Below are 72,089 nucleotides of genomic sequence, written 5' to 3' on the forward strand. Positions count from 1 at the left end.
AGTTTGGCAGGCTAATCACTCCACTCTGGCATGCTGCATGCCATTTGTCCCTTAGGCTTCCCATAAAAATCAGTCAAAACTCCTCATAAAAATGACAGATTGCTTCAAACTCAGGAGCTGTGTCCTGAATATGTTCTAAATAGGATTTGGTGTTTTGGAGGGGAATGGATTTGTAATCAGATGCCAAGACCCAAGAGAGAGAGGACTAAAGCAGAAAGGAAGAGATGAAATGAATATATATGAAGCATCCAAAGAGCATTTTCGAGTAGGGTATGACTCAGGATTCAAATTTCACTATATATGCACACAAGACCCAGACTCGTGCTTTTCAATATCATACTGAATCTACTGACACCCTCACAAAGAGGGCAAGACAAGTGTTTAACTGACCCCCCCCCCCCCAAAAAAAAAAAAAAAAAAAAACAAAACCAAAACAAAACCAAAAAAGAAACTCTATATGTGTTTACCTGGCATTTCATTGCTTTCCACTTCAGCAGGAGATGATCCTAGCGAAGGCTGGTAAAGAAAGTAAATCTCTCCGGTACTCCAACCACAGAACACCAATGGTAATCTGTGCTTAAAATGTTTTTGAACTTTCAGCTTCAAAGGCTGGCTACCAACCTGCTGTATATGGTACAATTTCAGTCCTTTTTGCTGTGCAATGATGAGGTAGAGTCATTTACATGTAGTTGCTGGCACTTTAATTCAGTGTCATTCATTTTATTGTTCCACAAATAGTCAGTTGATCCTTCTGATTATTATTTATGCATTGACTTACTCAAAGTATGAAGATGTTGACTGTCCAGATTTTCTATTCCGTAGCTCTGTATGTTCAATCCTTTTTTTTTTTTTCCCTGTGATTCAGTAAAATTGCTACTTCTGGTTCTTCATTTACTAACTAAATTTTTTCAATTTTTATTGGCTTCTGTTACACTTCAAAGGATGAAAGAAATTCCATTTAATTGCTGAATTTTGGCATACACTGTTGTGGACTAAGAACATACACTTCACACTGTCCTTCCAACAATCCTGGCAGCACTCGCTGAAATAACAACCTCATGGTCAGAGATTTGGGACTAAGCTACAATCCACATGACACAGTAGCTGGAAATTCAGGTTGCCCATAATGCATGTGTGCTTGTGTGTGTGGTCCATTTAAAAATCATTAATTGATCCTGATGACATGTGGCAAAAGAGTGTGAAAGGCACAGAACAGCCAGTCTCATATCCACAAAGCTGTAAAGATGTTACAGTGAATTTAACATGATTTCATTGCATCATCCATAACTTTAATGAAAATATTATGTGGTGGGGTTTTTCCTAAAATATATTTAATGTTTATAACTGCATGGAAAGAACTGTATAGATGCATATGCATGGGGGAGTAGTGATGCTTTTTAGTATTATTTTTTTATTCTAGATACTCTCTTTTTTTTTTTTTTTCCCCAGAAGAATTCTCACAATGAGATCTTTTGCCACATTGATAACTGCCTTGCAGTTCTGATAAGATAATGGTCAAATGTCTCACATCACTGTGTAGATAAATGCTGATTTTTTTTTTTTTTTTTTTAAAAAGAGAATTATTACACTCCCTCCTTTTGCTGGAATGGGCCTATTTCTTCACTGTTTTCAGCCTTTAGGGTGGGCAATATGTTTTAGTCCTTTCTTTCCTTATCCAGCTTTTCAGTTTCAATCCATCTGTTAAATGAGAACAACATCATCCATTGTTCTCCTTTCTCGCGTTTTTTTCCCTTTAACACTGATTTGTTTTAATGTCAAGAGATACCGAAGATTTTCTGTTTATTACTGGTGAAATGCCTAGTCATCAGTTCATGCTGGGGGAAGAATCACATATTCAAGCGGAAGGAAAATATCACCTTTCAAAAGGAATTGATGATTGAAATTTTGATTAAATGAAGTAATGAAAGTGAGGATTACACCTACAATGACCTTTCTGAGAAATTTTGAAACTCTGTATAAATCTCCTAATCCCACATACAGCTTCTTTTTTATAACTACTACATGTTCTTATGTCACCTTCTCCTGTAACTTTGTGCTCTTGAAAAGTCTGCGTGATAGCTGAAAAAGAAGAGTGATCCCTTGTTGATGTGCAGTCTTTTCTCTAGCTGATAGTGAGTACTGGCACAGAAAAATTCTTCCAGAAGTGTTCGTCACTGGGCAGTACCCCATTGACAAGTGACAGCAAAGCTGACAGAAAAGCCACCTAACTTAAGGTTTGCTGATGAACAGAAGTCTAAGAGCTTTGGATCCACAGAAGTGGCTGTGGCCAATTTCTCTTTTGTGATTTTCCTTTTTTCATTATTTTTGACATTTCAGAGATGAAGCTTTGTTATATACCACAAACCTATGGCGGTGGACCAGGGAGATAAGAATTCACTGAGATATAGAACATACAGACTTAGAAAATGTGTGAAAAATTGAAATGACAAGGGTGGGTTGATAGCTTGTTGCTATTGAGCTATAGTACCTTGGCTGGAGAGTTACGTAGTTGGAGACATAGTAAAATAAAATATGTGCTGACTATGCCTAGAGAGAAAAAGTTGAAATATTTAAACCTCCCAAATCAGGACTTATAATAGATAGATAGACCAATTCAGCTTTAACATAGGAGTGCTACAGATAAATTATGATATATAGTTGAAGAAGTATCATTTTCAACGTATTATACTGGGCTTGTATATTTCAGTAAATACAATGAAATGTCAAAAGGATGTCCATACAACTACCAAATAAAATACAGCGATGTCTAATCAAATATGATCATATAAAAGAAAAGAATAGGAAGGAGAAACTAAACTTATTAAGAACTACAAAACAGTTTGTAAATAAGAACCTTGAATACTGATCTCATTTAATCTGATTTATTTTCTGCTAGTGTTAAACAATCTCATATGAATTATTTCCACTTACCCAAGCTACTCCCTCTTTTACATTGATCCGTCTTCCCATCAACTAAAGAATTAAAATGGTCATATCTTGGCAGTTCAAAGAGGGTTTGTTGTCTTAATCCGTTAAAAACTTGAGCAAAGAACCTATGTTTACATCAGTATAATTTTCCCTGTCTCACATAATCAGCCTGTTGTACAAGCCTCTCTGGAAGAGGCGGTGATAGGGCCATCATTCCCCTTCTTTCCAAACTTTCCATCACACTCCAGATATTAATAAAATCCCAGCTGTGCTCCAAAGCACTTATTTTCTTCTACAATCACAGGTCCTACAATTAGAAATGACCCTGGTAAAGAAGGATTTCATCTGATGAATTGAAAAAAGGCAAATTAAAGTTGGAGTTATATCAATTGATTCTTAGGTATAATGAAATAAATTCAATCTAACTTCTATCAAGTTTCTCTAACAGCCTTGTTCTTCCCATCAGACTATCTACAAGGAATATGGCACAACAAAATGCCATACTGTCTGAAACAGCCGTATTCTAGTCTGTCAAACTCTGCACTTATATTTGCAAAATTAATTTGATTGGACCTCAAGTCATTACATAATAATCTTACAGCATAAATGTCATCACAATGTGTTAATAGATTGGGTTTCACTGGAATCTGTGATCCAAATCAGAATCTGCTATTTTTTTCTTAGATGCATAGTATTGTATGGTGCTGAAACTGAATAAATATTTCATTAAATAAACCTTACAAACATAGGAAGAATTGCATTGGTTTTGAAAAAAAAAAAAATCCAACACAATGTGACTGATTTTTAAATGTATTTTAGAAAACAAGTTCAAGTCTTCTATGTAAATGTTATTCCCAAAAGTCAGGAAATTTACTTTTTTGAAAAAGGTAATTTGTAACTAAAAAACAAATTGTGAGATAAAGTAATTAATTTACCTAGCAGTTTGATTAACCAATATCTAAAACCGCTTAAGGTTTGTTACAAGTCTCTACAATCTAATTCTGCAAATGTCTGGTTTTATTTTACAGACACTATGTACTTGTTAGTAACAGAAATACTGTCGCATTTCCTTGCGCTGCTGACTTAACAAAAACAACTTCTCTGGGGTGTTGGATGAGTATAAGACTTTCAAATATCAATTTAAAAATAAAATGACAAGGTTTTATATATTTGATTTCAGTTTGTTCATTTAAGAGAGCAATCTCCCAGCTGAACCTGAGAACGGGCCCTCTGTTATACTAAGCTGTGAATAAAACAACCAGCAACTAACCCCCCAACAGATTTCTGAAACTTCCAAATTTAATAAAAATCTGCTGGAATGGACCAATTCAAATATCTTTTCTGTGGTCTATATGCTTTGGTACTAGAGCACAGAGAAAGAAACATGTGAAATCTTTCCATAAGAACTCGGTTAGCATGGCATATGAGAGTGCTCTGGATAAATACAGCATGCCTGGCTTCCTATTCTACATGAGTGGGTGCATTTACATACACAAATATTTCCAAGAAGGCTACTCAACTTTTTATTTATTTACAGCTAATATTTGTTGCATATGCCATTTCAGAAGCAACTTTCTCTTCCAAAATCCTTTCTTGGTGTAAAAATACAGATTAATATTTTGCTGTATTAGCACAGCTGTGACCATTGGTAAGCCAAATATATGATACAGGTCCTTTTTTTTTTTTTCCTCACCCTCTACAATATACTTGGTGAAGGTCTAAAGAAGCACTCAAAGAAAGGAATTTTTAAATAACTATTTCTATTGTCAAAAAGAGAGAGTCCTGTGAGAATAATACTGAGCGCTAAAACTTGTTTCGCATGACAAATATCACAAACAGTACAAAGATCTCTTAATGATGCAGTCATATTGTTGGTGCTGTCCAGAGGAAAAAACAAAAAGATGACAGACTAATATTATCCTGATCCTTTTGAAACCATGCAGATTGAATACACTGATTAGTAAGCGTGAACAGTAATTCCTAAAATGAGCATTGTGCCTCTCTGGCTTTCTGAATGTTTGCTGTTACCTGATGGAGAAAAAAAGAAAGCCCAACAATATTCTTTCAGTGGAAATTAATGTATTCAGCAAATAAAAGTGGTTACACCAGAAGATTTGAACCACACTGCCTGATGCGTCTACTGAGTTTGCCGTTATATGCCATTGCTTTGCCTCTGCCACAGTTCCTGTGTTTCAGAGTTCATCCTACGGACTGAATGGTGGCATCCAAGGAAATTTGTTACTAGACCATCAGATTAGTGCCAATACCCACCTGCCATCTCTCCAATTTTGCATATGACTAAAACCACTGAATTATGTCCACTAGTTAGAGGTTAGTGCAGCTGACACAATTGTAATTATCCTAATATATTCTTTTTCTATATTCAGATTAACATTAGCATATTAGTTGTATTAAATAGACCTATAGAGATCAATATGAAAATCTTAACAAACATTTCATAGCTGCCACATTCCACTGTAGTATAGTGTAAGGATTCATCTGCTCTTAGTAATACAACTATATATTGTCCTTTTTTCTTACAGTAGTAAGGCACATTGATTGGATTAGCTGGAGGTGCCATACAGTTTCCAGTATCGTAAATTTTTAAGGAAAGACTAGAAAGATTAATCAGCTTGCCAATATTGACACATTTATAGTTGATAGTGCCTGGAAGAGTGAAAGGAGACTTACTGAGATCCCTTCCAGTCTTTCTTTTGGGTTTGGGTTTGTTTTGGTTTTGTTGGTTTTTTTTATTCGAGGGCATTTCTCAAATTAATTAGTTTCTTAATAATCTGTTAGAAATGCAACACCAAAAAATATTTTAAAGGCATGATACGAGAGCGTATAAACAAAAAGTCTGAGAGATTAAGGAGCATATAGCTCAGCTTCGAACATGTTTTTGTCATATCCAGGGACCACGGATTTTCAGTAGGACATGAGGAATTGAAAATTAATTTCCCCTCTATTCAAATAAAAAAATGCATAAAATTCTTGCAGGGTTTCTACTGCCTGTGTAGGTAATGGAAGTGCAAGAAGGTAAAAAGGCCTAACAGACTTTACTTCTCTCCCATATAATCCACTCCCAATAGCTAAGCAGAACATAACCCAAAGTAAGTTTATTGCAAGTAAATCTAAATGACGCTTTTTTTGTCTGTCAAAGGAAGGTAACCTTTCTTGAAATTGTAAACTCTTTCTCTAAAGTCTTCTTTTTTAAATCTTATACCCTTAAAAGTAGTTGTCTTTTAATATAAATTGTGGTCTTAGTTTATAAACAATATTGCTCAATAGTGAAGTATTTTTAAAACGTGATTTAAGAAACAATCCAAACTACAGTGGCACATAATTCATCAACTTTCCAAAGCAGTCTAACAGTCCCCTATGGGGAGGGAATCTGCAATAGAATTTCTTCTCTTTTTAGAAAGATTTTTTTTCTATGTCTTTTTCCTCATTTCTATACTGAAAGTCCTTACATCTGTCCCTGTTGTTGTCTCCTTAACTTTGGAGTTTTGTATGCTGCCACAGGGAAATTCCATTCCAGGTGGTGCCCCTTTGTGCACGGTTCATGTTACATGATATGCAGAAGCTACATACTTTGTTCCCATAATTTCATTGCTGAAATAAAAACCCTGCAAGGTTCTGCCTGGAGCATGTTTTTTTCCTGTCATGAGTAACACAGAATCAATATATCGTCTATAGCTAGTGGCACAATTCCAGGTTTGGTCACCATTGTGTTGCAATCAGCATGTTGTATTACATTTTCATGTATTGCATATTCATCTAGAACAGAACAGTAATTTGCCTGGAATATTTAATACAACTTAAAACGGATGCTGTGCAAGTCTTCACAAAGACTGAGCTTGATCTTCATTTCTCTTTTCATTTAATTTTTGAAATCCACATAATTTGTGATGGTTACCTGAAGTAAATTTGACATCTAAACCACTCCGAGTATTTAATTTTTTATGATGAGGCATGCTTAGCAATCCCGTTTCTTAGTTTTTCTGACAACATAACAGTGAAAAAAAAACAAAATGAGGAATTGTTTACAAATATTTCAGTGCCTTCATAAGCCTTACATGTAGAGGCAAATGTTTAGCAAAGTAACGCATCTTTCTTACTTCCTTTACACACATAAGTCCACACTTTTCTCAATTAATATTCCCCCTTCTGTAGCTGTTTCTGTGCATCTGAGTGGTGCTTTCCTGGCATTCACACATACGCTACCAAGAAACAACATTGTCCACTTCTGTAAACTTGCCTAGCTCCATTGATTTTAGTAGCACAAGGCTGATTTATGCCATCTGATGAGCTGACCCTTAGATCTTTGCCTTTTTTTACTGCTGCATGGCCAGATAATTTTTCTTTGCACTGTTATTTTTTGACAGTACAGTCTGACTGACTTAATAGAAAAATAAGAACTAATTGCTTCAGTTTCATGCCCGAGGAATCTTTAATATGAAAACATTTTTATTAAAACAGTTAAACACATTTAGCACACCGTCTCCTTCTGCTAGTAGCTCACACTACCAAAATGATACTCATTCCTCCCACTTTAGAACACAGGCACTTAATTACTGTCTTACCTGGAAAAGAAAAAATTGAATGTCCTGTCATGGTTACTTGTTAATGATGTTAAAACTGGTAGAAATGTAAACCCCGGTGGGGTTTGTTGTTGTATTATTTTTTTCCAGATTGCAAACAGTGACCACTGATATTGTTACAATTTGAAGATGTTGCACTTTGTCCTGCTAATGTAGTAGAAACATGGTGTTGGTAAGATTCGGGGTTCAAAACTGAACCACAGTTGAACTAAAAGAAAAAAAAAAAAACTGTATAAAGCCCAGTTGCACCACTTGTAACACAAACCGCAGTCCGGATAATGAGGTGGGCTGACAAAGTTTTCTCTGACTTTCCTCTTGCTTCACACACTACTTCTCCTGTTCGATCACCCAAGGATAGATGAACAAGGAATTGACTCCAAGTCAATTGATGTTTAGATTGGACATCTCTACAAGTATATTACTTTTGTGAATAAAATTATAGAACTGCATGATTGATATTTAGGCCACAATGAATATGGATAAATTGGAATATGGGTCCTCAGTTCAAGTTAGAGTAAATATTAGGACCAATTCATTATATCAGAAAGAAATGGATCCTGATTTCATTATATGTAAAGAAAGGGTCTCATATTTATGTCTATTGTCTATTTTTTGTGAGAACAAGGTAGGAACTTTATCTTTAATGAGGACCCACATCAACCACCACAGTCATGAAATGTTTTCTGGCCACTCAAAAGCATATAGAAAGGACAGAAGTCTTTATATACAAGTGCTTATTGCTAAAAATCACTGGGAGCAGAGCAAGAGGACAAACATATCTTATTTAATGGTCCTTTGGGAGCCAGCTTACTTATATTAAGATTACATAAATCGCTTTTCTGGTTTCTTTACCTGATTCATTGGCACCCTAAGTATTTCAGAACTCTTTTCTCATCAGCATCTTGGAAGATGCCACAAATTTACCAGGTAATTTGTCTCAGGTCTGTAACTGATTTGGAACTCATCCCATTTGAAAATTAAAGGACAATGAACTTGATTTTTTCTCTTGACTTAGTATAATGCAGTTCTCAAAGGTTGTGTTTATGCCTTTTTGACCAGACAAATTAGCCATTATATCTTCTTAAACAATTCATTAGTTACTAATGGCTGCAGTGACATCTGCTGATGACAGTGAAGCTGATCAAGTAATGCTTTCAGTGCTGCTAAATTAATCCGCTCATAAATTCCTGGGTTTGCAAAGAACATAGAGGAGCAGGCAGAGATTTACTCTTGAACAATTATTTATTTATCCAGAGTTGAAACCTCTAACTGTTCTACCACAACTTGAATCCAGGAGTGTACATGCATGTGAGCTCTGTGGCCAGGAGCTAAAGGGGAAAGTTGCAGAGAATTTAATTTGCATTGGCTACCTACCTTTATGTCTTCCATCAATATTTGAGAAGTCACTCTTTCCATTAAAATATGTGGACTCTGAGAGACTGGAAAAGGGGACGGTCTGTTTGGGCAGTTGGCTTTTCCCCACATAGCAAGGAGTCTGCTCAAGCATTGCAATCTCCCAAAAGCCTGAAAGACACCAGTCACATGCAGCTTTGTTAGATTGCTCCTATGCTGATTTTTTAACCTACACATGCAAATCCTTAAACCACATCAGAACCCTAGATGAGAAATGTTGCCTAATTCTCTGAAAGCTGACCAGTACTGAGGCTTCCCCCTTGGAGTGGAGGGTGAGCAACCTGCTCGCATGACACAAGCTTTCCCCTCCTACAACCCAAACGGAGGCTGGGCATGCCTGGGAAATGGCTAGTAGCAAGGTGCCTGAAATCTGCTGGGCAGAGTGCTAGTCATCAGACCCTACGGAAGACTGCTCTGACCCTGTTTAGCATGAGTACCACTGGGGACAGTGTGATAGACCATTCAAGGTGTACATGCTCATAAAATAGCCCTACCATTACAGGCCTGGTCTCCGCTATACTCACAGGGTAGCAGCCAAGAGCAGGTCGTAATGCTGTCTTACAGGATTCATACAAGTTAATTCTTTGCCACTGGTGACAGATCTGGTAAGAAATAGTTATTAACTTCTATTGCTTCTTAGAGATCCAAGCCACCGTACCATCTTATCCTTATCTACAGGGCATTCTGTGAGCGATGGAAAAACATGCTACTGAAAAAAAAAATCTGGAAGGTGAGGGAAGATTTTTCTTGTAACATGTAAATGTATATTTGCATGTAAAAGCAATAGCTGCATCCTGTTGCTTTGTTTCCTAAGTTTATGACCATTCTCACTCCTCTAATAAAGCTTTTTTTTTTTTTTTTTTTTGTTTGCACATGGCCTCAGAGTACTTGAGAGTGTCAAACTTCAGACTGTAAAGGGTACTGGGAGAGAGTATGTTTAGTTTCCCTATGCTTCAGGCTGGTTAAGTTATGTTTCAGGAGAGAACTGAGACATACCGCAACCAGCCCTTTTGCTGCCATTAACCAGCTGGCAGAAGGGCTATAGATAGATTACAGACCCATGTGGAGATTTTCTGAGCATCCTGAAAGGATAGCACATAATTTACCACATCCAGCAAAGGCACAGTAGACCAAATATAGCTTTTAGGTATATCTAAGCAAACCAACTGATTCTGGGTTTATTTATACTAAGATTACTTCATTCCTAACTGGTAAAATACAGTCATATGCCCTCATATTATCAGAGGGATAAAACAGTCTTCATGCCCTCTGTGAACAAGGAGAGTTTGCATTTTCAAGGAGATGAAAATCCATCATACGCTATTATGGGAACTTTTTATTGCAGCAACATTTTTTGTGTATATGAACAATTTAGTTTGTGTGCCTAACTCCAAGAATTTGTTCACATGCAAATATAAGGGTGGAAATGGAGCACAATTACAGGCCCAGATCCTGACATCTGTCCTGCACAAGCAGAACATGATGCTTGCATGCTTCAGTTTGGCAAATCTCACTTATCTTCTATAAATTGAGCCTCATGCCAAAGTGTCTGTGACCTCAATGCTTTAGCTCTCCTCATACAGTCATAAACACTTCAAACATTCATAATTTTTCAATCATTTTACTGAAATGTTTAAAAAAAAACTTTCAATAAAATTGTATTTTTAGGTGCTTTATTGAAATAAAAATGTAAGTGGTCAAGTCCGATATCTACATTAGGAACAACTTAGGTGAAAGATCTTGATAAAACCCTGCTTTAACATTTCCAGGAACTGAGGGCTTTTTTTCCTTGAAAGTACTTTCAAAAAGTAAATTTTTGTTTTCAGAAAGGAATTCATGAGCATTCTGGAATTTTCAATATTTTTAAACTTTTTTCAACCTGTGCAAATTCTCATGAAATAGAAAAACATTTCCTATTCAGCTGAATTACAAAGTATTCATAGGATAATCCCACTAAGAAAATTATTGAAAACACAGTAAGTGACCTCAGAGAATCACTCAGCATTCCGAATTTCCTCTTGATATAGCAGAGAGCAATTATATTTTTAGAAGAAGAAAGAAAATATCTATTACCTGTTCATGCTGCTAATGGTCACATCCACAATCCAATGCATTTAAACAGTTCCTAGTGATTTAATAATTGCCATTCTCTTAGAAAAATAGCAATTTTCTCATACCCCTACAATACGGAAGTAGTTTTCTAGTGTGAATGTCTGCATCTGCAATTATTCATATTCAGTGACTTGAATTTTTATAAAAGGTTTTTCTGGCAAATCATTTTAACTAGTTTGTAATCCTGCTTTGCAATTTAAAAGTTGAATGAATGTTTCTAGACTCCATTTATAACATGGGAACTATAATGGGAATGATTTCCCAGCTCACTGAATTTAGTAGTAGACTTTTCCTTTGCTTGTCTGTGTCTAAACTCCTAGTCCACAATGCTGGATTAACCTTCCTTCATGAAAATATCTCTTATATGGAGATAGCCTTCACAAAAAATGGAGTTCCATACATCCCTGTGGCAGCCTGTTACATACACAATAGTGTTTCAAAACTACCACTTCCTTGTGCCTTCTTTGAAGTTAGAATAATACCAAGTCACTTAGCTCCACAAGAGCTAATTTTGTATTTTCTTTCCATATTCTGACAAAAAGAAACTGCATTATCCTGTTTGCAGCTCAAGTACAAGCATAAGGGAAAAATCTTTAATTGTAAACACAGCTGTTGCATTGCTCATAAAACACCTTTTCGCAGAAATCTACGCATGCGGGATTTCACTGTGGTCACCTAATACACTTAAAGAAAGAAGGTGATGCAAGTCAGCATTTTTTATATCTGGGTGAGAGTGGCAGAAAATCAGCTTCCTGTCTTAATGATGATGAAAGAAGTACATAATGATATATATTCTATTTTCTTCACTTTATCCACTATTCAAATAATCCTATTCTGATCCTATTTTAGTCCTGATTACCTCATTATTTTAAAATTCAATAATGTAATTTTGTCTAAAATCCCACTCATCTGGCTTTCAGTTTTGGATTCCCAATTCCATATCCTATTCATGAACTAGAATTCCTATTATCATGTGTTCAGTCCTGCAGATTCTGTAACGAAGGAAAACCAGGATCAGGAAGACTTTCTGATCTCCCTCTCCCATGGATGGTAATGCTTGATTAACTTCGGTATATGCCTTGCTGAAATGTCACTTGGGATAAGATTGCCCGCTGCTCTTTGCCCAAGTGCACTGCGAGACCAAGGTTTGGCTCAGTAGCATTCCTGCACAGGAGGAGGCTCTTAGCTTGCCTGCGCAGCAGTATTTGCGGCTGTTTAAGGGCAAAATCATTCTGTTAGATTTGTGCACTGATCTAGACAGATAGACAGAGCCAGTGGTGCTGAGGCAGTCTCCATCTCAGTGCAGTCCCTAAGGCCCTCAGTAGCTGAGCAAGGTCAAACCGGCAAACTGAAACTGTGTCAGGATCCGCTTTAAAGCTATCCCTGAGGCACAAGCTTCATCCATCTCTTCCATCCACTGAAAAAGTGGGTGAAACTCATACAGGATGTTGCTGAGGGATGCTTGGGAGAAAGGGAGCATGTGAGAAAAGGGCATTTGGTTTTGTACTGCTGAAGGTTGAAACGTTTCAGTATTTCCTGTGTTATTAAAGAAGATAATCAGAAACGCTTACTGTTACATTAATGCTAATCATGCGTTTCCTTTTGATTCTGTTGAGCTTTGGATGATCTTTATAATACCTTAAGTAATACAGTATGGGATGTTTGATTATATTTTAAGATTATAGTGTTTACAATACATTATACAAACACACAGCTGTCGCATTTATGTTTTAATGAGTAGATCTCATACCAAACTAGCTATCTCATAACACATGCAGCATTTTGGAACAGTTCTTGGTCCTGTGCTATTTAAGGAGGAAAAAAAAAGTCATTGAAAGTAAGGAGGAGAAAGTGTCACTGGTGCAGAATGCCCTGGATCACTTGCTAAGTTAGGCATGAGCAAACAATGCGCGTTTGAACATGTGAAAATTCAGCATTCAGGGAAGTGAGAATTTTGGAAATGCTTTGGAATCCTGTTCAGTAACTGGCTGAACATGAACTCATTGTCTGATCTCCTGACCATATGACCACAGTGATCTTTAACTGAGTAAACAATAGAACTAGAATAAGACTATAATTAATGTTCACATTTGATCAGAAGTGTATTATAGAAAAACAAGATTAATTTTATGACAACCCGAAGGATTCACATGGAGAACAGAAATCTGATAAATAACAAACTGCTCAGTCTAGTTGGTAAAATAACTGAAAGTTGAATTGAAACAATTTTAGATGTTTTTATGCATCTTTATTAATAAGACTAATTAGTTTACTAATGACTCTGATGTAGTTTCTCTCCTTAACAATTTGCAAGTTAGGACTAGTAGGCTATAAAATTTGGGTTCTATTTCAGATACAAACTAATTAAATCTTTTAGCCCTCAGCTTTACAGGAAATCAGAACAAATGATTGGTCAACTCCTCTGTTCTTACACCATGAATTTTAGAATCTAAAGCTTCTCCCATTGAAATCAACAGGAAGTACTCCATAGACTCTAGTAGGCACAAGATGAGGCACCATGCCTTGCTGATGTTTGTGCAAAAATGTTTCTTTCAAAGGGAAGTTTCTATCAGTTTCCATCTTTTTTTTTTTTTTAATTGGGGAAAAACAAACAAAAAAAGAGCTAAATTCTCAACTGGTATAAATTGGCCTGTTGACTTTATTGGAGCTCTACCAAATTATACCTACTGATGATTTGGCCTGTGAGTCTTAAACTGTGGGATAAAACAGGAACTCTCAAAAGGTTGAGGTAAACAAAATCATTTTCAGTCAGTAATTAGTCTTCTAAACTTCAAGAACCTTAATGAGCTGCAAGCAACTGAACTTCCTTCATTTCAATGCATTGCTCCTCATGTTTCATGCTACTTTATTAGATTAGCTTGCAAATTAGCTTACATTAATGAAAAATGATTAAACTTAAACCAATGGAAATTAAATGGCTTAACAGTAAAGGCATTTGAAATTGCTTTTAAAATTAACAATGGGTTTATTCACTGATCTTTCCATGCTTAAAGTTTAGCAACAGCTTCTTTCTGTGGATGGATTGTGTCTACAAAGCAGTTAAAGGTGCCTTTATAAAGTGACATCTCAAGTCCCTTGTCTTCAGGCATTTCCCTGCAAACTCTTCATTGTTCAAAGCAGGCTCGGAGACGTTTAAGCAGCATAGTATAGCAATGGCAAAAAGTACATCGCTACACTATGACTGACTCAGACCCAGGCAGCAGACAAACAATTTTCTCTGTATATATGATGCATGTCTGCTTATAATAGTAACTCAGAGGATAATTTCAGAAGAAATTATGCATGTGTATTTTATGTCTGTGTACTTCATGTAATTTGTTTGGTGATATGCTAGAAAAGGTAGAACTCTTAACTTTATTTGAATGAGTGTGTGTTTGGATCCCTGTAGTAAATTACATTATTCTTACATGGTAAAAAACCCCCAAAACAGTATTGAATAGTATGTTTTTAGTATGCACTAGAAACAGAGCCGAAATTGTTGGAGTTTATTTTTCTTATGTATTTTGAAAATTTTCAATTCTATCTTAAGTACATCCACCTGTTATTAGTAAAACATCCCAGACCAATTACAGCTTAATTTAATTTATGTTATGGAAGGACCACACATTCATTCTTCAGCTGATTTATAGGACCCCAATATAAATTTGAAATGTAAGACGTCTGCTGAAAACACTGAACTTCCAAAAAGAATTAAACCAAAAAGTGAAGTCCCTATATCCCACACAGGCACAGTAAACCCTAACCACTGTGCAGAGGTAAAAAAGATGGGACACAAGCTGGGGGAAGCTCACATTCTCTTCGCAGTTAAGAAAATGTCACAGTGGCTTCCTGAACGCAGGTGTGCTTTGGATGAACAGGTTATTCAATGCCTGCAAGGAAAGAGGCTGCTGGAACAGCTGTGGAGGGACTGGGGAGGAAGGGACTGGGGCTCCCCAGTACAAGCACCCTTGGACCCCAAGAAACCAGCCCAGCCCTCTGATTTCAGCAGTCTCCTAAGGACTTCAGTGACTATAATATCAAATCATTCTTTTATTGGAAGCTAGGCTTTTCCACTACATGACATTCTAAAAAGAAAGATTAAGTAAAATCTGAGCAATGCCTTATGGTGCTCTTCTGCAAGGGAGTGAATTTCATCCAGCCTAAGACAACCTATGAATACCAAGTCTTTCATGAACAAGCATACAAATAAAGAAAGGGTTTACTATTTTGTATTGTGATTTACTATTATTTAGTCTTTGGAAATAAATTGTCTACAAAGAAAAAAATGTGTTTTGAAAACGCAGTAATATAGGAAAAAACATACAGAGTTTAAATAATGATTAAAGAATCATGTTTTTATTAAGTATCTAGATTTCATAAAATTTTAAAGATATCAATTTCATTATCTCTGAGATCTAGAAGATTGTATTTTTGTTCCCTTGAATAGCCAACAAAAGAAGATACAAACTATGAGAATTGTTAAAGCTACAAAAAGTCTTTTTGTGTTTTCTTTTGAGGGTAAAGGTAATTTGTTAAGAAACCTCCTTGACAGGATGATGAAGCATAGTCCTTTTGTTTTTTTCCCCACAGTGTATAGCCATGAGAGTCAAAAGAAAGCTAGGCTTACTGTAACACATTGACTGACAATTAGACGTAAAAAACCCCAAACCAACCAACCAAAAAAACCTCATGCAAAACCCAACCTAGGAAATCAGATCTTATAATGCTACCTAATGGGATTCTGAAATAAATTTACTGCTCTCAGGTATCATCAGGTAGTGAAATTAAAAGAAAAGCACAGAAACTCAATTATTGACAAAACCGGTTCTTAAAGGATGATGTCACAAGTAGAAATTTCTTTGGCTCCACAGTTGTATTGAAAATTTTAGATTTCCTGTATCATTATAGATTATTACTCCTCATAAAATTAATAAATGTGTTTCAAATGTTTGACATATTCTACACATCAAAGCCTTCAGAATTTTAAAATATACATGATAATAAGATTAAGCAGCTGAACAGAAAGAATTTATTTGATTCAGCGTTACACTAAAAGTTGTGAGGGGTATCGGCTTTGTAACTGATACTGCGTGGAGGCAAAAGCTTTCCAAAAGCCATGAGGCCATCACAGCTCTCATTATATTCAGTAGATTCAATTCTTCTTCTACTTAAATTACGAATCATGCTCTCACTTCACTGCTCCTCACCACTGATGTCATGGGCTGTAGGTAAAGTGGGATGGTATTTTATAATGCTTTTACTCCTTCAGCATGAGGTTAGATGGCTATTTTAAGTGTTCCATATGAAAATTATTTAAACTTTTTTCAGAAATTTTGCATTGCCTCCATTCTGCATAAAATGTCATTCATTGGAAGAATAGCAATGGCAAAGTTTCAACTATTTCTATCTTTTAAAAAAAATAATTGGTGACTTGGTCCATAACTGCTCCAAAATAAATATGAATTCAACTGCAGAACAAAGAATAAAAACAAATTTCATCTAATAGCTGTAATAGCAATTTTAATGCAGAGAGACTGCTTTTCAGTGTTCAAAAAGTCATCTGAAGCTTTCAGAAATGCAGGGTAATAGTACCATATTAAGTGGCATTACTTTGTGTAAAAATATATAAAGAAGTTATAAGAGATGATGAAAATGTTTGGTTTTCCCTGTGACAAGAGAATAAAGCTGTCATAAGAACCTTACAAGTTCTATTTTAAGTTTTAATATTTTAAATTTGGGGACAAAGTCAAAACTTGCTTTGTAAAGCAGACACTCTCAAAAATGATCCAGTTCAGTGAAACTCTGTGTTTTCACTGTTGATGGGAAACTTTCTGCCAGCATTATTAAAAATGCAATCAGCACCTGGCTTCATGACTGAATGCTTTGAAATAAATCATTGGCCATGGACTGGAGCGTTCACTGGTGTAACAGTTTCATACTTAGTATTTTGAGAGTGTTTCATCTTCATACAGTTCCTAGAGATAACGAGGTTAATATACGCCCCTCTACAGAACTGCTGGGAGTTAGGCAAGTATTATCCCCATTATACAGATAAAAGTGGTAAAGGTAAAGATTGCAATTCACAAAGGAGTAGAATAAGGCACTTTACACCAGATGATGTTTAGGCAGGCTGCTGCTCAGCGTTTCTGTTTGCCCATTGTACAGCGCATTATTAGCCCTAGCAAAAGATGGCGTAACGATATCAATCTCACTTTATGTCCAACAACTTTGTGAGAGATTGCTCTCTTTGGAGACATAGTTCCCACTGCTTTCCTTGGGAAAGTGCAGCCTCCCAAATATGGTTACAGGTTAGTGCTAACTAATAGCTCTTAAAGGTGATTGTGAGCACTGTTTATATTTAAATCTCTAGCTTAGATGGTTAAATTAGGAGTTAAGGCTTCCAAGGGCACTTCAGAGATGCCCAAAACTTTCTATCAGCTCTAAAACTAGCTTGAAGTCTAGGCGTCTAAAGAGAGATGGTTTAAATATTTTCTTGTATAAGCTAGCCCTTCACCATACAAGCACTCTGGAAAATTCTATTCAGTAAATTCAATCTACTTAATTTTCAAACCTTTATAAAAACATCCCAAAGATTTTATGAATGCATTTGTAGATTTATTTTTCTAGGTCCTTTTCGTTCACTTTGTTTCACCTATAAATAACACTGGGCTCATAAGTATCTACTGTTTCTCTCAATGTAGACATATTAAAGATCTGTCTGTGTTTACAACTAATCATAATGTTTACATGTTTTCCTGATAAGGATATAGTCTATCTGTCTGTGAGCATGGCTTAAGCAAGGCAACAATTATTAATGGATGTACATCTGTCTTAGTGAACGCATGCAATAAGAGCTTCTAAAGAGCACTAAATGTCTTCAGCTCCGGTTCACAAACTCTATTCCTGAAACTCAAGGAAAGGTGCCAGAAAGAGTTCATTTATCAGACACCTGCAGTCCACAAGTGAACTTCAGTTACTTGAGTCATGAAGAGGGAGCTGTACTCCCAGATGCTAGATTTCACGGGCTTAAGTTGTTATTTTATCCTGCTGCCTTACAACCTTTCTTATGCCGCCTCTCATCAATACATACCATGATTCAGGTTTTCCTACGATTTGCACTCCCTTAAATGAACATACACTTACCCACAGGGCTGGCACAAAGAAGAGACAGATCAAGGCTGTTTCTGCAGAAGGTAGCAATCATATTACATCCCTCTCCTTCAGTATAGCAAAGCAAAAGAGGATAAAGAACACTTAAATCTTCTTCAGGGGTGTCTCAGCTGGAGTACAGCTGCCTTCATCAACTTTTCTCACTATACATATGCAGCACCTGGCACAAAAGTCATGTCACAGATGGAAACAAATCTCACTAAACGATGCTCTGTGTTTTGGCTCTCTTGCTGCATGGACTGACCCTTAGTAGATACAGGCAATTAAATTAGAGGAGCCACACAGTCAGGGAGAGACTTGCATCTTCTTTGTAAACATCCCTCCTGGCTGCGCATGATAAATCTGTCTGGAACTGAGAACTTGGCCCATTAGTTTGAATCTAGATACGCGTTCCTTCCCTTTTTCCCTCATCTGAGCCATACATTTCTGATGTGTCCACATGGAAGGGATTATACTCAGACTTCCTTCTCTTATTTTCCAAATGTGTTTGGAAAGCTGGCCATGAGCGTGCCAATCGAGTGGTGTGTGCTTGGAGGACAAAGCGGAGGAGAATCCCAATGTGACGCTGCCGGGGCATGCACACGGACAGCTTGAGCCGGCCAAAGGGAAAGGCTGTAAATCATACTCAGAAGGAGATTGATGATGTTTGTGGAACATGCTCTCAGGGTGCCAAAGAGGTGTTTGTTCCTGAGGCTTAAGAATTATTTTTGTGGAAGGCTTTTATCATTAAAGTTGATGATGTGCCTACAACCAAGAAAATAAGAGAGAGTTGCTTGCAACAGCGGAGTGATTTGTATTCTTTTGCATGACAAAAACTTTCATCATCCATCCCTTTGACAGTTATGATTTGTTAAAGTTTTCTCCAGGGTGTTTGTTACAAAGATTTGAATTTATTGTTATGTGATTTGCATCTTCATTTCCACTATGTATGAAATCTGTAGTATTTAACAGATCTAGCTCATAGTTCGTATCTAATTTACATACAGTGGAGACCTCTTAAACATGTAGCCTTTGTGTATACTAAATTCATTCATTGTAAGAGGCTGGTTTGTTTTATGAGGTGTTAATTAAAGTTGTTCTCAACATAAGATAATGTAGGCAAAAAAGCTAGTATGCAGTAGTCTTATTAATTGAACAACTTAATTTAGAGTTACTTATATATTGCGCTATTAATATTTTTATATTTGCTGGACAATTATTGAGAAATCATAAAGAGTGAATGAGCACATAAACTGATAAAATTAGACACCTGTTCATGATATATATATGTGAACACTCAAGTACATGTTTTGCATGTGCACATTGCTGATAGCTCAGCAATATATTCCTGAATAATGATAAGAAGAAAGGAGGACTAAGTAAATGCTTATCTTCTGTTCTTACAGATTTCTTGTATCTCACTTTATGTTTATTCTGTTATGTTAATGTACAGGAAAAGTAATATATGGCTAATCAATATCTTCTGCAACAACTACTGTCTAAAAGTAGGTAAAGTGTGGGAATGTCAGTGTCAGTGTAAAAGGCTGCTTTATTATACAATCAGATATCCATTGTGGTGGGTCATGGTGTTGTTTTTTTTATGTACACAGTTACTAACGTGTTTGCACATCTGACTAAAAGTATAGAGCATAATAAAACATCAAGAAGGATATGGCATGTTCCAGTGTAAGCAACTTCAATAGTCTTCACCCCCAGGGTTTATACATGGTAACACATTAATCATAGTCACTGTGATATTTAATAACTTGAAACTGTATTAAAAAACCAAAATAATTGCGCAAATTGTTACTTCATTACTGCCATTTACTAAACCCAAAATGTACAGATAGCTCAATTGTACTTTTCAAAGCTCAGAAACCTCATGCTGATTGAATGTTGGGTAAAATGGCTGAGCTAAAGTTCATAGGAGACTTTCCACTGACAAAGGTGTCAGCAGGATTTTAGCCTGCCATCTTGTCTGTAGTTGTCTAGACTAACCTTACCCTCCAAAATGTTCTAAACCCTGCCAGACTAAAAAGAAAGTGAACTTTGCAGAAACCTAGCTGCAGCTCTGAGGCATACTTGTTCTCCTTACTAAAGTTATGTGTCATATTTACAGATTTCCATGCACCTGGGGTTTAGAATATGGCAGGATGAGTACCAGTTACACAGTAAATATGTGTAAGATACTGTTCATCATCTTATACATAGTAATTGACCATGTGTGTACATCTAGCAGTTGCAATGTGGAGTTAAACAAGCTTACTCAAATCACTCTGGCTGGGAGAGAAGGCAAGTGCTACCTTATTAAACCAAGCCAGATGACTCCCTTGTGCAGCTTCATTCTCCCTTAGCGCATATAACAATTATTTGTTGTTACCGCTGAAAACTATGATTCAAAGGACAGACGAAATTATTAGACATATATTAAAGTAGTAACCCTGAGCCAAATGTAGGATCCCATCATGTTCAACATTGCAAAAACATAAAATACAGCCTAAGCGTGATATTACAAGGAATTAGACGCATACATAACATAGTGCATATGAATTCACCATTAGGTGATTATTCATCTATTTTACACAGATCTCTTTGTAAGATAAAGATCAAAACTGCTAAATGCTATGAAATAACAATATTTTTCTGTGTGTTAGAAAGCATCAAAGGACAAACTGATCTAGAAAATTATTCCTTTCTAGAGCCTGCTGATATCTCTTAGCATTTTCACAATGTTTAAACATCTGGAGCAGTAAAGATTTCAATTTGAAAAAACTTGGTGAGATGCATTACTGTGGTTATTTCAGAACACATCCATCTTCCTATCAGCCTATAGCATACTATAAAAAATTGAAAATATTTAACATTGTGAGTCTTTGACATAATCTGAAAAATCCAGTAAAGCTTCTGTTCAGAGGACAGAGTCATTGAATATGCATTGTGTTTGATTCCCTACAAATACTACACCACATAAGCACCATCAGCTGATTAAAAGGTTTTCCAGGGCAAATTGAAAGCACAGCAAAGAAGCACTTTTCTTTGTAAGATAGTTCAGATTGTCTCAAACACTTGAAAAAAAATGAAATTCAATTAGTGAAAATACTTAAAGCTGCATTTGATCATAAGCAAAATCTTGAAATAGAGCAGTGATAAATATATGCATATAATGATAAGCACAGTACTGTCTTTTTTGCCATGGCATTGGAGATTTTTTGTTCAAATAAACATAATTTTTCTCATATGTTCCTTTTCTCTTCAGGTTCATTTCACAACTATTTAGATATTACTAAGCCACTTTCAGCCTTCACATATTAACTGCAAATATTTAATCTCAAAACTGTTAACTTCCTCTTTAAAAAAACCTAAGGAACAACAACAAGAAGTGCAATGGTAAAATAAGTTCAGATTTGCTCATTCAAAGAAATACCGTCATTTTTCTTCTCATTTTCTGTTCAAAACTAATATTTTCCTCGTACAAAGGAACCATATTCCTTGGATTTTAAGAACCTGGGTAACTGTTGTTCATCTCAAATAGTAGTTGAATATCAGTTGAATACTGTATGTTAGTCATGCCAAATCTTTCTTGCCAAGAAAATCTTCTTTTTATAAAATATATGCAGAAATTACTTTACCAACTGCTGAATTCCATGTATGTCTACAGAAGATTACACTTTTCTCATGCACTTGGTGCAGCTGGGGATTAGGGCCACAGAAAGAGCATCACAACAGTCCTCTAGGGCACCATTTTTACAAGCACTTGTTTCAGCTCCAGGATCACAAGTTCATGTATGGGAAAGAGAGCGGGATGCCACCCACACCTTCAGCCACCCATTTTGTCAAACATGTTTCTCTCTTCTCTCCTCATCTCATTTCCAATGTCATTTCCCTTCTAGTGTCTTCAGCCTGGCTTTTAAAAGCGTAGCTAGATAACAGGTAACAGTTTATACATTAAAATATGAATTACATAAAAAATAAAATGAGTGACTGTGAAACTACTTTTCTGAAGCTTTCTGCTAAATATTGGTATTTTCCCACAAGTGGAAAAAAAATGTTTGATGTATTTCCATAGTCTCCCTTGCTAAGAATATTTTCTGGTTTTAACTGCTCATGAAGTCGTTGACTTAATAGATAACTTGAAAAAACTGACCAGTTTTAAAAATTTCTGAAATATAACTCATACTAAAAGAGAATACATTTTTATCTGTGAAAATAATAAATTATTCTACCCAGGTGTCAAATTGTTCGTAAAATGTTTGATTCAAAGTTATAGATTACTTGGACATCCCATAATTCTTTATTTCAAACCACACTTTTAATATTTAACTTCTGCTCTGAAAATACTTACTAATAATTAATTTGTCTGGGGTGAAACTTTTCCCCAATTCATCTCCTCCATCTGCTTGCACATACTGTGAAATTATAATCAGCTGTAATTTGTGACAGAGACGTGCCAAACATTTCTAAAACAATTTGGAAAGTGGCAGACTGGAATTCTTGCCAACTTGCACTCCATGCAGATGCTACTTGTTCTTCTCACTTTCCTCACCAAAGCTGAGTTTAAAAAAGAAATCTTGAAGTTCTGTTAAAGCAATATTTGTGGAAACCACTTCATACTATTTTGCTCTCCTCCTGAGCTGTAAGAATTTAGGGACTGAGTCCAAAGCTCATGGGAATCAGTGGAAAAATTCCCATTCATTTGGCTGGAGTTAGCTTAAATGTTAGATAGATCTTCCACATCTTCCAGGTGAACCCACTAATTATAGACACAAAATAGACAGTATATGTCCTCAGAGCTTGCTTATTTATTCATTTACTTCAGACTCACAAGGTTAAAGATGGATTTACAAATATTAATGACTATTACTCTTAAGGTAAATAACTATAATTACTTTGGTAGTAAAATGAATGCAATGGGTGTTTCCAACAGGGTAGCTAGCAATTATTTCCTATTCCTACTCCTAATTTCTCTTGAATTTCAAAACATAATACACACCTTCATTAAGGCAGGTAGATAATGAAAAGATTAAACAAGTGATTAAACAAGATCATCAAACAGCAATGAGGCTTGTGGATTATAGAAACTATGTTAAATTCCTCTCATGTGATCAAATTATTTTGAAGTTTCCAGTTCAGAAAAATGCAGATCACTTGAGGTCACCAGTTTCAAATTACTTTAAACTATAAAGTTGTGAAAGGTGAGCAACATCAGCAGTTAATCAGCTTGTTTCAGAGCCCAAAGCTTGCAAACTCTGATTCATGTACATTGATTATTGTGAGACTGGAACTCAAGTCTTTTAAGAGATCAGTATAACAAACCATTCACATGTTTGAGATGATTTCACTCTTTGTAGTATAATGTGTGACACAGAAGTTTCACTTTATGACAGACCTGGAGACAGGGTAACATAGACCCTCAAAACCAGTATTTAGAATGAGTCCAAAATTTTTTTCTGCAAGCAGCATTTCTGAAATTATTTTCTTATTTGGAAAATAAAATGTATTTTAAGTTGTTTTGGAGGGTTATGTATGTATAAAATAGGAAAAATCTGAAATAAAACATAATTTCAAAATAAAAAAAGAAACTTTATCTAGTTTTTCTCTTTGGTTAGAACTTCGTGTTCAGTTTAATGTTGTTTTCTCAAACTTGCATATTAAACTGGATTTTATACTTTCTAATGCCAAGCAAAATGCGTATCTAAGATCATCAAAGGAAAAATATTCAGAGTCCTGGATAGAAAGGAAACTGCTGGGTGCTGTAAATAGACCTATACCTTCACAGTCTCCAACAGCTCCAGGAAGCTGGGCTGGCTGGGAGCAGGCTTGGGGTGCAGCAGGAGCTACTGCCCAGCTGCAGTGGCAACAGCCCCATTTTTGTGTGCATTTTTGCCCTGCCTGCCTCTGCTGTCCGGCCGCACTGCTGCTACCACCTCAGTTTCTTTGCCGCAGCAGACGAGGCCAGCACCACATCTTCAGGGCACGATATTTATTGGGTTTTACCTCAGCTGCTGAGAAGGCTTATCTCAGCTCTCTGATGCATTAAAAGCAGAAGGGAACTCAGCTTCTCTCATTGCTATTGTCACTTCTGTTTGCTTTTAGGGTAACAAACTGCATACATTTCAAGTCATTAATTGTATGTGAAGCAAATTGTTTCTACTATATTGGGAAACTTTTTTTATTCAAGATGTGCATAGTCTTTTCAAGGGAAAGCTCACAATTACGGAAAACATGATCTCAGACTGAGATGTGTGCTTAAGGACCCCTCTAAAATGAGTATTTCACGTACTAACAATGCATTTAGATATGACATTTACTTCCATTTTATAAGGCTGTACAGTTATTTGAACTAGAGGCACACATATAAGGAACGAATAAATGGAGATTATAGAAGGAAAGGCAGTATATGAGGTTCTTTCTGCCAAGCAGTTTAGCTATAGGACAGTACAAGCTTGCCAACATTTTTCAGAATTATTTTCCCTCTAAACCCCACGGACTATGTGGTAGAGTGGATAAGGGAAAAATAGCGTTAATTGCATACAGCATGCCTTTCAGTTGTCAGTAATCAGATGTGCCAATCTTTTCACTATATGTATAAAAATAAAGATTGTACAAGGAGTACAAGGATGCTGTGTTTATCAGCAGAGATGACAAATAAAACTGAAGCAAATATTTGGGAAAAATAATATGGTCTACAAAAGCAACATGAGAGGTGAAGTAAGTGAAACCAGTTCCATTTGTTTCTTTAATTAAATGTTTATAAAACATACCTGAAAGATATTTTTTACTTAATTTTATTCATTTTTTCTAGTTCATTTACTCTTCCTTTCATAAGTTTAAGCCCAGACCACCTTTGTCTTTTGAAGATTAAATCTTTATATGTAGCTGAAAATGGATGTCCTTAAGTATCATGTGTACCATGCCTCTTATTTCTAAAGCTATAACATTTTTCTATTTTTTCAAAACAAATTGGAAATTCTTATCTGAGTCAAAAGTAGTCAATGACTGATCACTGGAAATCAGAGGATACAAACCCAATCAAAATGAAACCCAAGTTCTTTAAGAACTTGAGATAGATACATATTATAATGAATAATCGAGTTTATATTAAGAACTGGGGCTTTTTCTTCTAGTTTCTGAAACTTTAATTTAATATTTGCAGGCTTTTCCATAATACTGCAAGGGTTAGACTGTAGTTCATGTTGGTAAATGAAAGATGCTTCTCACATGACTCAGGATGTGGGCTGTTAAATTCTGAAATGCACTGCAAGGCTTAAACTGCATTAAGTCAACTGGACTGCAAAAGCCAACAGTCTCACAGGGAAAATGATGCATGATTGTTACATTAGTGGCATCAATCAGCCTGTTCCTTATTCTAATTCTTTTAAAATACATTTCTATTTCTTATCATAAGTTTTTTCTTATAGTTTTCCAAATAAGAAGATATCAACCATACGTACACTTTTAGTCTAGTACTATTTTTATACCAGATTAAATAAAGCAAGAAAACAAAAGTAATGTCTTACTAAGACAGCACAGTGTGCTTGTCCTTTTAACAACTTCACCGGATCAGAAAACAAAATTAATATGACTTTCAGGCATAGAAAACAAATGCACCATACTTCCATAGCCTTATGCATCATATTAGCCACCTAATTGACCCCTTTTTTGTATTTGACTTGCATAAATATCTCAGCTGTTTTTTAAATAACTGATATATTATTAAGCAGATTCACAGATTTTTAGTAATTATATAGTCAAAGAAAAGAAAAGAAGCAATGTTTTATGGCATGACCTAGTGCTTGTCTTCTGGTGCAAGCTAGTACTACGGCTTATGAAGACAAGGCTCAAAGCTTTCAAAATGTTGTCTGCTATTCTACCAATACTCCTACCATCGTCCGTACAGTCACTGAATTTTGAGAAACTCCCCTTTACAACTTCTGTCAAAGCATAACTCATGAGAGTGCCAGCAAGGCTTTAAGGGCTCTGCCATTTTGCCCATACCTGCTCTGTGATAGCTCTGTGCTGGGCAGCAGCAGAACATTTAGTTCAGTGTAAGAGAATTGTGACTTCCTTGTAACAAGCCAGAGTGGGAGATTGGGATGGAAATGGAAACAGAACCAATGCAGCATTTAAATTAATTATTAGAAGCAACCTCTCTACGATGTGTAAGTAAAAATACTGAGCCAAGTTCCATTCTCACATGCCCTGGTGTAGATCCACAGTAAATCCATTATATTAAATTTATATTAAGATAAAACTATCAATGCTAAAACTTTCAAACACGAATTTATAACTGGTGAAAATATTCTCACCTTATCAGTCACAAGTTACATGGTTTACTTTCTCTAGTGGATTTTCTGCCATTACAATCAGCTTTGTCATTCCTATCACAAAGCCTATAAATTCTGTTTATAGTCGTAAGCAAGGAAGACCATCTGGGCACCTATCCAACATTTCCTCAACAAAGGATAAAATGCCAGTGGAGCTTGGGCATCTCCCTGTACCAAGGGGAGACTGGGCAAACTGGGTATCTCAAGTGGCTGGGGACTCATGCACAAAGTTCAGAGAAACAGTTTGTGAAAGGAATAAAAAGTCTGGCTGAGGCATCTGAGGAGGGAGAAACTCTGTTAACTGACGTACAATATGGCTACACGAACAAGTTACCATGAAGTAACCGAGAGACTTAATTTAGGATTTGACACATGAATGGAGAGGTGAAACTTTAAACATAAATCTGGTGCAAATCACACGCTGAAAGCTTCATACAAACAAGCAGACTGTACATTTGAAAGTGTGAGAGGCACTGACAGACAGGCATTTGAAAACGTGATAAATGGAGTCTGGATTCATCCAAGGTGAGACTGACTATTATTGGGCTAAATCAAAGGAGCTGTGAGAGTTTTCCCAGTTTTTGAAGATAGGGTCAGTTTGGTTTGGTATGGCCAACCTATTTTGGAGTTTATAACCTTATTTTTATAACAGATTTTTAAATATTAGATATTTCCAAAGTAACTGCCCATATAAACCCTGTTGTTCCAGCTAAATATAAAGTATCTTGACACACTTTCATTAAGGAACTGGTTTTCTTGAACTGTGTAAATATAAAATTTCTTTAAGGCTATCTCAAATGTACTTTGATGTAAATGTATCACTGTGCAGTTATTTAGCTATAGTAATATACACACTTAAAATATATGCCTATTTTAATCTCTTTGTAAGTTATGTAATCATACACTTTGTTAGTAACTGCATTTGTACAGTTTTTCTATCACTATAAATCCATTTATAGAGTTAGCATTCCAATACATGGGTTTTGGCTCAGAGAATCCCTCATAGGGCAGACCAGCACTAGAGCTGAATGTCGCCTACATAGAGTAAATTTAATCTGCGCATGTATGGAAATAAATGAAAGTTTATGAGCACTATGCTTCATCATTTTCTGTTTCATATCTTAAGAGATTAATAAGCATATATAATCAAGATTAGAAGTATCTACAAAAAATAAAAGAATACTAGAATACTTTTTCCTTTTCAATTGTAATATACAAAATACAAGCCTCTGGGCTTGGCAGTAACACCCTGTTGTCAGGTGTTAAGCTAAAAATAACTTGTAATGCAAGGTCTTGTATTTGACTAACATAAACATATTGATTTTCTTTTTACACAAAGGAAAAGAGCAAGTCACTATTTTGCAATTTTTCTCATTCATATAATTTGTAAGTTGGATCAAAGTTGGTAATGCGTTCAGTCACTCAGCAAAGTTTAAATACTCCCATTCTATATTACCCTCACATTATTGTACTTTATAAGATGTGCTAACAGAAAACTGAACAAAGCAGAACATATCCCAAAGGTATTTGACACAGCATCTCACCAAAGGATATTAAGGAAACTAAGCTAGCAAAGGCAACTTCTCACACAGGTAAATAACTGATTAAAAATTAAGTTTTCATAGGGAGTGAGGCGGTAGTCCCAAATGGATGTTCGTGCTGTTCATTGTGTTCATAAATGATCAGTCAAAGAGGTAAATAGTGGGGTAACAACTTTGCTGATGATACTAAAGATATTCAAGACAGAAAAGGTGAGATTCAGCTGTGAAAGACTTCAGAAGGATCTCATATAATGAAGGGTCAGGAGATTAAAAACAATTAAATAAAACTAAACTAGACAAACATAAATTGATGTATAGGGGGGAAATCCCTAATTTTGGCTATGTAATAGCTATTTCTGAAATGACAGCTATTCTCAGGAATGAGAATATATATTACAATGGAAAATTATTTTAAAAAAACAGATTGATTCTTTTAAAAGGTAGTTAAAAAAAAATCAAATAAAATGTAAGGGATTATTAGAAAGGAATAGAGAAAAACCCATGAAGTAGCATCCACATCTTAAGCATGTACAGTTCCTTTCTGTCTTCCTCCTCCACCTTTGGAAATTATACAGTAGAACTCAATACGGAGGAAGGCGAGAAGGATGATCAAAGGTGTGGAACAGCTTCTGAACAGGGAAAAGCCATGATTAAATAGACTAGAAGCCCTCAGCCTGAAAGGCTGTAGAAAGATCAGTGAAATCATGAGTAGCATGAAGAAGGTGAATTAGTAAATGATTGCTCACTCTGCCTTTAAAAAAAAATGAAGTGAGTTACGATAGATAAAATTAGCAGGTGGCAGGCCCAGAACAAATAAGAGGTGCTTCTGCAAAGAGTACACAATTAAGCTGTGACACTACTTGCTGTATGATATTGCAGATGGAAAAGTTTACATGGCTTCAGACAAATTTGTGACAGGAAAATCTGCTTAGGACAATTAAATGCAGACACCATTTCTGCAGTTCAGGAACTACCTGAGCCACAGATGGCTGGAAAGTATTCTGCAGAATAGCCTAGAATATCCATATAATATCCCTATCTACTTGTCCTGCTCTCGTGTACTTTCATTAGGCATCTGGTACTGGCAAGTGTTGAAGAGACAATCTTGACAGAGGTGTGGTTTGACTCCATATGGACATTCTTATGTTCTTATATCAATCTGCATATGATTTGATAAATGGGAAATATATGTGCTCCTTTATTTATTTTGTTTAATTATTAACTCACTCAGAATACACATAAGTTGAGATCTCAGAATGGCCACTTTTCAGGAAGACCTACCCTATGAAATCAGTGCAGAGATCTGATAAGACCTTAATAATATATAGTAATCATGTACTTTATTTACTTTGGTTTTCGTAATAGTAAATAAAATCTCATTAGTTTGTTAATTTTTCATATATAAGGACTTCCAGTGATTTTGCTGGTAGCAGTGGATCCTATTTGAAGAAGTCCAGGTCAGAAATATTGGCTACTGTAATACATGTACTCGTCTACGGAAACAGATTGGGTCTTGTTCATGGTTATATTTCTAAAATTAGGTGATCAAATAGTCACTTCATTGTTTTTATCCAAACTGGCTTCTGTGCCATTTTTTTACATTCATGTTTTCACAAAGAGGAAATCTGGGATGGAATGCATGCAAAGTTCTAAACCAGATTTATTTTCCAGGTGTAATTTTGATACGTATCAAAGTTTTGGCATTCATCATTTGTAATGGGAAATTAAATTATACACAGCTTGAGTTTAAGCCTATAAGAACATAAAGACAAACATACATTGTCCATAAACAGGATTTCCTACTGAAGTCCACAGGATTAGGTTGGACTTCCTTAGATGGTTCTGTAAATCCTAATAAACCCATATACATCTTTAATAGCATAAATATTTGTAAATCTGTGAATAGTAAATTTGTAGAGCTGTAAGTCTGACCAATCAACATTATTTCAGAGGCCAGGGTAGAACTGCTGATTATCTGTACCTAGCTGCATGTTTGTTATAATTTCAGCAAGAATTGTGAATAAAATACTTCACTGAAAAGGCAGCTTTCATCCAAAAATTGAAATTTAATTAAATTTTAATGATGTTTATGCAGATATATTGTAAAATCCTTAGAATTTGATGGAATTGAGTAAAATTGCCTCCACGTAGCCAGTTAGAGACACTATGTCTTATGTAATTTGCTTGAAGTCAGCAAAAACTAATTTGTATAGACAAATGGTTCACTTTGATTTTATTGTCACATCAGGGAAATCAGATAGGAAGGAAGGTAAAAATTTAGCTTTTAATGGAAAGGAATCTCATTTTACTTTTTCTTTTTTGCTATCCTTAGGGATACTTTTGAAGAAAGTTCTGAACATCAAACTTGTCCACAGAAAGTTACTGAGGTTTTTAAAACTTATCATGAAATTAGATAAAAGATAATTTTGCTAACCGAAACCTGCAAGGTCTTTAAATTCAATTATAAGCACTAAGGCTTTTTATGAGGCAATAATTTGGCTCCTGGGTGGATAAACTATGAAGTTCATGGATAGTTAGAGTACTACAAAGAAGGAATCAGATGTCTGCCTGGTAAAGTGGTTCACTACTCATCGTATTGACATTGTGATAGAAGTCTTTTGGAATCCTTCTCCTTAAATGGCAAAAGATCAGTAAATGGTTGCATACAAAGAGAAAAAGTGTCCAAATGGGAGGTGGCTGAAAAGGCTTGGCAGCCAAAACTGAGCAAATGAAAAAAGCCATCTTGATTTGGCCTAGCCTAGCAAGCTGTCGTGGTTTAGCCCCAACCAGCAACTCAGCACCACGCAGCTGCTCGCTCCCTCTCCCTACCCCGATGGGATGGGGTAGAGATTCGGGAGAGTAAGAGTGAGAAACACTCCTGGGTTGAGATAAGAACAGTTTAATAATTGAAATAAAGTAAAATAGTAATGATAATAATAACAGAATAATGATAATAAAAATAATAATATACAAAGCAAGTGATGCCCAATGCCATTGCTCACGACCTGCCAACTGATACCCAGACAGTTCCCGAGCAGCAATCGCTGCTCCCCGGCCGACTCCCGCCCAGTTTCTATACTGAGCATGACGTCATATGGTATGGAATAGCCCTTTGGTCAGTTTGGATCAATTATTCTGGCTGTGCCCCCTCCCAGTTTCTTGTGTACCCGGCAGAACATGGGAAGATGAAAAGTCCTTGACTAGCATAAGCAGTACTCAGCAACAACTAAAAACATCAGTGTGTTATCAACATTCTTCTCCTACTAAATCCAAAACACAGCACTATGCCTGCTGCTAGGAAGAAAATCAACTCTACTCCAGCTGAAACCAGGACACAAACTTATGTAGGTGACATCAATTTCTGTGCCAGAAGCATGTGACAAAAGAATTGTGGTGGTATCTACTTGAAATTATATCAACCCTAACCCTATGAACAGGCTTATGATTGCAGTTTTCACCTCCAGACTGGGGTGATTTTAGGTTTGATTCCACCACCAGGAAGCTTTTGCTGCCTGACCACCATGCCCCATGGCATAGTCAAAATACCTTCAAGACTGCAGGTCTACATCATAGAAGTTTAGATGGCTTTGCATGGCTTAGAGCATTTTTTTCTATAACACACAGTAGTTGTTCTGCTGGCCTATATTTGATAGGGTATAACTTATACTGGTCCCTTCAGTCCTCAGAGTGTCACTGCTGTTTAGGAAAGAAGTTTCAGTCCCTGGAGCTTTCCAGAGGCTGAAGATTTTTCATAAAATATTAAGTCAATTTCAAAGCACAAAAAGCCTGTAAAATACCCAGTGGACAAATTAAAAATAAGAGACAAAGGACTAGCTTCTATCTATAAATAGTTTTCTGGGCCTTCTTTACCCTGCTCTATTAGGAATCATCAACCAAACATGAAATGCTCCTTGAGGAGAAAAATGCAATCTTCTTGTTTCTGGACTGGCACTTAGCGCACGGCTATGCGGCATGATGAAGTGGAGGGGAGAAATGAGTGAGCTATCTCCAAATGAGTTGGCGATAGGTCTGCTTTTGTGTTAGTTATCCAAGATAAGTGTCCTTGACTGGACAATGGTCTGGGCTAATACAGCCATGATACTTCTTATACTCGAGCTTACTCATTTATTGTGACAGGTAGATAGCCTTGAGTCATTTAGGAATAACGCAGGAAAGTTTTCATTTTTAATGAATAGGCTTTAACTTTGACAAGTGGGCAGTACAAAATCTGGCATGTCTTCTCCATTCATTGGTATGACTCCCAGTCCTCAAAATTTCTCTTAATAATCAAGTAGTATTTTAGTAGTAGTTTTCATAGCAGCCAGGCTGAGGGTGCAATCTCATGTCATTACAACAGCATTTTATTATCTTTGAAAGGCCATGGTGTCCTGGGGAGGCTCCTGCTAACTGGAAAAAAGCAAACCATACTTATCTTCAAGGTCAGTCAGCTTAACTTAAGTGCCTGGAGCAGGGTCCTCCTGGAAGCTATTTACAAGCAGATGAAGGACAAAAATATAATTGGAAACACCCAGAATGGATTTACAAAGGTCAGATTGTTCCTGACCAGCCTAACTCCCTTCCATGGTGGCCAATTCAGTGAATGAGAGCAGTAGGTGTTGTGTACCTTGACTTTAGCAAAGTCTTCAACACAGTATCCCACAGTATCGTTACAGATAAATTGGTGAGATACTAAGTGAACTTTAAAGCAGATGGAAAATTGGCCAAACTGCTGGGTGAAAACGAGTACAAAGTCCAACTGACAACCAGCTACTACTGGCATCCTTCAGTGATTGGTACTGGGACCAACGTTTTTTAATGTCTTTGTCAATGATCTGGGCAATGGAATGGGTTGTATTCTCAGCAAGTTTGCAGATGATGTCAAACTGGAGGAGCAGTTGATATGCTCTACTCTTCAACTCTCTTCAGCATTTGTGAGATTGCTGAGAGAGTACTCAGCCCAGTTTAGGTCTTTCCTGTACCATTTAGGTATCAACGTAGTTGTTTTACCATAAGGGCAATCAGAACTGGGTCCCAGAGGGGCTGTGGAATCTCCATCCTGGCAGATACTCAAAACTGGACTGGACAGTACCCTGAGCAACCTGGTCTACTCTAAGCAGAATTTTGGACAGGACCTCTGGAAGTCCCTTCCAATCTAGTTTATTCCATGACTCCATGCACTCTTCCAGTGCACCTCCCCGCCACCCCCAAAAGAAAAAAAAAGTCATTACAGACCATAATGATCCACAGGGTTTTTTTTTTAATACTGATTTTGGGTTCTCTGATATATTGAATTTTGGTCCACTGGTGAATTAATATGGCGATGTATTGTCCTAGCTGATCAAAGAGGCTAAAGGAAGGTACTTCTGACCCCAGCTGATTTGGCTAAATAATACATTGAACTGAAGAATCTGAACAGAAAGGTTTTGGTATTTTTTTTTTTCCACCAAGGCTTACATATGCCCTAAATTATGTTTGCAAAGCCTGTTTTATGCAGAGTGGCTTTTTGTTTAATGTCCCATGAAATTTAAATATATGATTAATATATTATAATGACTAATAAGCTCTGTTATTATCTGTTCATTAACAATGATTTGATCATGTGAACTACTGAAAGAAAGGTGGCAAACCAAGAAATAACTGTTCAGAACTGTCTGCTTGCTCCACATCTTATCAAAAAAGCCTATTTTACAGTACAGTGGAAATTACATAATGACCAGCAAAGTGAGCAAGTTTCTAAGTCTACTCTGGCTTGCTCACTGGAGAACAAGAGGCAAATCATTCACATGTAAGGGTAGGCTGCAGCCATGGAACCCAGCAAAGGATCCAAGCACAATAAAAGTGACGTGCCCCGCAGTCACATTACAGCTTGGATAAAAATGACAAGAAGTATGCTTGATAGCTGCACTTAGAAGTCAATGAAAGCTCAGCAGCCACTAATGCCAGCTTCCGGCAGGGATGTTGCTGAAAGCAAAAGCTCACTTCCAAGTGTTCCCTGCTTTGTGAGTTGTGCTAGTGCAGCATTCTTGCCACTGCTGCCTACATGGCTCCACTTCACCTCCCAGAATTCTACATTAAAGTGTTGTGCATGCTGTTATTGGTTTGAACTTCCATACAATGTGTGCCTTTATTGTAGAGTATCTGGTAACATCTCCATTCTAATCTCTTTATATGGGTCTATAGAAACTGCATTCATCAGAAAATACGTGCCAGTTTACACGTAAGTGACGCATGCAGAGAAAGTGGGTATGACTCATATTAAGATTATAATCATATGAAGTCATAATTAAACTATAAACTCTTAACATTTTAAACAAAGTTCAATATAGCAATATGTTCTGACTATTATTTGCCTTTGTAGTCCTTGCTCAGTGTCACTGCTAGTGCTCACCTCTGCCTTTCCAGACTTCATTCCCCAGCACTGCTGTCCCTTCAGCTCTCGGTTCCCCACTGTTGTGCTGAAAGGTTAAAGAAAAGGATTTCTGTTGAAGTCGGATGTTTTTATTGCACTACAATTATGGGAGCCCAGGACTAGGGGTTTCTATGGCAGCCCTGACCCAAACAGTACATCAGCGCTTAGCATGGGATAAGCACAGAGGCCCTTTCTGCTGATCTTCAAGCTGCTTCAGACAAGTGGGATATTCCCATGAGTAGGACCATTTCTCATAACTGCCTGGCTGAGAAGCCTAGCTGGGCAAGGGCAAGGGGAAGCCATGGAGCTACGCATTCCAGGTGTTTCCATTAAGGCAATGGACTGGGGAGACATTGCAAGACCCCACAACTTAGAGGAGTCCCTGGGCTAACTCAGACTAGACAACCAAAAAGCAATAGCGTATTAAAGAGACTTTTGTTTCCTCCTCACATTCATCTTGGATGTACACAGCTCAGCTTTGGTACAGCTGTGAGTTTAGTCCATTGAATTTGTATCAGAACAAAAAATGGTTGCCAACTAATCATTCAAAGACTGCAGACTCTGGGGTTGAGGCAGACAAAAGCTCTCTGGTGATCTTTATATACCTAGGTACCAGAATCGAACTGCTCATTAATCTTTCTCTAGAACAACCCTGTAGCATGACCTACATCTTACTTTTGCTAATAAGGTTTCTGTATATTTCACTTCATTTCATGAATCCTACACTCAAGGCTTCGGTGTTAATAAATTATAGAGTTATATTCCTTTTGACTGCATCATTCGTGGTGCATTGTTTTAGAGGCAAGTTACACAAGAGAGAATCATTTCATTACTGATAAAAGTGTTTTGACCTCATTAGCTGAGCAAACAGGAGAGTGTTTGAACCACAGGCCCCTGGGTATAGCAAAATCTTGTCTCAGCCTAAAACTATCTACTGCGAGAATGGAGCCTGCGCCGCAGAGGTGTTCTTGAGACCTTGGGTGTCCTTTTAAGCCTCTGACTGAATAGCAAGTGCTGAATGGACACAGCACTGAAATGCCTGAAATGAATGTAAGCCATGTTAACATATAAAAGTAAAAATGCTACAAATGAAATTAGGCCTCACCTTAAACTGCAACTGATTTGCAAACGAATGGAGAAAAATGTCCACCTAATTTTGGTGCAGAGGCCTCACTGCATGGGTTTCATTGAAAGCAAGTTTTGCAGGGATGAATTTGTCAAATGAAATTGCAAATGTTTTTCAAAAGTCTTTAGAATTTTGCTCAACCCTGCATATTACATGATCTGTAAACCGGAAAATTAACAAATCAAATCATAATGTTTATACATAAAATTAGTCTCTATTAAAATTTTGTATACCATTTAAATTCTTATCACTTTTTGCAAGTTGTTGGACTCTTTCCTCCTATGGTACTAAATAACTTCTTGTCTATTTTCCGTCTTTGACAGATGAGACACATTTACAGTTACCCATTTCTCTTAGACTCAAAATATTGTATTTAAATCTAAACACAGTTTGGAACTAGCTCTCCAGACATTATTAAAAACATTTAGTGTTATTATAACTTCACTCAGGAAACAGGTAGATTCATTCAAGCAAACTGTGGTGCATGCCGTTTTACATCCCACTGAGCTATTAAGATGTAAGATTGCCTATACATAGATTTTATTTTATTCATACTATATGACATCAATAATTTTTAAAAGGTTTTGGGGATTAACATAAATAATCTTATGGTAGCGCTGGAGGAAGCCATGTTATATTCACTGTTAGGGTCCTATTCTGCAGAGTGCTCACAGCCTCAACTCCCATGATGTACCATACAAAAGTCATTCAGCTCTGTGAAGGGTCTGACCCTCTATTAAAGGAACGGAATTACTCTTTTTTCCCATTGAAGTCAATTGGTCTTTGGCTGTTGACTGTAGGGAGATCAATAATTTTATCAACAGCTTTTCAAAGCTACTGTTAAGATCCTATGTATTTTAAACAGTTGTTCATATAAGTAAGACTCAGTTAGGAACACAGTGACTACCATAATCATATCAACTAGCAATTTGTATCATTACATATTTTTATGATGGCTGCTGCCCAATGATTTTATAAAGGTAAAGCTATAGTGAAAAAATATGGAGTTATCTATCTATAATGGCCTTTTTTCATCAACCTCATCAGTTAATGAGTGCATTATGACCTGAAACCTGACTGTGTCTATCCCTTACAGTTTTCATCCAGTTAAACTGTGTGCATTTTTATAATCAATGTACACAATTAAGTTTTTATGCCAAAATGAATGATTCAGCACATGAAGTCTATGTTCAAGCCACAGTATAAAGAGATATGTCAAGCACAGATTTACTGAGGAGGATTAGGGTGGATGTACTGCCTAATGCAACATGACTGCTCCAGCTCACGAGATCTGCTCTCTCTGTGGTGTAATAGCACTCTTCAGAGTGTCTGAACCTGACTATAATGGACTGTGCTTTCTTAGTATAGCTACTGCACCACTATTGTGTTACAGACATAGATAAGCAACAAGATCTGAAAAATGTGGTATAATTGGGTCATAAACATGGCATACTTGGGACTCATCTGGTAGTGGGCATCATAGTGGGCGGATGCCTTCTCTGCTCACCTCTATCCATTGCCTGGGGCTGCCAGTAACCTCTCTTACAAGCCCAGTTCTGGCTCTTTTAGCATCTTTCTTTCAAAGGAAGACAAAAGGAGTAGAAAAAATACTCTTGCCTCTTGTCTTTATCAAATTTGAGAAATTCTAAATCTTCTCCCCAGCCTTTTCAGAGAAAAGATGTCAATGAGCACTCTCAGCTTCATCGGATGCATCAAACAGGTATCAACCAACAATCTGAACCTAATTTGTGCACCTGTGGCCTCCACTTGGGGAAAGACAAAATAATCATCTCAAACTGGCCTGCAGTTCTGTGGAGAAAGAAGATTTCCTATCCCCCTAGATGATGGCCAGCAAAATAACAACAGCAGAGCACAATGAACTCATTCCTAGAATGAGAGAAGGTTCTGCTGAGTAGGATAAGGCAAGTACGCTCAGGCACTGATTGTCAGGGAGCCAAAACCCTACCAGAGCCCTTTTTCCTTAAATATTGCCTCGCTCACTGTGCCTTCCAAATGAAAGAAGGGAGTCCTTGGAGGTAATTATGCCTGACTAGACACAGCACACCAGCCCCGAAGTTATGGGACTGCATTCTGTAAATGGCACATTCTGATTTCTAGTAAATGTCTCAGCCACATACAAGCAAGTTAAATTGCAGCAGAAAACCAACCAAGAATTTCAGGCCAGCTGTGAAGAGTAAATGGAGTGATAAGATTATTACTGTATTGAGGGAGCAGAACAGAAAATCGAAATAAGAATTTGTCTGTGACCAGAAGCTGTAGAGACCCTGGTGTCTGGCCATTGACTAATATTATGTTTCCTAACAAGCTTCATTTATTTCCGCTGTTCATTGAGTTGGTTCTTACTCAGATTTGGAAATAGAAACTTTTTGTAGTGTATTGCTGCAGCACCTGAAGCTGTGACAGAGTGCAGCTGCCCTTCACTTTGCCAGAGACAGTAGAGGATGGTAACATTTATGTTCTGTTATTATTACTGCTATCATTTCATATACTGTTGTTTTAAAACATTTAAAAAATCCTTTCAGAAGGTGTTTATCTATCATGTTTGAATTGATACTTTCCTTTTATACTGTTTGAATGAGGCTAGGAAACCAAAGATATTTGTGATCTGCCCAGGTAGGGAAGACAAGGGAAGACAAAAAATATTATAGACATCATATTTTCATTTTTGCTACTTATTTTAGCTTATAGTCTCAAAATCATACAGACAGGATCACAAAGACAAGTTGCTTAGAGAAAAGCCAGGACATGATAAACTCAGCTTTGCTTATTTCATGGTAATTCATTCATGTGCTGGTGATCTGTAAAAATGTTGTTAACGAAGAATTCACCATTACTGATTAAAAAGGAAATTTCTTGTTGCACTGTGCAGGAAACCAAGTCTACTTCTCAACACCACGTGTTTTCATGCCTTTCTCTCAAGATCTCAACAAGTACATTTTTTAAGCCCATATTTTACCATTCCTTTCATGTTTTGTAAACATTTGCAATGATACCACTTGTGAACATCTTTGATGGTGCTTTTTAGTTTTGCTGCAAAATGCTTAAGAATTGGAAACCATGCTGTCTGCCGAACTCGATTCACAACTTACATCTCCATGTGTTATTGTTAGTGCTTAGTAGCAAGTAGAATTATCTCGATCTAGTAGGTGTAACATGGCATCTGTTGAGTCCGTTGCCCTCAAAGAGAAGCTAGCATGGAGAGTCTCATAGTCAGAAAATCTGTAATTAAGTAAGGCAAGGCATTAATTCTCTCTTAAATCTATGCACGTGCTTTTTGTGGAAATGAACAAGATGTGTGGAGAGACAGGTTTTCTCAATTACCAGGGTTAATATTCATGTGCAAATACAGACTCAGCTAAACCCCACACATATGTCGTAATGTCTACATTCGTCATCCTTTTTTTTCAACTGGGTATACAATATTCATCCAAAATACCCATAAAAGACTGACTGCAAAAATCACATTTTATAGCCTGCCCCAGGAATGTTTGCATTAAATTGCTTTACACTGAGAAAGTTTCATTGTGATCAGGACCCAAGAGATATGAAAGGACCATAAAGTATGGGTCATAGTGTGAGTTTATAAGCTAGGCTTCCACTTAATTTAAATTATAGTGGCAGTGCAAGAAGTTGTGGTTTACCAATAGTTCTGTTATGCCTTGAGTTAAATGCTTTCTTTCCACTGGCAGCTTCAAGTACCTGCCTCTCGTGGAAGAGTTAAATGCCTTATGTGTTTGTGTCCTGTAATTCATCATTTGAGAAAAATAAAACTTCATTATCAGACATAAGAACAAGTGCTGCTGACATCTCATCTGAAGAAGCTGTGCGTGTATTTCAGTAGCAGCTCCATTTCAAGTTCCTCTTTGTTCCTGGATCAGTGCCAGCGTTCAAATCTCTGCCTGAAGCTGGCACATGCTGCTTCTAAGAGGAGCAAGAGCTTAACATGTCTATTGAAAATTAAAGTGTGCCTTGTGATTGGATCAGATTGGCTAAGTATAATTCTACGATTTATAATTTCTTTAGTTGGACTTCACAAATCACAATTAGAAATACCATAAGATTAATCTTTTTTTAAGTTCTGAGATGTATCTGCTCAACTTTTGAAGCATAAGAGTATCTTAACAAAAGAGGATAGAGTATAACAGATAAACTAGGTTCCATAATCTCTTGCCATATCTGTTTGGTGGTGTTTTTAAAAGATTAAAATGACAGAAAAAGCCTTGATCAAATCCAGTAAGCTCTAGAGTTTAACCCAGATGTCTAATACCACAGCACACTGTCCTGGCAGGAATATCAAGGGGAAAATCAAAGCAAAAAGCATTTCATTTACCCGTTTATAAGTCAAACTCAAGTAGTTCTGATTGTACTGATGCTTGCAATATTTGTCTTCTTATGTCCTCCTTAGCTTTGAGTATTGATTTACATCATATCTCAATCTACATTTTTCTGTCAGTGGATTAGACTTTTTCAGATAAAATACCTATCAAAAATATCTTGAATTCTACAGAGGATAGATACTTTTGAAGAAAAAGTGGTCACGTATGCTCTAATATGGTTGAAATTTTCTGATCAGGACTTTCTTGCTGGAATATTTCTGTTTTCCAATTTCAGTATGTCGTATCAGAAAATACAAGATATCAAAGCCTGAATGAAAGGTTTTGAATCAAATCAGAGTATTTTTTCATAAGATGATTTTTTTTGTTTTCCTTTTTATTGTACTTTGCAAAAATCTTGAAGAATATGTGTGAATCAGAGAATTAGTTATTGTTTATCTTTAGTTCCTATAGAACTTAAAATAATTTTACAAACAATAACTCCTTCTGGCATGATCTGCTACCTTTTTCTGGCTAAGGACTTCTTTCTGTTCAAATGCACAAGCTAGGTGGCAGTTTCAGCTGATTAAAATGCACAGAGGTGCTAAGCATGGCTGTTCATTTACACAAATCACAGCTCTGTATTGCCCTCTGTAGAAGTTGTGAACATGAACCATATGGGGTGGGAGAATCAGGGTTGAGACCATGTTTCTGTATTATTGATTTAAAGGTGGACCATGGTTCAGTTAGACTTTTTTGGAGTAAGACAAATTTCAGCTATCTTGGAATTAATTGTAGTTATGCCATCTATCATATACGATACATTGATATTTAATTCCAAACATTATGGAGATTAGTCTTGCATGTGGATTAGATAGTTCTGAAGTATTTTCTCTGGAGTTTTCATTAAAAAACTTTACAAAAAGTCTTCACATTCAGGTAATATTTATGTAATTGTCCTCTCCTCCACACTGCTTTTTTGTCTGTGCAACTCTGCTGAATTTAGTGTGATAATCCCGATTTGTGTCACAGCTAAGCCTCTCCTAGCTCTTTCAATTCTAATTGCTCAGAAGTAGAAGGATCTGACAGACTGTGTCCGGCCTCCTCTTGCTGATAACATGGTTCCTTCCCCTTCCCCTCCTCCTTAAAAAAAAAAAAAAAGAGTTGCAGGGTAAGGTGACCCTGGCATAATAAGTGTTATAGATCTGAGAGTATTTTTACAAGGTGCTGCTGATTTACAAAAGTAAACCATAAGTATCAATAGGAGATGAAGACTCTTACATTATAGCAACAGCTTGTCCTACACTAGTGTTAACGTGTGGTTTCTGCAACGCCCACTGCAGCATTCCAGCATTCCTAGCATTGTACAAGCTTTGAAACTGCACTATTGTACTTCCTGGAAGAAAAAAGAGAGGTTATAGAAAATAAAGGGAATGTAACACAGAAATGACCTGACAAAAACTGAATGTACAGCTCACTCTGGTTCTAAAATGAACAAATTTTGTACTTGTTCCCCATCTGTAGCAGGTTTCCCTGCCCGTGAGATCATGTTAGAGATAAACCTGGAAATGAAATTTCATGTCTAAATGCCTGGAAACATTGAAAATAAGGGCCCTAAATTTGTCCCCAGTTGATCCAGGTACAGCGACATTGCATACTTCACCAGGATCATTATCCTACCCTATGCTTTGCAGGTGCCTAATAAAATATTTCTAGCATTGTCCTCACTTGGTTATGCCATCTACACACAACAATCTCACTGCATCGTGCTGAAAAGGGTATTGTCTGATTTTGTGTCATAATCCTCTGTGTTTGTAGCAGAGACTGATTTCACCAAGAGATCTGGCTTCTAAGCTATGGCCTTTTCCCATAATTGTCCCCAGGGCCTTTGGACCATATTTTGAAGCCCTGAAACGGCATGAAGAACATGCTTTTCCTTTGGATCCAGCCACCTGAATGCTTGCACAGAACAGGACCATGCTTCCTCCCCTAAGCTTAAGTATACTTAAGGAGTTTGTCAGCTCTATCCATGAGACAGTTGTCCCAAAGACACTATCCCTGGAGGGCACCTACAAGCAGGACAGCCCTCCACTGATGTGTGTATGTGCTGATGTGAGAGGGGAAGTGATTTTTAAACATAAAGGAAACATTTCAGGAGATGGGTAACAAACTTTTTGCTTAGCAAAGAGCAAAGCTTTTGCTAATGTCCAAGAAAAAACACCCTTCTAGAAGTAAGGTGAAAACAAATATCTGATTCCTTAGGCAGTCCCCAGAGATCAGGTGTTAGTGTCCTGTGGCCTTGGAGCAATCCAAGAGATTTGATTTCTCTCTTGGACCATATGGACATTGTGGACATCACCTAATGGAGAGCTGGGATAGAACTAATAAGTACTGTTGAGGCAAAAAGTTAGGACAGCCAACTCAACCTGCCATAGCCCTCCACAAAGGCCTGCAAAGCACATCAGTTTTTGGCTGAAACAGCACAAACCACACCACAGCAAGACCCAAAATGTTACTACTGAGTTAGACAGATTGCTATAGCATGCATTACTCACTTCCCAAAGTTGTCTTACTACTCTCTGCCAAGGTCCATATAAATTCCCATGAAACCAGCAAATAGGCTGGTTACTACATTCAAGCTGGCCTGCCAAGTGCAGAGTGCTGTCCCAGAACAATCCTTACCTCTTTGAAGTGTACTTCTGAGACATTCACACAGATCAGGCTATTAGTACCTGATGTGAGAAAGGTACCTCGTCTCTCTTCTCCATGCAGGCATTACAATTTCAGGCTAGATTACTGTGAGTAGGAAAGGATACAGATGAGATGGGACAAAGAAGGAAGGGGTGAGGGGGAGCCGCACAGTGCAGAGAATGGTTTGCATTCACATTAAGCCCCATTTCTCTATTTGGGTGGTGTTTTCCATATTAGTTGTGGGCAATACTGCTCTCTTTTCAAACCAGTTCAGCTGGCATGCTGGCCGGTGAGAGAGGGAGGACAAGGCAAACCAAAACAGCTGCAGGGAGCTGTGCACAAGCTACCAGGAGGCTGGGTATGAAGCAGTGTTGGGTAATCTAGAACATCTTGGCATCAGCCCTCTGGACAGGAATGGAGTCTATCAGACAATGAACTACTCTGCAAGGTACTCTGCAGCCTGCTTTCTGACCTAACAAAGCTCAAAGCTGTATCAAAGATCAACATGGAACAGTCCTCCCTTTGTTTGTGTCCCTATAATCAAAGAAAAATCCTTTCAACAATGAGGTACAGTGAATAATACAGAAAAGGAAACCCCCTTGACTACAAGGCATTCAGGCTTCACTGGAAACCTTCAGGGATCACTATATTCTTTGGAAATTGGGTATCTTTATGTATTTAGGAATTAGTTTTCCTGCTCATGCCGCTGTTGTGTTGGCTATTTCCCAGATATGGGTTTGGTGGGGTTTTTTGGGTTGGGTTTTTTTTTTTTTTTGTGCTATCAGCAGCATACGATGACACGGTCACCTTGGATATGGAAAGATTGATTAAAAGCATTTCTGAAGTCAGAGCAATTCCTTTTAGTATTTAAAAAAGTGGAATAAATCTGTTTCCTGGATGCATGAAAAGTCAGATGAAAGCTAGTTTTCATATTATTTCTATACTGTGAATGCATATTCAAAGTATTCAGGTTACCACAGTAGCCTGACTCTGAAGCTAACAAAACAACTACCAGTCTTTAAGGGAGAAAAGACGTATTTTTATGTGCTGTGACATTTCTAAACTTGTACAGCATTGCAAAAGTAGGTGTTAGTTCTTACAGTCTGGTGTATTTTTAGACCTCTAAAAATTTTGGGTTCAGGAATTGCCTTTTTTCAACATCTTGACATATCATGGCCTCTTCACTGTAACCACGAATGTTTAAAACCAGATTTTATTCTCTCTGATTTCTTCTTCCTGATACTTCTGTTGAAAAGATAAAAGGAAAAGTGATGAAGAGAGGGAAGAGACCAAAACTGTGCATGTACACATTAATAAATAAGGCAAAAAACCAGCATGTTAGTTTTCACCAGGGATTACCATAATTAAAATTTATTCCTGAATTTCTGCTAGCATTTCTAATTCAAACTATGACTTTCTGTGACCTGAAATGCTAGCAAGGCTGCACACCACTTCAAACTGTGAACTACTTTTCAATCCCGTGATAAGACTTTACATTTACACTTAAATATGATTGTTATGTAGTTGGATTTTCCAAAAGAAATTATGAAAGTTGCATGAATTCATGTTGTGTGTGAACATCCAGAACATGTTTCTTGCCCTATTAGAATTTCAGTAACCTGTTAAAATAGCTAGAGAAATGCATTGTCCCCAGAATATTTTGAGAAAGCAACAGAAAAGCAAAAAAACTTAAGAATTTTAGAGATTCATATATTTTTAATGTTTTAAGTCATTGTTTATGGTAAACATTTTCAGATGGTTTGCATTCACTTTAATAGCTAGTTAAAAGAAGGTCTCCAACAGAGACGTTATTAAGCATGTTTTTGTTTGTAGTAAGATATCTTCTAATTTAATATTGCAACTGAAATTGCTTGATATCTTTCAGTGTGTGTGATTGAATATAATTTTGAAGACAGGCTTTCATATCTGTTTTAAAAGAAAGGAGGGATACCAGTGATAGTCTGGAGACTGGAGGGTGCAGATGAAAGAAGGAAGAGGGAGGGACATGAGGGAAGATTTTATTTTCAGGATTTATTTTTAATGTCTCCGGCATGGTTAGTTTGATTTTTCCTCTTGTGTTCCAGACCACAGGTGTTTCCCATTAAGACAAGTGAACTGACTTTAACAGTATCCTGCAGAGCTGTGGGCACAGAATACCTTCTGTGAACTGCCAATAATTATTTGTCCCGGCTTTGTTTCTGGAGATTCTACTTAAATTGGTTCAAAAGCTGGTAATCTGTTTCATCCCTGAAGATTAACCCCCTTGGAAAAAAAGGAGGAAAAAAAAAAGTTAGTGTGCTCCACATAATTGAACAGAATAAAAGAGCACTGGTAGTATCTTTGTTAAATTAGGGAATGATTTTTAAAGTGTGATAAAAGGAGACTTTGGAAGAGCATTCAATATGTAACACCACTAATAATATAGCTCTACCAATTCCCTCAACAGCCTGCTCTGCAGACAATGGGACTGTTGATAAATCTAAACCTGATAGGACCTAAAACATTTATTATTTACAAATGCTTATGTTATAAAACATGCTTACTGCAGTATCAGCTCCAAGTAGTTACTTAAACTATAATTAGGTTTACAAACCTCATGCAGCCTGCCATCTCTCAGGCAAGACCACATGGACATTTGTCCACTTATTTCATGGGTCTTTGGATCATACCTTTTATGAACTTCAAATGCCTGTATATAGGTGTAAGTTCTTCCACTGCAGTTTTTGTCTCCAGGTTACAAAATGAAAAATCTTTCTTGTTTTGACCACTCTCTGACCACAATCCCAATAGTCTCAAATTTCCTCTGAAAGCTTCAGTTCAGCAAAACACTTGAATGCTTTGCAATGTCAGGGCCTAAGAAAACTTCTACTTCATAGGAAATTCTCAGAACCTTCCAGGATAACTGTCAGAAGACCAAAGAGGACAAAAATTCATGGTCTTTATAAAATGTATATTTCTGTCTGTGTAAAGAGCTAAATCTTTTCATTTAACTGCATTCAATATTTGTCTATGACATCTCAAACCACCATATAGTTGAACTTGGAAGATGAAGCCACATTGTGAACTAGACATTTAAAAATCCTATTCACAATGTTCTCAGTTATGCTTTCACTTTGAGTTTGGCATGATCTTGCGCAGATAATGCATCTAACCAATACCCAACAATCATTCAGTCTTCTACTATAACGTGGGCAACTGTGCATGGACATGCAAATTCCTTTGTCATCTGTATGATTTGCAATGAATAGATTAAAGAGGGAAATTCAGCCAAATCCTGATCCCATTGACATTGAATTCAATAGGAAAATAGGTTGGAGAAAAATGCTATTAGCCGATATCTATTGATATGTAAAAACTAATTCAGTCCATCTCTGCTTTGATGTTTCTCCTAATAAATTTGTGTGCACTTTCCATAGGCAGATAAAACCAGAGTGTATTTTATCTTAGCATTAACTATTGTGCAGTCACTTAGCTCATATATTGAATACTTTTGGGACTTTTAAGAAGTTCTGCAATAGCATAACTTGATAACGAGTACAGCACAACAGAAGCCACAAGTGGTATTACCTTGTCAGTCTCCAGAGAACATTAAATGAGTGGTTGACAAGGACATTGAGTTTTCAAAAGCAAAACTAGTAATGAGACATCTTTTAATAATAAGGGGTTAAAAATGTAAAATGACATAAAAAGTATGGTTGATTTCCTCTTTTCTCTTCCACAATCAAAGAGACACAGGTTATGGATATGCTCCAGTCAGTTTTCAAGAGTAAGATAACTTCAACCTCAGGCTCAGACATGGCAAGAGGTCTCACAACCCCAAGGACAAGGCTGTCCCAATGCTGTCAGCAGTGCAAACATTTAGATAAGATGCTGAGGTAAGACTTGGACAGAAAATAAATTGTATCACATCGTGGCCACTCCAAACCATACAGACAGAGGCCAGGTGGGGCAGGTCATCTTGGAAAGCCTGAGCTATCTAATTAAGATATTGCAAATAATGTTGCTGCTAGTAGTGCTAGTACTATTGGCCACAGCAGTGTCAAGACTGTTATGAACTCTCAAACTCACTGAAGCAGCTGGGTAAATGCCCAGATGGTTTGCCCAGAAGAATACATGTGTCATCATTCTTCTCCAGACTAGCGTCTTTAAAGGTACTCCAAATACTTGTACACAGTCCCCAGCCATCACTGTTGGTATGGTTTAATCATACCAATGTATTCCACTGCTAAGATCCTCTTCTTAAAAGATGGTAGTAGTTCCTGAAGAACACTCTGTGTTCAGTACCTACTTTGCAGAAGAAGAAATCTTTTTCAACCATGCATCAGAAATTTTTTACAAGAACCTGAAACACAAATTAGAGAGGCCTGTAAGGACATGACCATATATTATGTCCAGTGATTAAATGCTTTTTCTGTCAGGTTGAGTGCACTTTCATTGAATGATTTCATACATTCCAGTCCATCTATCCATAAATTCATCATATCTGAGGTAGATTACAGTTAACACTTTTTTAAATGGTACAGCAAAGACAACTAGTATCTCTATAAGGTAACAAGTACAGGTTCTGTCAAGCCACAAACATACTGATATGAGCTCCTCCTGCAAATCATCCCTCTGTGTAGCACTAGGTTCCTTTCAGTGTCACATCAGCTTACACTTATTTCATGGTGAATATTGCAATTCTAAGAGGAAAGGGTCAAGTCCCTGATGGAGTCAGGTGTCATTTTAAATATAGTACAATTGTGTTATATTAAATCATGATAATAAAACAAAGGGAAGGGGATAATAAAGGAAAATAAACAAAGCAATGACTGGGTTTCAGAACAAGTCTATACTGCCATTTTAGTGTGACTCATGAGAGAGCTTAGGAAGAACGCATCTCCCTCAGCCCCAGCCACTGTGCTTTGGTTCACTTCGCAGTGGTCTCGTGATGTGCAAACTGGATCTCTTTCAGGGGAAACTCAACTGGAAGAGACAATTCAAGACTGCAGCAAATGCAAACCATGTGCTCATTCGGTTCACAGGATCAGACTAGACCTAGTCCAAAACAGTTTCCTGAAACACATTGTGGTGGGTTGACCCTAGCTAGATGCCAAGTGCCCACCAAAGCTGCTCTATCACTCCCTCTCCTCGGCTGGACAGGGGAGAGGAAACATAATGAAAGGCTCATGGGTCAAGATAAGAACAGGGAGAGATCACTCAGCAATTACCATCACAGGCAAAACAGACTCAGCTTGGGGAAATTAGTTTAATTTATTACCAATCAAATCAGAGCAGGGTAATGAGAAATAACACCAGATCTTAAACCCACCTTCCCTCCACCCCTCCCTTCTTCCCAGGCTTAACTTTAGTCCAAATTTTCTCTACCTCCTCCCGCCGAGTGGTGCAGGGGGACAGGGAATGGGGGTGGCAGTTAGTTCATCGTGTAGTCTGTGCTGCTCCTTCCTTCTCAAGGGGAGGACTCCTCACACTCTTCCCCTGCTCCAGTGTGGGGTCCCTCCCATGGGAGACAGTCCTCCATGATCTTCTGCAGAGCGAGTCCTTCCCATGGGCTACAGTTCTTCACTTCTTCCAGCATGAGTCTCTTCCATGGGGTGCAGTCCTTAAGGAACAGATTGCTCCAGCGTGGGTCCCCCACATGGTCACAAGTCCTGCCAGCAAACCTGCTCCAGCCTGGGCTCCTCTCTCTCCACAGGGCCACAGGTCCTGCCAGGAAGCTGCTCCAGCATGGGCTTCCCATGGGGTCACACCTCCTTTGGGCACATCCCCCTGCTCCATGGTGGCATGCTCCAAAACTTTGCCATGCAAATCCAATACACACATTCAGGAGTTTTGTTCTCCAACACACTCCTGCTGGGATTCACTACCTGGTAGTACTTACAGAGCCTTACTAACCTCTGTGACTCCTCCTGTGAAGAAATCAGTCAATTGCTCCATAAGCTCTCTGATTTTCCTTTCCAAGGGTACAAGTCCAGTCAGCCCATGAAAAAATCTTTCCAAAGCTAAAGGAAACAAAATATGATACACCAATGGGTTAATAAGCAGAAAGCAACAGGATACCTACAGCCAGCTGGGTCTTCTGCTGCTGTAAATCAGCTTCCCTAGGTTGACTTTAGTGGAGTTATGCTGATTTACATTATCTGAGGATATAATGCAGCATATTCCAGTAATTCAGATGCTGATTTTAGCTAGAAGTATGCATATTATAAACACATGTTGGGGCCCTCAGGGTACTTCTGGTAACTTTATTGATTCTTTGGGAAAAGCATGCTGGGGTCACTATACTTTGCACACACGTACATTTACATTATTGGAATTTAAGATATCTCATCTGGAGCTGAATGCCTTTTCATATCTTGATGAGTGTCAATCACAAGTAACAAACTTCCAACTAGTATCTAGCAGCTTATAATGACTGATAAACACAAAAGTAATAAAGAATGAAACACAAGGAAATTAAATTCAAATAGTTTTTACTACTATGCATGTTATTTTTATTACAACAACAACATCCCCAACCACTTACCTTCACTTTCTTTTTGCTTCTGTTTTTCTGTTCACCTACAACCAATTTAACATGTTTTTAAGCACTATATTTGCAGAGGATTTATATAGGGACCACAGTACTAGAGCTTTAACTCCTCAGTCAAAATCCACTGAAGTCATTGAAATTTCTTTTAACTTCTCTGGGCTTTGAATGACTTAGAATATTTTACTAATATTTAAACCACAGCTGAAGAGCTTTAAAACTGATGAGGAGATCTCATCTTGCTATTATAAATGTGCTGATATAACATTTTTTAAAGGGTAGACTTATACCAATAAAAAACAGGATGTAAATGCAGTTGTATTGTGTGAAAGATTATACCAATACAGTTATTTCTCTTCTCATAGAAGTCAGACTGCTATTAAATACCTTTATGTTGACATGATTGTGCCTGCAATGGTCGTGGACCATGTTGTCCCCTGTGCTTCTCTGCTCCTTACTGCCATCCGGGCTGGGGATTCAGCTATGGCAAAGTCCCTGCCTCTGGTTCCTTGGTACCATGACACCACAACACAGAGATGCCTGAAAATGCAGAAAACATGCTTAAGGGATTTTTTTTTTTTTAAGATGAAGGTTGGATAGTGTTACAGGAAAATGAATACCTCACTTGAGTCCATAGGTTAAGGAGTGTATGTGAAGGATTTTTGGAGAATCGGTTACTGTGGTAAAAGAGCTATTTAACATAACTTTATCACTACTCTGTTATCAAAAGACCAGGAGTGTGATGAAATAACTCACAGTATGATTTAAAACACGAGTAAGAAATCTGATATAAAATGAACAGAATAACTATTAGAGCTTTGCTAGCATGCAAAGTTTCTGTCACTTAAGTGACTGATTTCCCAGGGCTTTCTGCTCTTAAAAGTTGGTAGAGACATTATAGTTCTATTCATTTAACTATCCATCAGCAGTTGGCAAATTTCAAAGTGACACTTATTTTGGCTCCTATTGATCACATTCTTTTCACAGCTGTTACTTGAATTTCCTTTACAGATTTTATTAAATTTATATGAACATTGAATCTGTGTCAAACGTGACCTGGGAATGACCCTAAACATAATGAAAATCAAAACCATTTCCCTGTTTTCATTACTAGATTTTAACCAATTACTTTAAAATGAGCTCCCTCCCAATGTTGGGTTTTTTTTCAGAGTTAAAAAAAAAATCTTTGTGTCATAAATGATGAAATGGACACACAGTGAAAATGAAAAGGGCACAAAGTGCCAATAGTAAGCAGAAAGCAGGCAGCATATTAATTTTGTCCCCAATAATATTTTTCAAGTACTTTTTTATTGATTATATATCTTAAATGGCAAATTCTTACTTTTTGTGTATGAAGCTCATTACATAAATTGAGTATCTGGCTTGTAGATTTTAAATAAGCTAGCAGAGAGGAAAGGGCAAAGAAAGAACAGGGGAGAAGGAAAGGGAGATTTGCAGAAACATGCATGTTTCCAGAGCCAAACATTTGAAGGAGTGTTTTTTATAGTTCAGCTGGGACAATACTGGTCTGTATACTTCCTCCGGTGTTTGGGTTTTGGGTTTTTTTATCTTCAAGATTTACTTTCTCAAACAAAATATTTATAAATGGAGTCCCACTTGTCTGGTTTGAAAAAGAAATGTGCTAAGATCTCGGTTACCAGAAAACAGCGTAATGAGTTCAGAAAACATATGCTTGAAATTTACTTTAGGTTTGCAAATTTTACAGAGATTTTTTACCCTCTGGGAGTAATGCAAGTACTTTACCCTCTGAATTAAAAGGAGAAAAAGGTTGAAAATTTAAACTATTCAAGCTGATAAAAAATTGTGTTCTTGTAGGAGCCTGACAGATGATGACTTGGATCCATGGATACAGTCATAGAAATCCAAACAACAGATCAACATTTAAAGTTTTAAACCTGTACACAAAATATGGTTTTTTTAAGTCAGCCACCAGTGCAGTTTTCTACTTGGATGATGTTCTCAATAACATTTTCATATAATTGAGAAAGACAACCAAACCTGTTTTCTTTCCTGAGTTAGTACAGAACCTCAAGCTGATGCTCAAACCATCTACTCAACCTGGCACGTAGGCATGCCAGAGATGGTTTAAAACCAGCTGGGTACCCAGTTGTCAATTACCCACAGTCCAGAGCTCAGGCTATACCACAGCCTCTTCTCCCCAGCCCTCCAAGAGCTGAAAACACCCTCACATCATTAGCCTGAGCTAAGCTCAGCTGAAGTACCCTGCTGGCAGTTCCCAAGATAACGAATTTAAAACTTCTTCAGGTATAACATGCAACCAGCAGCCTCTGCCATGGCTGCATGATGCAAATATTCAATAAAAACTCATCTAGCTTAAGCATGTACATATAATATTTGCAATTAGTTCAGATATAAAAATCTTATTTGGTATCCTTAGCTCAATAAACAGCAATAATATGGTGTTTGTGTTCTCTTTTAGAGTAGGAGGAAGCTCCTAGAAGGACAGTAATTAGAAACAATGGAAAGGCATCTCCAGCTGTTGTTACGATGCCTGTTCGACCTACTGTTGCACGTTCCTAAGACTGGAGAACAAATTTCACATCCAAAGGTTGGGCATTATCTTCTAATGGTTTTCAATCTATTTTACACCTTTCATCAGCCGAAAAGAGAAAACTTGGAAGAGTCAAATGGAAGAAGAAAAGAAAATGACTAGGTGAGAACAACTAATCTGAGGATAATGGAGTACTCACAATGCAGGGTCAGCTATCTATTTTCGGGAACAGACCTCAGGCATATGCTAGTCAAAATTTGTTTGCAAATTATGGACTTTGAAAAAAACAGAGCAGATTAAATGTACAAGTGATAATTTCTAGTGTGACTCTGTGAGAAAAAAAAAGGCAGAATTTTGCACAACTAGTAGGTGTTGTATTTGCCCATGGGGGGACCAGCAGTCGAGAGAGAATTGCAGTAGCCTAGCTTGAAAAAAAATCCAACTGAGCTGTTTGCTGCTCTTGGCATTTTAGGTTCATTGGAAATGTTTCATACCTCATCACCAATAATGACAGCAACAGAAAACAAGTTCATATTATAAGCCTTGCTAATGACTTTGTTGTTGCTGAAAACTAAGGGAAAACTGGTTTTTATAAACTGGCACAGGCAAAGCTGGACAGAGCAAAAGAAAAATAAAAAAATCAACAAATGGATAAATTAATTTCTAAAATGCTAAGAGTTTACAGCTATGCATGTATATTATTTTCATTTATGTTAAGCAAATCAGATATTCAGAAAATACCTGAATAGTATTGAAAGAGCTCCTATGGCCAAATGCCAACATTCCCCCAATCAGCCTTGTAAGGATATCTGTCCCTTTAAGGCTTTGGCTGAAATGAAATACCCCTGAAGCCTTCTGACAAATATTTTGCCAATCAGCTGGATATGTGTTAATCAGCCTTAGCGTAAGCGGGGCTTCACTCTTTCACACAACCTCTTTCCTCTGATGTTTGTTAGCTAACCTGTTGTTTAATTAAGGACTTGTCTTAGTTATAAGCTCAGACACTGACTTCTCATTAATCACTAGCTAACGTAATACAAATCTCTAATCATTCAGTCTTGATTCTTTGTCATCAAAGGATCTCACTCTGTTATGATAATGAGTTTTTAAATAACTTGGAGCTAAGTTCTAACACCAAAGCTAAGCTAAAGACCACCTGAATGTTCCCAGAACTGTGCGATGATAGCACCATTGGGTCTCATTAGTAATCAAATTACCATTAACCTTTTTATTTGCATTTGTATTTTTGTCCATTCAGAATAGTTTATTTTTTTAATGGGGCAACAAACACTTTAAGTCAGTTACACATCTCCCATCCTGGGCTGAAATCAGTTATAATGTGCCCAGGATTTCAGCTCAGTTATTTTTCTTCTGATTCTCCTGAAGTGCTTGCATTTTCAAAAAAAAAGTATCTTTTTTTTATAAGCTGTTAGAAGAATTATTTCTTCTAAGGGTAATCCTATCTTTTTGACATAGCACAAAAATGCCCTACATCCTTTTATATGTAGGCTTGTAAATCACAGAGGTTTTTAATATTCCTTCATAATTTCTGCTATTTTGATTTCAGTAACTTACTTGTTTAAAACCTTAAAGAGAATTCAGAATACAAGGCATTTATTGATGCTAGCATAAAAATAAAACATAATCACTGAAATAGGAGCAAGACAGAGTTGTCTAGTATAGCAAAACTCCAGCATGTATAGTAAAACTTAAACACCAGCGCTATCCATAAACTATTAAAACTAGTTCCAAGGCAAGTATCAATATCACAGGAGCTGTTACAGAATACAGACCAAAAAAAGACTGCACTACAGGATAATGCAAAGTTGTGTCATCGGATCAGCTAATACTATATTTATAGCCTGGACCTGCTGTGGTCCTGCAACCCTGGTTGATCACTGAGAAGTCCTTTTGATGCTAAGATACGATCCTTCAGATCAAGAATTATCTAATCTTTATGATACTTTTATTCCTAAATTTTCCTTATTTTGGTATGTTGTATGTGACTGTATTAGACAATGTGAAACTATTTTATTTTGTTAATTTATTTCATAGAAGAAAGATTAGGTACTGAGGAGAGGCCTCCTAAAGCTGTAGGACAATACCAGCTCAAGTCTACACATGTGGTGTTAGCAAATGATACATTTACATGCTATCTTGTGAGACAGTACAGATAAAGAATGAATATTACATGTTTATTCACACCACAGATTTGTCATGTCAGAACTGAAGGACAGTTCCTCTTTCTGTTATAAAACTCATAATTTAGGAATTTATAATAGCTGTGCTTTAATTTGTCTTAAACTGCAATTTTGCAATCAACTGCTCTGAAATGTTGCAGTCCTTGGGAGTTTTGTAATTCTTCAGACTACTTTCCTCAAGACATAGAACAGTTAGGATGCAAGGCTGATCATCTGAAAACACTGTTTTGAAGGCCTTCAGTAACACAGTTACACAAAATTTAAGTAATCATGGGAACAGCTGGTTCTGTTTCCAATTTATAAAAAAAAAAAAAAAAGAAAATTATAAAGGGGGCAGAATACTGTCTCTCTAAATGAAAGACATGCTTATGTCAAGTAGATGCTTTTCAGTACCTGTTAATCTAACAGATGAAAGGTAACAGCGCATCGTACAGACTCATGATTGCATTCACTGGACAGAAGTAGTAGTCTATAACCATTTGAATTAGGAAAGTAATGCTGGAAATACCGACCACAGAATCTCACAGTATTTCTTTCATTTCAAAGGCAGATAATAGTGAACAAATAATTTTTCTTGCCTAAGCCATGAGGTAAATAGAAGATCCCATCCTGCAAGCCATTCCCACAGGATTGCCGTGAGCAGGATTAGCAGGATGGGCACAGAGGAACTGCCAAGAGAAGGATGTTTCAGTAAAACAGGACTTGAGGCTTGCAGGCCACAGCTGTTCTTCCTCTGTCTGACTGCAGAATTCAACCACACGCTATTGAAATGAAGGTAATGTAGTACAACTAACTCACACTCAACACTCTGCTTTGGTGATGGTAAAGGAAACTTTGACCTACACACATATGTAATGCTCACATGACATCAAAAGCTTCAGTCACCTTTAAAAAGTTATTACAAAAATATCATTTTTTAACCCTTCAGACATTTCAGTAGACAGAGGCACAATAACTACCTTTGCAATAAATTCCTGGCGGTGTTTGATTTCCTTTACTGGACAAGATATCCCATTCCCATGTGAACACAAAAGATACATATACATTTAATGAATGATTTTGTTCACTCCTACGGCTATTGGCATCTACTGTTCCTGTTGTAAAATCAGAACAGAAATGGGAAAAGGGGCTTGAACTGAAATACTAAATGCACTTTTTCATGGGATGTTTTGTTGGCTTTGGTTGTATCTCCGTATACCCTGATGTTTGGGAAACTTGGTTCATATTATTGCAAAAAAGTATTCATTCCTCTTCAATGGGGTTCAGATAGGGGTTGTTTATTCTCTTAAGTACAATAAATGTCATGATGCTTTTGGGTGGTTTTCCATTGTATGTGGTCCTGTACGCCTCTTGCCAAGTTTTGACTGTACAGTCAAGATTTTTGGACAGGGTTGCTGGGAGGAGACTGGATCACTCTCTTCTGCTGTGTGTTTTAGGAAATCAATTCTAGCTTGTTCATTTCAGGCAGCAGGAGGGTAATCTCTCACATATATTTGTAGCTAGAAAACATAGTCTCAGATTACTGAGTATGACAGATTTTCCGCTGTGCAGTTGTAGTTCCTTTGCCTACCTCAAACACTTTTGATGAAAGACTGCATGTCATGTTTCAAGATTAACTTATTCTATTATTAGCAAGAAGATTGTCTTTAAAATGTAAAGTGTATGTACTATTTGTCAGCTCTAATGAGGACTGAAGAGTAATTAAATTGTCTGTCTATATTCTGAAATTAAAGAAATGTGTAGAGTTTTTATCAAAACTAAAAATTTTGGAGTAAACTAATTGATTTTGGAGTGCAACAATACTTTCCCCTCCTTACTCATTTGTGAAAAGTAACTATTCTCCTTAACAATGTGTACTTGTATGGATCTGCTGACTTCATATTCCCATCATAAATTATGATAGCTCTGATTTGTCTTCACTTCAAAATTTAGTCTGTAGTAAAATGATATGGTTATGTGCTACTGATCGTACACAACATAATTATGTCTAAATTCCACTCTTGAGATTTTAATGAAAAAGCATTCTTAATCTGTTCTATTTTGTGCTAAAATATTTCCCTAATGATTGCAGTATATGCAGAATATAATGTAGATACACATGTATCCAGTTGCTTAACCATGAATGGTGTAAATAGATTGGTAGTATTTACAAAATGTGATGCAGGAAATTTGTTTACTCCAGGCTAAACAGAAACAAGGAGTCCCAACTTACTCCCATATACATACAAACATGCACAGATGTAGAATAACTTGGGAGAGTGCACCCAAAGGGCTTTTTGCCTTGATGTATTTTATGTGCTATTAGGGTTGAGTTATAAAACTATGTATTAATGGTCCCTACCTCATGAAAGCATATAAAAGAATTTCAACGTACATCATATTCGCCAAAAAATACACAGAACGTAGAAACATACATTCAAAATATGAAAACACAATGGGAACATAATGTAGTAATGTGAAAATGTCTAAAAACAATTATAACACCAGCAAGCAGGGAAATGTGTCATTCCTGCTGCAGCATGTCTAGTGGGGACTTTTTGGTTAGTATTTGAAGATCCACAGACACATCTGTGTGTAACATTCTGTGCAGAATCTACTGCTGAAACATTCGGGAAAAGTTTTGAGTAGGCATGTCTTTACACCTGGCTGACAAATATCTGAACTTCATCCCAGTATGCCCACCTTAAATTATGCTATAAACATTTAATTAAGTTTTTAATGGTAATATACATCTCTAAAATACTGTTTACATGTGTTTGGAAAAAGTCCCTCCATTCAGAAAGAAATCCCACATATGCGATGCTTTAGTTTATTTAAGTGCTGATGTCTCATTTTATCATACTGCCCTTTACTTTCTCCATATTCATTTGCCCTTCAGCATCCAGTCCCCCAGCTCTGCTTCAGACCATTGTTTTGGTTCCCGCTACTTCCTGCATGCACCCTCCCTGTCCTGGGTGCGCTCTTCAAGAACAGGTGAGCCAAACAACTCGCAGACTCAGAAAACAGCGAGTAGCCAAAGGCTTTCCTTGTAGTGAACCTTGCTGAAAAGATCTGTGGTTTTTTACCCTTTATAAATTTTGACTAAGGTATTCTAAGCCACCATGTGGCCATACAATATTAGCAATGAGAGGGAGGATTTATTAGGTACTAGACATGATCTCAGTTTCAGAAAACAGTGCAGTCATAGTTCTCTTGCTATTAAAATCCAGGTCATAGCAAATAAGTGGTGGAAGGAAGGGCAGCAATCTAGGTGAGGGGGACTGGAAGAAAAAGGCATAAAGCAGAAACAAGTGACTAAATTGCAGATTCCAGATGGAAATTTATTTCAGAAGTCCTGTTACACAAACTGATGCTTTCCGACGCTTGTTTCACAGAGCACTTTAAAAGAAACTGATTTTTTCCCCCCCTCTTTGCTTATCTGAAGTAATACTAGCTTTAATTATTATAATACCAATGGTGAATCATTGCTTTTATTTTAGAAGTGGTAATTTTAAAGCATATTATTTAACATCTATTTATCTGTACTTTTGAAACATACTTCCAAATATTTTTAATTTACATTAATCTTCCCAAATCACAGTTTCACAGTTATCTATAAAAAGAGAGGGACTCATGCTACCACAACCATGTTCTCATACAGAGCTTTCATGCATGAGGATACCAGGGCAGTTACTGTGAAATTACCATGGTATAAATTTTGAGTGTGATAAAAACAATGCCTTATTTGGACTTTATTATTCCAAAGCAAAGGTGCCTTTTTGAAGATTCGGATAATCCACTTCTAAAATCCACTCAAAAAGGTAAAGAAGAGTAGCCTTTGCTGAATAGCTATTCCACACAAACGATACTGTACTTTTCCTCACATTTGTAAGCCCTCAGAAGTCTGATCCATGCTTCTGTAATAAGCGATATTAGCAGAAGTGGTATTCACCAGCAATGCAGCCTGACAACATCACAATACTCCATTAAATGCATTCAGAAATGAATTAATTATGAAAAAAGGATTTCACAATGTTTTTGAATGATGCTTGTAGCCACACAGGTGCATAAACGACTTTAAAAATCTGTGGCTTAAAAACATCTACGGATGGTTCCTCTGCAGTAGTCATAATGCTGTAAAAAAATGCTACTGAATTAGCTTTCAGAGCTAATAAAGATGAATATAGCCCTGGTGGAACACTATCTCATGAAAAGGGGTCTACAGCCCATAAATATATATATATATTCTTCACCCTCAATACAACAGCGTCCTTGAGGGTGATACTGCTGCTGTGTTATTAGCAGGTGTTTTGCATGAAAAGTGAGCATAATAGGCATTAAAGTAATTGGATCCCAAGCAATCTCATATTATGAAGAATACTCTCCCAGGGAAACTTACGTGAACATCCACACCTAATGATGAACTCTTTTTAACATTCTGTTGCATTCAAGTCAAATACAGTATAATGGCTCCATGTGATGAACTTCCTAATGACTTCCATTCTCCGAATTCTCTTCGGTATCATCTGGAACAGGAAATTTTCAGCCTCAGTCTGAGCTGGAATCCATGGGTCTGTCCCTCTACAGACATAGCGTCATCCCACTCCAATTGTACCCATACAATTCCAGTTGTTGCTAAACTTGCACTGATCTTATCTTGAAATGTTTCGAAGACATTTGACAAAATCTAGAAAGTTCTATGTGTATGGGACTCAATGTTTACTAGTATTTGAATCTTTTCAAGGTTGATTGACAATGATGTCAAAGAGAGTGCTCACATTTAAGGTTTTCCTCCAAAGTATACTTTTAAAGAGATTTCTTTCTGCATGTATCTTCCACTATGGGATCATATTGCAACATTTCCCCTCAGTCAAAACACTACAGAGCCCTTATCCCCTCTTGTTTTATTTGCTTTCATAGAAGTTGTAAGAATCTAATTTTTGATTCTCATCTCTCTTCTTAATGTGCTTGAAATTGGCTAGTGATTAGAAAAGTTAGTAAGGGATCACATATAGATATACACATAAAGTTATTGTGGATATATAGGAAAAGAGAATAAAAGCAAAGCATACCGAAGGCATACAATGTACAGATGTACTCAATGGAGAAACACAATCTGCCTTTCTATATACAGTTTTGATTTTCCCCTTTGGAGAAAAGAGCAAGCAGTTATTAGGAGACTAATGATAGATCTCTAGAAGACAAATGGATCTCATCTTGAACAAGAAGCAGATAACCTTGGCAAAAGAATAAATATGTTTCTACTGACCACACTCACATTAAACTGAAAATGTTTCTAGGCGTCACAAAAATTAGGTAGCAGTCTGCTAATAGTAGCAAAAGGATTAAACACTAAGAACTGCAAGAAAAAGAAGCAGCATTAATGAAGATGTTATTAGGCAAACAAGTTCAGAAGGGAAGAGACAAACAAAATGAGGATGGGGAAGGAAACAGCTTGGGAAGTCTCAAGTCCTCTTTCATGGAACTGCATAATGACAGAGAAGAGAAAGTTGAGAGTGATGGAAAAGTCATAGTGACGGAAAAGTCATGGTGATGGAGATCACAGAAAGGAAGTGAGCAATATTGTACAGGTAAAAAAACTACATCTGGAGAAAGTTAAATTCTTCAAGAGGACAAGTTTAGGAGCATGGAGAGTTTCTGACTACAAAACCTAGCCCAGTGCTGAACAGAAATGATTAGGAAAAATTTCTTCATGGAAAGGGTAGTCAAGCATTGGAACAGGCTGCCCAGAGAGGTGGTGGAGTCACCATCCCTGGAGGTGTTCAAAAAATGGGTAGATGTGGCCCTTTGGGACATGGTTTAGTCTAGTCTACCCTTGATTGGTTTAGTGTGGACTTGGTAGTGTAGGTTAATGGTTGGACTGGATGATCTTAAAGGTCTTTTCCAACCTAAACTATTCTATGATTCTATGAAGGGAATGTGTAAGATTTCTGAGTGAGGATTGATAGATATGCACAAGACAAGATTTTCAGCTGCTATAAACCCAGGAAAGTTCAAACACATATTTTAGGTCAGCTCATAGCTGAAGCTTCAACAGCACTGCTTGCAAAGAGGTTCATTCACGTTATGAATCCACAGTTATCACCTGGACCGGTGGGTAGCTGAATGCATGAGAACAGCCTTAACCCAAGGAGAATAAATATAACAAGTTCCTAAATGTAGAGTGACTCTTCCACACTGAGTTTCATGAAGCACTTTTCAGCAGAGAATCTGGGCCATTATTCTTAATTGCATATAACATTGAATATTGTAAATAAACTAACACTTTTCAAAATCCATAACCCCTGAAGTTTAAAACAGAAATATGCTTGACTTACCGAAACATTAAAGAAAGCTCGTGAAAAATTAAGCTAGTTTTTATTTATATAGTATCATAACTGCAGTCTAGATTTTATTGCAATAAAATATACTAAACATAAAACCAAATCCCTGTCCAGAAGAACTTATGATATAAATAACAAATACAATAACTAGTGAAACATACCTATTTTTCATGCTTAGATATTTCAGAAAAACAGCCAAAAGTAATTTTATAAACTTTACAAAACAATCCACCTCTGGGATTAAGAACAAACATGAGAAATTTCAGCTGAAAGAATAATTGTTTCAAAAAGTTAGTGGCAGCTGAAAATAGAAACCAATAATGGAAGTGCCTTGTCGACCATAACTATTATAATGGTAGCACAATGCTATAACGAGAAAACAGCTAATCATTTCTTTGTTTATTTGTTTCTTAGGAGGTCTCTAAAAAGATGGATGGAAGACAGGAATCCAGCATCTTGCCTTGCATAAACCAACATAGATCCATTTTAAATAAGGCTGTTTGAAAATCATATTGCAAAATATACCTAAGATTTCTTTCAAGCACTCAGCTTTAGTACTCCTAATAAATATTTCCTGTGCCATTTTAGATAGTCCAAGTTTTCAAATTAACATGCTGAAATTAACTTTTAACTTGTTTCATATGCCTTGGTGATTTAATCAGGTAAACACTCGCTAATGAGGAAAACCAGTGATGAAATCATATCACCCAGAATCCCAACAGACAAGCTTCTCAATGCTTCCCAGATCTGGTCTCCTTAAACTCTATTTAAGATGACTAAGTTTCTCCACATTTTAAACAGTTTCAAGAATTTGCATACAAAAGATGACCAGTTAGCAAGTTAGCCAACCAGACGGTACTGTTAGCACAAGATCACATGTAAGCAGAATGGCATGGTGGAATATCCTTTCTGAATTTTCCAAGGTTTATTCTCCAATTTTAAGGTTGCCTTAATGGCTTTGTTTTTGCATAAAAACATTAATTGTCTTTTATTAATCTTTTGTCTTTTATTAATCTGTGTACATTCCGTTCTTTAAAGGCAAAAAACCCCCTTCTTTCTGCTCCGTTAACATTTCTCCTTCACTTTTGCAATCAGCTTACACTAAGATGTACAGATATAGGATTTCCATACTAGATAGGCTTTAAATGTCCCCTTTCTTTTCTTTGTACTTGAAATAAGATTGTTTTCTAAAGTCCTGCAAATTCTGAAGGAGTAAGCACTATCCTGGCATTGCCCCAGCCTAGAGCCTGTCGCCTGCTGTGCGTGGGTTCGAACGTCAGGGGAGCGACGCTGCAGCTGAGGGAGGGGTTGCCCCTGAGCACTGAATCCACAGATGAGGTGGCCAAGCATCACATGGGATTGCGGTACCACTGCTCTCTGTATTGGTTCGAGTGGTGATGGACCTTTATCGACAACCTCAATCTTCAGTAATATAAATGTTGAAGCTTGCAAAACAAATGACATTCCAGGAAAAATTCTTGTGCAGGAACATATTTCCTGATTTGGACAAAGCTATGGATTGTTTTGACATTTTACAAAAATATCTTAAGCGGGATGGAAAGCCCTTTGAAAATACCTCTTTTTGTACAGTGACTAAGTTTAAAGTAGTTGCTCTATGCTTCCAAAAATATCTATGGCCAATAAAAGGACAACATCCTGGAGATACTGAGAATCCATGATATTCACAGATTTCCAAAGAAGTTGCAAAAATAAAAAAAAAAATCAAGCCTAAACGCTGACTAGCTGCAATAATGCAACAGGTCTTAAAAAAGAACAAAAATTTCCAAAAGCTTATCTACATTAAAATGTTGATTAGATTTCACTTTTAGTTTTAAATAATGTTCCTGAACCAAATAAAGTCCTGAAGCATCTTAGTGAGAATCATTACTAGGGTGGAAGGACTCAGTGTTATGCAAGAACTGAACATTTTCTTTTGGCCAATGAGATTGTAGTGGATTTATTTACTGTTCCTAAAATTTAGGGAAAAAAAGTTTAGCCAAAGCTAAATATGAATTCTTTACCAAACAAACATGTCACCCCTTAGAAAAAACTATGCACCTACTGTGGCATTTTAAATTCTGTATCCAATCTAGTTTTTTAAACTTTATACTATTCTAAATCACTCTGAAATTGTTCAGACTGTGCACTCTTGAGACAGACTTGCATTTGTAAAGAGTCTAAGTCAGCATGATTATGTGGTGCCTTTAGGGCCTCATAGATAATAACAACAACAACAACAACAACAACAAAAATAATAGTGACATTGACAATCAATCTGAAACCTAGGGTAGGATATATAAAATGATTATAAAATGGTTTTGACTCCTGTCTGTAAGTAACATTATTTTCAAAAGTATTATTTTACATTAGATGATACATATATTTTTATACCTATATCCTATACCTCTGCTGCAGTGGGCAGTCACAACCATTTGCTCTCATCATCTCCCCAGTCAAAATAAAATTTGATAGAAAACTTTTGTTTTGGAAAATAATAGATATAGAACATTGTATGTACAATTACATAAATTTCATAGGGAATCTGGTCTTCTAAGAGTTGCTTAAAGAATGGATGGTCATTTTGTGTAAATCTAACCTTTTACAGAGTTCAACCAGTAAATTCTGTAAAGAAAGATGTGTTCCTACAGGTGTGAGGAACTGACTATATGTACACAAGGTCAAAGATAGGGCAGGTTCTTAATACTATGTTAGTAATAACTGCTTCATAGTGGCAAATTACATCTGCCTAGCAACAACAGTGAATTCTAAAAGTAAAATACAGCACATTAATGTGATGAAGTTTATGTTTCCGCCATATTGAACATCTTCATCTTTTTCAGTGTGTGTATCTGAAGGAAGAAAGCAATTAGAAAGCTTCAGATTTTATGTTAGAGAGGGGAGTATTTGATCAATGGTTTTACTCATTGAATAATGCAGATTTATCCTAGCCCAAACTATTTAAGAAATTTATGTCAAATTCGGTTAAAAGTTTCAACTGAAAAATGGTAATTAGTGAAAAAATTACGTTTTGTTTCAAAACAGTATTTTACGAGAAGATAAAATTTTTACTAAAAAATGCAAATTAAACAAGATACTACATTCAAGTCATTTTCTCTGCTTTTCATTTCAAAGAGAAATCTGGAAAAATGTTTTGTTTTAAATATTCAGTTCAGCCAGCAAAGTGAAAAATCAATTATTCACACAACTCTATTTACTAATACTCTATGTGGAGGAGTAGATTGGATGACTAATCTTGTTTGTTCCCACATGCCGCCTCCACTTGCTTATATATCTGTTGAGAAATAATAACCTTGAGCTTCCAAAGTCTCATAGGTTTGGACCTGACTGTCTTGCAGTAGCAGTATGGACTTTGTAGAGAATGTGGCTGTACTAAAATGAATATGTACTCTTCTCACATGCTGTAAATACTATTAGAAAAGAGGGTTTCCATAGTAATGAAAATAAGCATTTGGAAAGACACATCAACATTTCTGAGGAAAAACATTGAGTTTGACTTGTAAAGTCTTTTTAAGTTATGTTGAAAACCAGTTTTCTCCACAAATATTTCTCATAATGAAATACTATGAAGGCATATGAAATTTAATGAATTTTGAGAGGATGAAGATTCCTATTTGCGTAGTTTCTGCATGACTTCACACAGACTTGAATATTGCATGGAAAGAAAAAAAAAAAAATCAAAGAAATCCAGCTGTAGACCAGGAGCATGGGCACAGATTTGAGGTAAATGTCTGGGATGTAACATAGCGTATCTGTGCAGTGAAATGTCAAACAGACAGAGTAACTAGATAGTAACACAAATGTGAAGACTGTATAGAATTGTCAGAATTAATGAATAAACTTTGTGAAATAGAAAATAATTATTAGAAATCCAGACAAGATCTATATGGGGGCAAATTAACCTGTGACAGATTTTCTACACCCTTTACTCTGCCATTGCTCTTGGCCACTGCTGCATTCTGGATGACATAGTCCTTGGATCAGATCCTATATTCTTATTTTACTCCCATTGTACAAACTATGTTTCATAAAGTGAAGCAATAGAATAGAATTGACTGCTCAGTATGGTATCATAAAGCCTATATAGCTGTAAGACCTAACAAAGATCTCAAGATGTCATTACTTTAGTTGTTTACCCAAAGATAGTCCCTCTGAGGACACATTTAATTTTTATACCTTATCTTTCCTCTGTCATGAAAAGGTTTTAAAATTATCTGAACCTAGGGAGATGGTGTGAACTTCAACACACACCCCAGTTAAAATGAACCATAGAGAAGACTTCCTGAAGTAGTTTTGCAGAAGTTCAGGGCAGCAGGACATTTCTCACTCTTTTTTTTTTTTTTTTTTTTGATGTGTTTGTGTAGTTGCTTGTTATCCACTGATAGATAGTGTCCAAGAGCTATCACTGTTTATTTAAGGTAGGTACCCTCATAAGGAAGATATTGAAAAGCCGAACCACTGACAACTAATTAAGGTACAGTTAACTTGTGAGCCCAAATAAATCCATTACACTTCCTAACACCCATTATACATAATATGGGTAAACACATGAATGTTTGTAGGCTTAGTGAACCTGATCACTAAAGACTGCCTGTCTATATTATCATCATTTGAGCTGTGGCAAAGTGTTTTCAGTCTTAATATATAATTGTAGCTCCATGCACAAAACAGAAAAGGCATTTTAAAGTACTCCCTATCCTTTTTTATTCCTCAGACTATCTGGTATGTAAAATAGGCTCCAGACACTGCTTTTTCACCAAATTTTCTACTTAATAGACAAGTATGATATCCTACCACCCAGGAAAATAAATTCTTTCTTATTTACAGACTTAGTGAAGAGCCCAAAGGTAGGACAGATGAGATCTTGTGAATGCAGGTCCCTGCACCCTTTCTACTGTGCCACTGTATTTTTATACATGAATAAAAACATGTATAAAAATATGAAGAAGCACATGAAGAAAAAAATACTCTCTGGAAAATTATATCAACAGTGAAGCATAAGGAATGAGGACTCAGAGAGGCGAAAAGTTTAAGTGATTGTTCCTAGATGACATTGCAGGTCTTTGTCCAAGACAGGACTGATGAGTTCTAACTACTGAACTACCTCTCACTCTTTCTTTTCCATTTTAAAGGCATTAGTATTAGGAATGTGTGCCACAGTTATCAGATGAGTGTCTGCTCATCTTCATAAAACCTGTTCTAATTTCCCAGTCTCAGGAATACTTTTGGGCAGCCGCTAATTTTCTAAAAATCATCCTTTTAGGAAGCCATGTCTGTCTTTGTTACCCAACAGTAATATTAATATTTTCTCCTTCACCCTGCATGCACCTGTGGTTTTTAACCATGAGTATCCCAGCCAGACAGAAATTTTTCTACATGACCTCAAAGCCCATAGTTTCATGAGCCATAGTTTTTCAAATGACACCTTATACCGCTGAAAAAAAGTTAATTTCCAGCACTCCCTTTCAGCTCTGGAATGTCACAAAATAACAGGCTTTAAAACCGTGACAAGTTTATGCCCAAAGAAGTATGGATTAGCATGTCATTTTTTACAGCTCCCTCTGAGTCCTGCCCTGGTGGGCTCATTGTAACTAAGGCACCTGGCCTCCCAAGCAAGGGGTAATGAAAAATAAGTCTCTGCAAAAATAAAAATCTACATAATTCATTTTAAAAGATTTTTTTTCTGGATTGGATGTGCTGTATCTGGAATATACAATGGCATATTGCTGTAAAAGGCTTTTACAAACATATGTTTGGGACAAGCTACACAAATGTGCATGCCTTCACCACCACAGAGAGAAAACTCCATGGATTCTTCCATATTCCTCATTTGCAATATTTGGCAAATATTTACTTAAAACTTTTAATCTCTAGATATACTTTGGGACATAATATATCTGCATTTAAACTTTAATTCCCACTGAAATCACTTCAGGCACTTAAGAACGTTGAAAAAAACATTGTTTGTATTTTGCAAAAGATGCAGGGGAAACATTTTACTGGGATCCATGAAGATTTGGTGACACCAAAGACAGACTGTGGGGATTGTGTGCTGCACTAGTGTGAAAGGAAGATGAACATAGAACAGAAGCAAACAAAGTAAGAGGGAAACTCAAAGAGAACTAGAAGAGAACTTATGGAACAACAAAACCTAGAAAATTAAGGCTAAGTGGAAAACTACAGAAAAGTGTATAAGGGAAGGATAACGACAGTGTTCCTGGCAGAGAAAATATCCTTGCCTCCCGAGTTTGAGAGATGAAAAACAAAATCATTTCCCAGTAGCTTTCAGAGTCCTATGCAATAACATGACATTTTTACAATACATTTCAGGATGCAGTAAGAATTAACGTTCAGCTCCACTTAAAAATATGAAATTGAGGGTTGGGAGCATGGGGAGAACTGAATGCCACTGGACCCAACCAGCTATTCCTTTACTGCCTTTGGTATTCAGATGACATTTGCTCTTACTCTTTTTTAAAATCCTGGGGGAATCACTGAATTATATATGCACATATATATCCAGTACAGAGAGCAGAAAAGTACAGTTTGCCTTCAGGGTCTGCAATTAGGGATTTGCTAAGTCAGCTATATGTTGCTGGAGAATCAAGGAAATCTCCATTAGAATGCCATTAGGACCTGCAGAAAAGCTCTGCATTTTTTAGCCCCCTTGGTCTACATACAATCTATTATACTCCAGAAAAATTCCATATTTTTGCAGAAACATTCCTCCTTAATGAACATTATTGCAAGTTCTAATAGGTTTGTTTAGATCAGCATAAACGCCCGTCAATCACCCTACCTAAGGTGGCCTGAATGGGGCAGTCATCTGATGGGTCTGGCAGCCTTCCCTTCTGGCACCTTGAGCCTTTGGCAAGAGTGGGGCGAGCACAGTTCACACAGAACTGTTGAAACCACCGTTTGATAACATAGCAATTTTTAAAAAAATTGCCAGTGAACAGTCAAATTAACATTAACACCTATGCTAGATTTGCCTGGTTTGCTCTCTGACCTTCAAATAGAAATGTTTGTTCATAAACAGCTGGTTCTTTTAACCTCCACATCATTGTTGTGTGAACATTTATACAAAAGGCATAAAGGGAGCAATAGAACAGGAGCAAAAGAACAGAGCTTGATCATTTCTTGAGAATTTTTATAGTGATATTCTTGGTAATTGTAATCTGCACTTGGTTTTATTTCACATTAAGACCTAGGAACCAATAGGAAAGACTGAAATTGCTGCCATAAAGTATAAAAGGAGTTTTTCATTAACTTGTAAAATAAATTTGCAAAATGTCTTATGTAATTTTTCACTCACTTGGAAATTTTGGAAGCACAAATAGGCAGTGTGAAGTCCATGTGTGGACCACACATGTACATGTATTCTATGTACGTTAACTCTGCACAAGTGAAAGTTCCCATGTGATCAGAAAGGGTTTGGTTAACTGAAATGGGTGAGAGTACTGACTGACCTGAGACTTCGATGTTTTTTTTTTTCCTTGGTCCTAAAGAGTTTTGTAGAATAAATTACTAAACTTTTGTAAAATAAACTACAGAAGCTAGAAATCCCTCCTGCTGGAGTCATGTCCTGTGGGAGGAAGTATCCTGACATACCAAACTTGGTATTTGATCTCTATGAACATTTTTTTCCCCACAGAATTATTTCAATTCATCTACAATAAATTGTTACATAACGTATTTCTATCCTATTTAGTATTATTGTATGTAACACACTGCAACATACAGGAACCTCCAGCTATTCCTGCAGAGGATTTTGAAGCAGCAGCACAACTTGGATCTGGCTGTTCTGGCTGCTTTAGGAAGCATGCTGCTTGTTAGGAATAAACCAAAACAATGAAAAGCACTTGGCATGATCTAGGAGGATTCCATGGCACAATCTAGGTCTTCCATGAATACTACAAGTTTATCATGGGGTGAAGAACAGTGCCTCCAAAACCTGTCACTCCAACAGTTCTGAGGAAAGATACAGAATAAAGGGGTCAGCATTTCCTGGTCACACACCAACTACTTTCCTTTTAGGGTGAAACTAGCCTTTAATATATAATGTATATTATGCACTCTGTAGATTTTTCTCTTGATAACCATTCCCCTCGGTACTTGCATACCTGCCAAGATCTTTAAGAATGTGGAAGGTTTGTGGAAAGGTAGACAATGAATTTCATGTAAATTGTGTAACAGATTCAAGCCATTCACCTGAATCATGTAAAATGTATGAAACTGAGAGCTGTCTTACATAAATGATGGCAGAGCAAGGCACTGCATCTTGAAGAAAGTTTGGCTGAAGGAAAGGAGTGTACATAGAGATCAAACATCATTATAAAGACTTAAGAAATCAAGCATTTTAACATTTCTTTTTCCAAGTTTCCCAAATGCACTAATCCAAAATTCAGACTAACGGCTTGTAAAGTTTCCCTTAAAAAAACAAAGCAGTTTTGAGCTGTAGCAGCATAAAATAGTGTCTGAAACCAATGCATTCTGTTTTTATACCTGCATAACTTAGAGACAATTAAACTGACTTTTTTCCCATAACCTAATAAAAAAAAATCCAGTCTTGGTTTAAAATCTTTGCCTGCCAAATGCAAATCACAAATTTTTTTAGGATTGAGTTATGAATCCATGAAAATAGGATATATAACAGAAACGCTCACAGACCTATAACTGCAGAAGTGCTAAAGAGTCACTGGTTGGAATACAAAACATCATCAGCTAACTTACTACTTCATTCATGTCTCTTGCTAAGTGTTTGGTTACTGTAAATGCTTTAGATTTTGTATAATTTATGTAAATTATTAAACACCTGTTCTCTTCCCATAAAAGAGGGATATGGAACAATCTATTCAGTTTAATTGATTCTTGGCTTGAGTTGTCATTATTTTCTCAGCAACTACAAAGAAACTCTAGTTCCCTAATGGTCATATTTTGTTGGCAAAACACAGATGTTCAGAATCTACCATTCTAAAACTGATCTATTTTTGGTGATTTTGTTGACAAAATATCATTAAAACACAATTAGTGAGTCAGTGGTGAAAAACAATGACAAATAAGTTCTCACCATTTGCATTCCCCTTCCTTACAGATGTGATACTGCTGGATGATGCAGTTTGGTTGGTTGTGTCCTACCTATCTGAGTTTTCTGATACATCTATCATTAAATTGCTTTAATGTGTCTCTGCCATAAGCTGCTATCTGCTCTGTTTCCATCAGGACAGTGCTTTTTGAAAAGTTCTTTGAAGAAGGGAAGCCCCTAGGAGAAATATGCTGGCTGTACTTTTAAGTTGGAGGTCATGTTATTAGTTAAGAAAGAACATGACATGTTTCATATACAACAACTGCTTTTGCCCTTTCTTTGTCAGAGAGAAAATACGATTTTGTTCATATCACCTTGAAAACTAAAGTTGTTGTATGCATTCCTCTCTGAGCCGATTTTGAGACCTTACTTTTCCAAAGTGCATAGTGGCCAACTGCCGCTTGGCACTGGGAGAAGAGGGCACATTGCCCAGTAATCATAACCTGTTCACTAATAGGACTAATTTAGGTGATCATGACCTCTAATAAAATTCATCCCTCTTGTTTACTGGACCTCTTCCTTTCATTGTGTTCAACATCGCCTGAGATGAGCTGAAACAATTGAACCAGAAGACACAACTTGCAGCCAAATTGCCCTTGTGGCATCAGCAAGCGGTGAGAGGTTGTTTCTCAACACTCTGCGTGGAACTGGCATGGGATTTGCAGTGAACTTCCTGTAACTCTAAAATACAAAATGTACAGAACAACAAACACAATTTACTGGAGGAATTAGATCCATTCACCTTCTAAGAACCGTCATACTCATAATCATTCTTACAAGCTTTTTGCTTTGTGGCTTCTCAAGGATGAGCTCAGTTTCTCATTTTATTACTCAACCAGTTTGTTCTGTCTTTTATTTCTGCATACTGACATTGTTTTTCTTCAATTTTCTAAATTTGTGTGGCAGGTTGACCCTGGCTGGATGCCAAGTGCCCACCAAAGCTGCTCTATTACTTCCCGCCTCAACTTGACAGGGGAGAGAAAATATAACAAAAGGCTTATGGGTCAAGGTAAGGACAGGGGTTTTTTTCACCAATTACCATCACGGGCAAAACAGACTCGACTTGGGGAAAATCAGTTTAATTTATTACCAGTCAAATCAGAGGAGGATAATGAGAAATAAAACCAAATCTTAAAAAACTTCCTCCCACCCCTCCCTTCTTCCCAGCCTTAACTTTACTCCCAATTTTCTCTACCTCCTCCCCCTGAAGAGCACAGGGGGACAGGGAATGGGGGTTGCAGTCAGTTCATCACACGTTGTCTCTGGCACTCTTTCCTCCTTAAGGGGAGGACTCCTCACACTCTCCCCCTGCTCCAGCGTGGGATCCCTCCCACGGGAGATGGTTCTTCACAAACTTCTCCAACATGGGTCCTTCCTACAGGCTGCAGTTCTTCATGAACTGCTCCACCATGGGTCCCTTCCATGGGGTGCAGTCCTTCAGGAGCAGACTGCTCCAGCGTGGGTCCCCCACAGGGTCACAAGTCCTGCCAGCAAACCTGCTCCAGCCTGGGCTCCTCTACCTCCACAGGTCCTGCCAGGAGCCTGCTCCAGCGCAGGTTTCCCATGGGGTCACAGCTGCCTTTGGGCATCCCCCTGCTCTGGTGTGGGGTCCTCCCATGGCTGCAGGTGGATGTCTGCTCCCCTGTGGTCCTCCATAGGCTGCAGGGGCACAGCTGCCTCACCACAGGCTTCACCACGGGGGATATCTCTGCTTCAGTGCCTGGAGCACCTCCTCCCCCTCCTTCTTCACTGACCCTGGTGTCTGCATAGATGTTCCTCTCACATATTTTCACTCCTCACTCCAGCTGCAGTTTGTGTCTTGAGTTGTTTTTTGCCCATTCTTAAATATATTATCCCAGAGGTGCTACCACCATCGCTGATTGTCTTGTCCTTGGCCAGCAGCAGGTCCATCTTGGAGCTGGCTGGCATTGGCTTTATTCGACATAGGAGAAGCTTCTTCAGGTCCTCACAGAAGCCACTCCTGTAGCCCCCCAGCTACTAAAAGATTGCCATGCAAACCCAATACAATTTGCCATAAGTCATGAAAAGTTATACTTTTACTAATAGAAAAATAATGAATATTCAAATTAAATTATATTTTTATTATGTTTGCAAAGTCCTCATTTGGGGGATTTTAAGTTTGAAGTTTTGAACCAGCTTGTAAATGTCTGACCATTTGTTGATTCTGGCCTCCCACGCTGTTAAGTACTCTGTGGGAATGTACAATCTGGAGTTCAGCTGAAAAGGGGTAATTTTCATACCCATACATTACACTTGTCTAACAACCAGAAATCAAACTGACTGCACTGCACTCAGTGAGAGGAAGAACAGCGATTCAGCGTGGTGATGAAGGCTGGCACATGTTAGTAGGCTCAGTTATTGGAATTAACCTGATGTAGGGGAGAACTTGGCCTGCCTTACTAGAGCATTGCCAGACCTTATGTTGAATACAGAGGGTAAGAGACGACTAATCTGAGCTTTACTGAAGTTTCATTCTGCTCTAGCTGAAGTGGACTGAACAAGGGAAAGGCAGAAACATTTAAATGAAACAGAAACCCCTACATTTTTTGAAGTAAGCCAAATTTAAATTTTCAAGTATTATCACTTCTATCACCTCATGGCCACTTCTTAATTTCCTGAGTCCAGGTGGGACTAGAATAAGAATCACAATATTGTAAAAAATTTATTTTACTATGTCGAAACTGTGGTAGACATCTGAAATTTTGCATTAAATGTAGAGAGCACAGTCCTGATCTCTAGCACTGTGTGGCA

The sequence above is a fragment of the Pelecanus crispus genome, chromosome 5 (genome assembly GCF_030463565.1).
Source record: "Pelecanus crispus isolate bPelCri1 chromosome 5, bPelCri1.pri, whole genome shotgun sequence".
Classification (NCBI taxonomy): Eukaryota; Metazoa; Chordata; class Aves; order Pelecaniformes; family Pelecanidae; genus Pelecanus; species Pelecanus crispus.